Source organism: Bufo gargarizans, chromosome 1, assembly GCF_014858855.1.
Source record: "Bufo gargarizans isolate SCDJY-AF-19 chromosome 1, ASM1485885v1, whole genome shotgun sequence".
Taxonomy (NCBI): Eukaryota; Metazoa; Chordata; class Amphibia; order Anura; family Bufonidae; genus Bufo; species Bufo gargarizans.
In genome coordinates, this window is record NC_058080.1 from 22902392 (window position 1) to 22974480 (window position 72089).

A 72089-nucleotide genomic window follows, 5' to 3' on the forward strand; every position below is an offset into this window, starting at 1 on the left:
CTGAATACTATGGATAGCCCCTGGCCCTATCTTATATGAAGGATAGCCTTATGCCTATCCCATGCATGCTTAAACTCCTTCACTGTAGTTGCAGCTACCACTTCTGCAGGAAGGCTATTCCATGCATCCACTACTCTCTCAGTAAAGTAATACTTCCTGATATTACTTTTAAACCTTTGCCCCGCTAATTTAAAACTGTGTCCTCTTGTAGCAGTTTCTCTTCTTTTAAATATTCTCTCCTCTTTTACCTTGTTGATTCCCTTTATGTATTTAAAAGTTTCTATCATATCCCCTCTGTCTCTTCTTTCTTCCAAGCTATACATGTTAAGGTCCTTTAATCTTTCCTGGTAAGTTTTATCCTACAATCCATGTACTAGTTTAGTAGCTCTTCTCTGAACTCTCTCCAAAGTATCAATATCCTTCTGGAGATATGGTCTCCAGTACTGAGCACAATACTCCAAATGAGGTCTCACTAGTGCTCTGTAGAGCGGCATGAGTGTAGTGTCCCACTAGGTAAAGGTGGACACTACACAAAAGGGGTTAATGTGTCTTATTGCATTGAATGTCATGTGTATGCTTTTCCCTGTGTTAACTGGGTGTCAGGCCTGTCAGGGTGCAGTTTAGCCTCCCAGGCGTTAGAGGGAGCTAGAGAGCCCTAGATATATATAGGACGGCCCAGACAGGGGAGAGGCAGTGTATTCCAGGGGACTAGAGGAGTTACCTCGTAAGCCTGAAGCTCCTGAGGCTAAGGATAGCTCAGTTGAGATACCCCAGTAGTAGGAGAGCACCTCCTGGGAGAAACCTGCAGCCACCTTTCCCATCCAGCAGTGAGACAGCTAGGAAACAAAGGTACTGTAACCTTAAAGGGGTTGTCCAAGTTATATTTATTGATGACCTATCCTCAGGATAGGTCAGCAATATCAGATCGGCGGGGTCCGGCACCCCCTCCGATCAGATGTTTGAAGAGAAGGAGCGGGCCGTGCCAGCACAGCCTCCTCTTCACTGTTTACCTTCTAGCCGTTGCATCTGCAGTGGTGAGCAGGTGTAATTACACCTAACCATCCCATTCATTTCAATAGGAAGGCTTGGGTGTAATTACACCTGCTCACCACTGCAGATGCAACGGCTAGAAGGTAAACAGTGAACAGGAGGCAGCGCTGACACCGCGCACGCCTTCTCTTCAAACAGCTGATCGGAGGGAGTGTCGGGTGTCGGACTCCCTCCGATCTGATATTGATGACCTATCCTGAGGATAGGTCATCAATAAATATAACTTGGACAACCCCTTTAAGCAAGTGCCCATACTGGAGGAAGGAATTTATACCAAGGATTTAAGCCAGCAATTAGGCATCCGGGCCTTGGGATCCAGCCAGCTAGAATAGCTGTGGGGATAGAGCAGCATTGCACTGCAAAGCATTCACTATATACCCTCCAAGTATCTTGCAAGATTGAAACCTGCTGTGATATAAACCTGCTGTGCTTTTTGGAACTGTAAAGGACTGCATTAACATCTTCTGTAACTGCATGTACAAAGTTGGACTGTTTTCACCAAGTAAAGCAATGTTTGGTTCAACAACTGCATACTCATTTAATCCTCCTATAAATCGGTGTGCCCTCGTTACAGGCACTGGCATCACGATCCTTAAAGGGACCTTACCTAAGGCACTCAAAACACCTATAACATCCAGGGCACCTCACATACCATCAGGTCGGGTCCCTATCTACAGAGTGTGCCCCAGAGGAACTAGTGTCTGCCTCTCTTTCACTGCCCCATGCCTGCCCAGGGTTCTCCTCAGAAAAGTGAGTAACCCTCGATTGCCCATACCGTGACCTCACTGTCGCTATACCCTGCAGGTCTGGCGTGCTGCATAAATTGGCGTCACAAACAGGATACGATCATTCCTGCGCCATTGCGGATATAAAAACTGTGTGCTATTATTTGCCTTAAAGTGACCAAGCCCTAATTGCTTTATTGAAAATTGCTGGGCCAAAGTGAAATGTAATAATTTGCGGTGTGAAGATTGTCTGGACTGTTTGCTGCTTATTTAAGCCACCGCTTGCTGTCAGTGAATCGACAGCGATTTTGCCCACTTAACCTGAGTGGGATTACAAGTGCGCCTTGTGGAACCGTTTGGCGTGAAAAAGAGGACTTTGGCGCGAAAAGAACCAGGCGGAGTCATCGCCCAGCCAACAAGGATGAAGAACGCCGCCCTGTCTGGAAGAAAAGGTGCCGCCTACCTGAGTCCCGGAGCTACGAGAGGCCGCGCCCACCTGCTGATGCTGTATGCAGGACGCTCAACGCCCGTAGCCACGCATCTCGCGAGCGAGCATCGTCGGAGTAAGTACAGACTTTAAATTTTGCCGGCTCTTCCAACTACCTTACCGTAACGTTCCAGACCCCTGCCAGGGCACCGGAGGGACCCCCTCTAGTGACCAGAGACTTTACTGTGGAAAAAATAAATAAAAGTTATTACCATTGCCGCTCCGGTCTGCTCCGCTACATTTAAAGGGCCATACCCACCTAGCAACACCATGTCCACACCTGAGGAAATTGGACAGGCGGCCCCAGTCGTGCCCTCTGAAGTACCTACAGCCGACTCTAGGGCCCCTGCCGCCGCGGCACCGCCCAGCCTGATTCCGCTAACCATGCCATATTATTTTGGGGCCCCCTGGTTCCCACGTTATTCAGGGGAAGCCCACAAGCTAAAGGACTTCAGGGAGCAGATACTGGCCTTGTTCTGGCTTTATCCCATAACTGCTGAACAACAAATGGAGATCCTCCTAGCTCAGTTAGAAGGGGCCGCCCGCAGGGAAGTCATGTCCTGGCCCCGTTCTGAGAAGAGTAGCCTGGAACAGATTTTTGATCGCTTGGGCACCACATTTGAGGCCAGAACGGTGTCAGAAGTTAAAATGCGTTTCTTCAGCAGAAAGCAGCAGCCTGGAGAGTCGCTCCGCGATTTTGCCCTGTCCTTACAAGAGACGCTGAGAGCTGTAGTCCAAGTGGATCCTAAAGAAGCTGAGGACCAGGACCGGACTCTTAGAGAGCAATTCATTGCGGGCATAAGTACTGAGCATTTAAAGGGCCAGCTACGGATGTTGTCAGCTCAACACCCTCACTGTACATTTTTGGATTTTAAGGAATTGGCCATCAGTATACTAGGCCAGAACCCTGCTCCAGGGCCAGCAGCCTTCCCTGAACCTTAAGCTTGTCAGAAAAAGACTGTTAATGTGGGGCCTGCACGAGTCAGTCAGGCCACCCAGGCTCCAGTCACAGATGTGGTGGCAGCATTAATGGAGCAAGTGAACCATCTTACTCTAAGCTTGTAGAAGGTGTGTAAGAAAATAGAGGAGTGGGAGAGACCACTGTTACTGGAAGATGAAGGCCCTTTTCCTCCAAGACTCCCACCTGCATATGGAGATGTATATCCAAAAGAACCTGATGGGCGACCGAAGTACCGGCCCAGAAGTAGAAAACAGCCTGTCTGCCACCACTGCAAGAAATATGGACATACTGAATCAATGTGCTGGCAGTTACAACGGGCAACCCCTGAGGCAGAGGACCGCCCCTCGGGAGGTAGAACAGTAGGTCCAAAGGATCCAAGCTGGATGCCTAAGTATGTAGGATCCCGTCCAAAAATTAATATATGTATCAACGGGATACCTTTTGAAGCCCTGTTGGACACTGGGTCACAGGTCACCACCATTCAACGGCCTGCCTTTGACAAGTTCTGGGATCCAAGTCTCCTCACCCAGCCACCAGAGTCCTGGCTAGATATCATTACCAGCAACGGTAAGCCAGTGAAAATGCATGGGTATTGGGAACCTACTCTTCAGGTGGGAGAAGCCACCCTGCCACAGCAAGACGTAATTGTGGTACAAGCAGGAGTTAAAGGAGGACACTCTGTGATCTTAGGGACTAACGTTCTAAAAATTTTTTACTCCAAAGTGCTTGACGCATTAAATCAAACTATATCTTCAGCCTCACCTGCTTCCAGAAGAGTTATTCAAAAGACTATTAGTGTGCTGTGTGCTCAACAAAGGTTCGCCAACAAGAAAGGAGAAATTTGTACTGTCCGGATCCGGGATAACCGGCCGGTAATACTGCCTCCAAATTCCCAGAACATCCTGTGGTGCCGTGCTGTGTTAGGGATCCAGGGCCAGGACTATCAAGCCCTAGTGGAACCTATTCCCATTGAGAATCATCCCTTCATACGGACAGCCAAGAGCCTGGTGAACAAGTCTCAAGGTAAAGTGTCTATCCGTTTAATTAACTTTGGTGATCACCCCGTTACTCTCCTTAAGCATTGCCCCGTTGCTCAGCTTTTCCAAGTGTCTTTCCAGGATGTGATCCGTCTGCCTGCCACAGAGGCGTTCCAGACCACACAGAGCAGCAGCACCCCTACAACATCCTGGTGGGAAGAACTACATGGGAACGAATCCCCCCCAAAGAAGCAAATAGAGGGAGTCTTGAAGCTGGTGAAGGAGCACCACCAGGCTTTCAGCAAACACTCCACGAACTACGGAGAGGTCAGTGTAATCAAACACACCATACCCACTGGCTCTCATCCTCCTATTAAGGAGAGACACAGACCCATACCACCTACTACCTATCAATCTGTGAAAGAAACGATACAAGAGATGAAAGACTCTAATATAATCCGGGACAGTCATAGTCCCTGGGCTGCACCCCTAGTTCTTGTTTGAAAAAAAGATGGCAGCATAAGGTTCTGCGTGGATTACAGAAAAATTAATCAAATCACCCACAAAAATGCATATCCATTGCCATGCATTGAAGAGTCCTTGACTGCCCTGGGGTCATCAGCCTATTTCTCCACCTTGGACTTAACCAGTGGGTACTGGCAAGTACCCATGGCCCCAGAAGATCGGGAAAAGACTGCTTTCACTACACCTATGGGCCTGTTTGAATTTAATTATATGCCGTTTGGACTGTGTAACGCTCCAGGAACGTTCCAGAGGCTGATGGAACGTTGTTTAGGCCATAGGAATTTTGAGACTGTACTATTATACCTGGATGACGTCATTATATACTCCAAGACGTATGAGGACCATTTAAAGCACCTGGGTGAGGTGTTTCAAGTTCTTACCAAATATGGCCTCAAAATCAAGCCATCCAAGTGCCACCTGCTGAAACCAGCGGTCAAATACCTCGGGCACGTTGTCAGTGCCGAAGGAGTACAGCCTGATCCTGATAAACTTGCTGCGGTCCGCAACTGGCCTACTCCTACGACCGTGAAAGAGGTAAGAAGCTTTCTCAGTTTTGCAGGGTATTACAGGCGTTTCATCCCGCATTTCGCACAAATTGCGGATTCCATCCAGGAACTCCTGAGGGGGCATCCAAAGAAGAGCCCAAAAACTCCTATTCCTGTTGAATGGAATGAAGAACGGGAAATTGCCTTTCAACTCCTAAAGAAGAAGTTGACTGAACCCCCTGTTCTGGGTTACCCAGATTATCAGAAGCCATTCCACCTCTACACAGATGCCAGTAAAAGAGGCCTGGGGGCCGTGTTGGCTCAAGTGCAAGATAACAAAGAAAGGGTAATTGCCTACACCAGCAGATCCCTGAAGGGAGCAGAAAAGAACGACCAGAATTACAGTTCTTTCAAGCTGGAGTTTCTTGCCTTAGTGTGGGCTGTGACTGAAAAGTTTAAGGACTATTTCGCTGCCACACCATTTGTTGCCTTCACGGACAATAATCCCCTGGCGCATTTGAATACAGCCAAATTAGGGGCACTGGAGCAAAGAGGGGCCTCCTGCCTTGCCAACTATGACTTTACTGTGAAATACCGGGCAGACCGCTCCAATGATAACGCTGATGCTCTGTCGCGGCTTCCCACTACAGAGGCCCCGGATGAACTAAAAGATGCCTGGGAAGAAATGGAAATGCCAGCGTTCTACAATAAATTTGCCCAGCAGGATAATATCCGTACTGAAGATCTCCAGGCTGCTGATCCTCCCTCATCAGATGGTCCTGAGTCCAGAGGCGATCAAGAAAGATGGATTAAGCTCCAGTCCGAAAGTAGAGTCCTCGGTGAACTGCTTGACTTCCTTACCAGTGGGAAAATCCCTGAGAGGAGCCGCAGGAAGAGTGCAGACCCAGAACTAGCGAGACTGTGGAGACATCGCCACCAACTATTCCTTCAAAGAGGCCTGTTGCTCAGAAGGAGTCTGGATCCAGTGTCCTGTGATAGAGTGTACCAAATTCTCCTGCCACGTCGGGATGCCAGCCTGGTGCTGGATATGTATCACAACCAGTCCGGACACTTCGGTGTGCAGAAGACTGAGGCCACTATTCGCAGACGATTCTATTGGATTGGGATGAGAGAAGACATTGAGAAATGGTGCCGAGAATGCACTGCCTGTGCTGTGGAGCAAACTGAACGCCATGACCAGAGGGTGCCTCTCCATCCTATTGTAAGTACAGCTTCTTTAGAACTTGTCGCTATTGACCATGTGAAGTTGGAGCCGAGTCGCTCAGGGTATACATATGACAGGACTATTATTGATCACTTCACCAAGTTTGTCGTAGCAGTGCCTGTGAGAGACCTGACAGCCAAGACTATAGCAGAGGCGTTCTGGAAGCATTTCCTGCTGCCCTACGGCTGCCCAGAAAGGATCCTCACCGACCAAGGGTCTGCGTTTGAGTCGCAGCTGTTCCATGAGATGTGCCTGCTACATAACTGCCAGAAAGTCCGGACCACCGCCTATCATCCGCAAGGTAACGGACTCTGTGAAAAAATGAATAAGACTCTCATTGAAATGTTGAGAGCAGTACCCACTGAGACGAGGGGTGATTGGCCTACTCTGTTGCGGCAGCTCATGTACACTTACAACAACACCATCCATTGTTCCACCGGTTACACCCCGTTCTATTTGATGTTTGGCCGACAAGGGAGATTGCCTGCGGACCACTCCCTGGGTGTACAAGTAGCGGATGTGATCAACCCACTGCCCAGGACTGATTGGGTAGTGGAACACCAAAGGCGTCTACTCAATGCTAAGGATATTGTCCAGGAACGTATGGAGATTGTTCGAGAAAGGCAGCAAAAAGACTATGACCAGGCTGCCCATGCGGAACCCCTGGCTCTTGGAGACAAGGTGTGGTTGAAAAACAACCACCGGACCAGCAAGTTGGACAGCAAATGGGAAAGGATTCCCTATATTATTACTGCCATCCCCAATGCTGCAGCACACATCTACCAAGTCTCCAGGGAAGGAAAAGGTTCCCAAATCGTTCACAGGAACCGTCTCAAGCCCGGTATAGAAGGAGAACCAGCGGCAGAGGAGATGGAGCCTGAGCCTTCTGAAGAAGAGTCGCCGGCTCCACCTATGGACCCTATGCAGGCTGTGGAGAACTTGATCCATGACAAAGAGCCGCTCCACTGGGCCCTCACGCCCTGGTTGAATTTAGTGGTTCCTGCTCCTGTTCCTGTCAGCCCTCAGCCTCAGGACACCTTACCCCAGAGAGCTCCTGAAGAAGCTCCAGAGGCGGTGGGCTCCTCTGACCTTCCTGAGTCCGGGCAGGAAGAACCCTTGCCCGTAAGGAGGTCCACCCTTTCTACCAGGGGGCACCCACCTGTGAGGTTTGGAGACTACATTATGGGCCCAGGTAGCCCCTCACGGGAAACCCCTGTTTAACCCTGTTTGCAAACCTGGGTACGGACTCATTTTACATTTATTATGGACAATTTGCTTATAATGGACTATCCTGGTTTATTGATACGCTGCACCAGGTCAGCGCCCCTGTTCCCTGACATTATCCTGAAAGAAGAGAACAACACCCCTTTTCACCACTCCTCTCAGTGACACTGTTTGCCATTGTTTATATTGTTATTGTGGTGATTGCTGGTATGCATTTTCTGCATTTTCCAGATGGGCGGACCCTTCATGTTGCGCCGAGGACGGGCAATGTCATAGCGTGGGGGTATGTAGTGTCCCACTAGGTGAAGGTGGGCACTACACAAAAGGGGTTAATGTGTCTTATTGCATTGAATGTCATGTGTATGCATTTCCCTGTGTTAACTGGGTGTCAGGCCTGTCAGGGTGCAGTTTAGCCTCCCAGGTGTTAGAGGGAGCTAGAGAGCCCTAGTTATATATAGGACGGCCCAGACAGGGGAGAGGCAGTGTATTCCAGGGGACTAGAGGAGTTACCTCGTCAGCCTGATGCTCCTGAGGCTAAGGATAGCTCAGTTGAGATACCCCAGTAGTAGGACAGCACCTCCTGGGAGAAACCTGCAGCCACCTTTCCCATCCAGCAGTGAGACAGCTAGGAAACAAAGGTACTGTAACCTTAAGCAAGTGTCAATACTGGAGGAAGGAATTTATACCAAGGATTTAAGCCAGCAATTAGGCATCCGGGCCTTGGGATCCAGCCAGCTAGAATAGCTGTGGGGATAGAGCAGCATTGCACTGCAAAGCATTCACTATATACCCTCCAAGTATCTTGCAAGATTGAAACCTGCTGTGATATAAACCTGCTGTGCATTTGGAACTGTAAAGGACTGCATTAACATCTTCTGTAACTGCATGTACAAAGTTGGACTGTTTTCACCAAGTAAAGCAATGTTTGGTTTAACAACTGCATACTCATTTAATCCTCCTATAAATCGGTGTGCCCTCGTTACAGGCACTGGCATCACGATCCTTAAAGGGACCTTACCTAAGGCACTCAAAACACCTATAACATCCAGGGCACCTCACATACCATCAGGTCGGGTCCCTATCTACAGAGTGTGCCCCAGAGGAACTAGTGTCTGCCTCTCTTTCACTGTCGCATGCCTGCCCAGGGTTCTCCTCAGGAAAGTGAGTAACCCTCGATTGCCCATACCGTGACCTCACTGTCGCTATACCCTGCAGGTCTGGCGTGCTGCATGAGCACCTCTCTCTTTCTACTGGTAATGCCTCTCCCTATACACCCAAGAATTCTGCTAGCATTTCCTGCTGCTCTATGACATTGTCTGCCTACCTTCAAGTCTTCTGAAATAATGACCCCCTTAATCCCTTTCCTCAGATAGTGAGGTTAGGACTGTATCACTGATTTTAGATTCTGCTCTTGGGTTTTTATGTCCCAGGTGCATTATCCTGCACTTATCAACATTAAATTTTAGTTGCCAGATTTTTGACCATTCCTCTAGTTTTCCTAAGTCCTTTTTCATTTGGTGTATCCCTCCAGGAACATCAACCCTGTTACAAATCTTTGTGTCATCAGCAAAAAGACACACCTTATTATCGAAGCCTTCTGCAATTTTGCTGATAAAGATATTAAACAATATGGGTCCCAGAACAGATCCCTGAGGTACCCCACTGGTAACAAGACCTTGGTCTGAATATACACCATTGACTACAACCCTCTTTTGTCTGTCCCTCAGCCACTGCCTAATCCATTCAACAATATGGGAGTGCAAGCACAAAGACCGCAATTTACTGATAAGCCTTCTATGTGGGACAGTATCAAAAGCCTTACTTAAGTCTAGATAAGCGATTTCTACTGCACCTCTGCCATCTAATATTTTCATCACCCAATCAAAAAAATCAATAAGATTAGTTTGACATGATCTCCCTGAACTAAACCTATGCTGTTTTTCATCTTTCAATCCCTGGAATTTTAGATGTTCCACAATCCGCTCCTTAAGTATGGTTTCCATTAATTTCCCACTATTGATGTCAGGCTTACTGGCCTATAGTTGCCCGATTCCTCCCTGCTACCTTTCTTGTGAATGGGCACAACATTTGCTAATTTCCAATCTTCTGGGACGACTCCTGTTGCCAGCGATTGGTTAAATAAATCTGTTAATGGTTTTGCTAGTTCACAGCTAAGCTCTTTTAATAACTTTGGGTGTATCCCATCAGGCCCCTGTGACTTATTTGTATTAATTTTAGACAGCTGACTTAGAACCTCTTCCTCTGTAAAGACACATGCATCAAAAGATTAATTAGTCTTCTTTCCTAACTGAGGTCCTTTTCCTTAATTTTCCTTTGTAAAAACTGAACAGAAGTATTCATTGAGGCAGTCAGCTAGTTCTTTATCTTCTTTCATATACCTTCCTTCTTTTGTTTTTAATTTGGTAATTCCTTGTTTTAGTTTCCTTTTTTCATTTATGTATCTGAAGAATGTCTTATCGCCTTTTTTTCACTGACTGAGACAATTTCTCTTCTGCCTGTGCTTTGGAAGCTCTTATAACTTGTTTGGCCTCTCTCTATCTAATCTTATAAATTTGCCTGTCATCCTATTTTTTTTTTTTTTTTTAATAATTACTAAATGCTATCTTTTTGTTTTGAATGATTTTGGCCACTTCTGCTGAGTACCACAATGGTCTCTTCCTTTTTTTGCTTTTACTGACAAGCCTAATGCAATTATCTGTTGCCTTCAATAGTGCCACTTTTAAGTAGTCCCATTTCTCCTGTACTCCATTGAAACTGTTCTAATCTGATAGGGACTCATATACTGACCCCTGAGGTACCCCACTAGTGACAGTGACCCAATCTGAGTGTGTACCATTAAAAAACACCCTCAGTGTTCTATCACTGAGCCAATTACTTACCCACATGCAGACATTTTCCCCCAGTCCAAGGATTCTCATTTTATATACTAACCTTTCATGTGGTGCAGATCCAAATGTTTAGGAGAAGTCAAGATACATGACATCCATTGACTTACCCCAATATAGTGTACATTATAGTGATTAATTTCCATGTGTGTCTATCTAGAAAGAAAATTTCTTCCATCTTTCACATACTAGAGTAATTTATTTATCATTTATTACCACCATCATTTACTATAAGTACATTACTAATACAAATTATATACTATAAATCATTTAGTGTCATTTCTTATAGGCATGCTGCAGTATGAGCCATAGCTATAACCTTTGTTTTCTTATTTTAATGTTTAATTCAGGCTTTAGGAGCATTATGTAACATTTAGGAAAAAATATACAGAATAATATTCCGGCGCTAGATGTTAAGATAGCAAATATCTCCACAGCCACCACATATTTCCCTCTTGTGCTCAAATAAGCCGGGATCATGGCAATCCAGACACTGCAGAACACCAGCATGCTGAAGGTGATAGAACTTGGCCTCATTAAAACTGTCCGGTAATGTCCTCACCATGAAGGCCAGAACAAAACTCACAGATGACAGAAATCCCATGTAGCCCAACACAGAGTAGAACGCAGTGACTGAACCTTCATTACACTGAATGATGATCTTCCCAGGATAGGACATAAAGTCATACTCCTGATATGGAGGAGAAGAGGCCAACCAAATAACACAGATCAGAGCTTGGATAGATGAAAATGTCAAGACAACATAATTAGCTGGTTTGTGTCCCACCAACATTCTCCACAGACTACTGGGTTTGGTGGCTTTAAAAGCTATGCAGACTGTGATAGTCTTAGAGAGTACAGAGGAGACAGCAGCGGAAAAGAAGACTGAAAATGACGTCTGTCTTAGCATGCAGGTTATGTCCACAGGACGACCAAGGAACAAGAAGACACAAAGGAAACTCAGCAAGATGGAGACCAGGAGAGCGATGCTCACAGTCCGGTTATTGGCTTTTACAATAGGAGTGTCCCAGTGTACAATAAATAATCCTAGAATCAGACTTGTTACAGCAGAAAGTAGCAGAATTAATGCAGAAAACAGTAACCCGAGCTCAGATTCATATGACAGAAACTCATGTGGCCTGGGAAGACATTTCACTTTTCTCTCATCTGGCCACTCATCAATGGGACATTTGTGGCAGATTTCACTGTCTGTTGGAAAAAGATGTTATGAAATGTTATGAAACAGAAAGAAACAGTCAATGAAAGTAAAATGCCAATGCCATTAACCCCTTCCCGCCCAGTGCTGTACATGTACGTTGATCTGATTGGGCAGATGCAGGAGAAAGCAGCAGGCGCTCCATACAGTATTAGAATGTATTGGCTCCGATGAGACAAATATTTACTTTGTTATTACTTCCAAGTGGTACCTTGGAACCAAACCAGAGTTCAGTATCAAGGTTTTTTACAGTAATAATTGTATCACAAAAGTTATTACACAAAGTCTCACCATTCTTCTCGAAGTAATAACTCATCGGAGCCAATACATTCTAATAATGTACAGAGCTCCCACCCAGTACAGTATTACAACAAAGTTGCCTTGCCTCACAAAAAGTTTAATACCAAGCAAGCAACAATTTGTTCCTGTTGTTCCTCCTCTTTACAGCCCTAGAGAACGCTGTCAGTGGAGTTCTCTCAGTCTGCACTGCCCCTTCTTAGTGGGGCACCTTCCTTTTTTCTAAGTAGTTGCAAGAAAACCCCACCATGCCCTATGACAAACAGTCAAGACACTGTCCCTGTTGACAACTTGTGTGAGAACAGTCAGTATTTTTAATGCCTGAGGAGGAGCATGAGGAGGATGCTACAGACCCCAGGTATAGCTGTGTTCGTAGTAGAAGTAGTGGCACCCGTATCCACAGTATTGGTGATGGGGGCAGCAATAATGGCAGTTGTGGTAACTGTTTAGCAGGGGAGGAGGGGAGTCAAAGAAGCTTCAATGATATTTCACAGTCCCTGAAGCGGCAGGGAGAATGAGGACTCTGATGATGTTTGTGCACTGAACAGGACCTAGGAGCTGGATCAGGGTGCTGAGGGAGGAGGAGAAGGCAACATCAGAGGAGGAGGGCAGCAATAAAGAGCAGATGCCACATACCTCCCAAAGAACAGCTAAGGTCATGTCTGTTTTGGGATCCAGTGATGCCAATGACACTGTGGGTGGATTAGACCCAAAACTATCCAGAGATAAGCCAAGTTTGGCTTCTTCTAGTTCTGCCTGACTATCTACCATCTGGCAGGTTTTCTTCACACTGCAGGAAGACATAAGCATTGCCCTCTGCAAGCTCTGCAAGATCAAAATAAGACTTGGCCAACCAAACACAAACCTGGCTCCAAAGCTCTATTGAACCACATGAATGGGTATAATCTTATACCGTGGGAAAGCAAAGGTGGCAGCCAGCTACCAAAACATGAGTTCCCTCATTCTCCCAGTCCCCCTTTGGGCTGCCAGGCCATCCACAGGCAGTATGATGTACACTCACCTAAATAATTATTTGGAACACCATACTAATACGGTGTTGGACCCCCCCTTTGACTTCAGAACTGCCTTAATTCTACGTGGCATTGATTCAACAAGGTGCGGATAGCATTCTTTAGAAATGTTGGCCCATATTGATAGGATAGCATCTTGCAGTTGATGGAGATTTGAGGGATGCACATCCAGGGCACGAAGCTCCCGTTCCACCACATCCCAAAGATGCTCTATTGGGTTGAGATATGGTGACTGTGGGGGCCATTTTAGTATAGTGACCTCATTGTCATGTTCAAGAAACCAATTTGAAATGATTCAAGCTTTGTGACATGGTGCATTATCCTGCTGGAAGTAGCCATAAATGGATGGGTACATGGTGGTCATGAAGGGATGGACATGGTCAGAAACAATGCTCAGGTAACCTGTGGCATTTAAACGATGGCCAATTGGCACTAAGGGGTCTAGAGTATACCCAGAAAACATCCCCCACACCATTACACCACCACCACCAGCCTGCACAGTGGTAACAAGGCATGATGGATACATGTTCTCATTCTGTTTACGCCAAATTCGGACTCTACTATTTGAATGTCTCAACAGAAATCGAGACTCATCAGACCAGGCAACATTTTTCCAGTCTTCAACAGTCCAATTTTGGTGAGCTCGTGCAAATTGTAGCCTCTTTTTTTCTATTTGTAGTGGAGATGAGTGGTACCCGGTGGGGTCTTCTGCTGTTGTAGCCCATCCGCCTCAAGGTTGTGTGTGTTGTGGCTTCACAAATGCTTTGCTGCATACATCGGTTGTAACGAGTAGTTATTTCAGTCAACGTTGCTCTTCTATCAGCTTGAATCAGTCGGCCCATTCTCCTCTGACCTCTAGCATCAACAAGGCATTTTCGCCCACAGGACTGCCGCATACTAGATGTTTTTCCCTTTTCACACCATTCTTTGTAAACCCTAGAAGTGGTTGTGCGTGAAAATCCCAGTAACTAAGCAGATTGTGAAATACTCAGACCGGCCCGTCTGGCACCAAGAACCATGCCACACTCAAAATTGCTAAAATCGCCTTTCTTTCCCATTCTGACATTAAGTTTGGAGTTCAGGAGATTGTCTTGACCAGGATCACAACCCTACATGCATTGAAGCAACTGTCATGTGATTGGTTGACTAGATAATCGCATTAATGAGAAATAGAACAGGTGTTCCTAATAATTCTTTAGGTGAGTGTATTTTACATAATCATCAAAACAGAATGCATGGCCAGCAAAAAAAAAAAAAAACTATACATTTCTAGCAATCCACTGGTGTGCAAGTTTAATTCCTACTTGGCCAAGTTGCTGACAGTACAGTTCCTGCCATACCATTTAGTGGACTTTGCTGCCTTTAAGGAGCTAATGGCGTGCGCTCAGCCTCACTGGAAGATACCTAGTCAGCATCCCTGCCTTGTACTCTCACATGATGGACAATGAGGAGCCACCACTGCAAGAGGGTGAAAAGGAGCAGGATGTGGAGGAGCAAGAGGACGAAGATGACAATGGCAGCAGACAGGACACCCAATCGTCTCAGTGGTTGGCAGAGTCAGAAAGAACATGCTTCTTGGACACGCTGGCCAGAATGGTGACATGGCTGTGTGCTCACTTGCCTACGCAGTGACAGACATATAGTTGACCTCAAGCATTCTGATAATTACTGGATAGCCATGTTTTTAGACCCTCGCTATTAAAGAAAAATGGGGGAATGTTTTTCTCCTGTAGAAAGGGAGGACAAATTACGTTGTTACTAGGAAACACTGTATAAGCAGCTTGCCGCAGCTTTCAGCGAGCAGACGCCTGCCACCAGTGTGTCTGAAAGGGAAGTTCTATTCAGCCTCCTCAACATTATAGGGCAATTTTTCCATGTGCAACACCAAGCTGAGGCCAGTCATCAAGCCGACAGCTTCTGCCTCAATGCCCAGGTTCAGGCCAATGTACCTACACTCTGACCAGTCTCTGGCACTTACTCTGTTTCCTAACCCCATGGATTTCAGGGCAGGTAGCCTGGAACAGTGGCCCAAACTAGCACAGCACTCTGTCTTTCTTCTTTCTTGCCCAGCCTCCAGTGTCATCCCGAAGATGGTTTTCAGCACTGCAAGGGACATGGTTACACCCAAACGGACCAAGTTGTCCTCCGCAGCATCCAAAACATCAGTTTTGTCAAAATGAATGAAGACTGCATTTGGGAGGATTTTCACACTCTTCTCGCTAAGGCCGAAGAGTTGACATTAGATCTGTCCTTGCTGGCGGTGCCCCATCTTGCCACTGTTTCTGCCTGCCTGCCATCCTGCTTCCATAATACTGCTGCCATTATCATGCCACTGCTGCGGCCTGTCGACCATCATGTTTTGTATGGCTGTTGCTGCCTCCATCATACCACCACTGCCTTCATGCCACTGCTCCCGCCTGTCTATTATCATCTTCTGTAAGGCTGCTGCAGCCTCCATCATGTCACTGCATGCCTGCCAAAATGTACCATATGGCTGCTGCCACTGCCTTAACTGCTGCTGCTCCTCACTGCTAATCCCCCATTGCCATCACAATTAACCCAAAGCATCTGCCCTATTACCACTACTACCTCCACTACCACTAATACTATTACTACCCATAGACACCCGACCTACTGCTTTGTATGTTCCGTTCTATGCTACCACTGTTTCCACTAATATTGCAGCAACATGGCACTATATCTGAACCATCTCCATATACACTCTGCACTGCTGTTGCTCCCAATTTTTTAGGCTTTGAGGCAGTGACAGGCCTCGTGGTTGTTAGGGGAGATATATGGCAGGATTTTCTGTGTCTTCCCCACATTCACCACTTCCAAAGTAAGACCAGGAGCAGTAATCACCTGGGGACAAAGGAATCCTCAGAGTGAGAGGGGGTGGGGACTTGCACACAGAAGGCTGGAGTAGCTCTGTGTGGTCTGAGCCAGGAGGGTTGAGAGACCACTATCCCACAAGAGACACTGGTGTGGGAGCAGCCTGGAGGCTGCTGGAGGTTGGGCTGGGAAAGCCGCATCTCATCACGGGTGTGAACTGTGGTACGCTTTAGGTGAGTCAGGGAAACCTACGTGTTTAGATAGGGCCCAGACGGGCAAGGTATTGTTTTTTCTTTATGCCGTGTGCCACAATAAAGCGCAGTCTGTCCAAGAAGAAGTGTGTGGTTGCAACCCCCGAAAAAGAGCTAATCCCCCACAAGGTTCATTCACAACAAGTTTTTTTTTTTTCTTGTGACAAGCAACACTTGTTGTATGGGCCGGTATTCTGGACCTGTCAAGGCATAATATTTGGATGCTTGTTCCCCCAAACCACTTTTTTATCTATTTGATTTTTATCCCATGACACCTTTTGTGTTTAAACATCATCTGTCCCCGACAAAGTGCAATTTTTGGAAGCTCTGGAATATGAAAAAGCATTATAAGGCTACTTTCACACTAGCATTTTAGTTCTCCGGTGTTGAGATCCGTCATAGGGGCTCAACACCGGAAGAAAAACGATTTAGTTTTGTCCCCATTCATCATCAATGAGGACAAAACTGAACTGAACAGAACGGAATGCTCCAAAATCCATTCCATTTCGTTTAGTTGCATTCACATACCGGAGAGCAAACCGCAACATGTTTGTAGTTTGCTTTCCATCCTGGGATGCGGAGCAAGACGGATCTGGCTTATAAACACGCCACAGTGTTTGGGGGTTTTGAGCATTTCCTCCCATTTAGGCCACTTTATTTCAGTTATTTAATTTTAAGTAATCATGATTATAAATTCTAATAAATCTATAATTATAGGCATATTAGATTATATTCATCTGATATATTTCTCATGCGTTATATTTGTTTTTTATTCATAATCCTCATTTATAGTTCTTAGAATCATGATTCATATACATTAGGGAAGAGGAGGGGGAAGGGAGAGAGACGGGGAATGGAGAAAAAGAGGAGATGGAGCCAATAGAAGTTGGATTAAAGAGGAGACACTGTCCCAATGTTATAAATCCATCACCAGCAACTACAGATTTTATGTAGTTAAATGGTCATCCTGCACTAATTGTTCATTGTTTATTCTTAAGTATAGATGTTGCCACTTTTCAAAGAAATGGAGCAAAGGTAAATCCCTCGTTCAATCCCTGAGGGGCTAAACTTTTAAGGCGATATATAATCATCTCGCCTCTTCTTGCTGGAGTCTCTTGTCAATGTTGCTCTGTCTTGGGCCTAGTGATATCTTAGCTATGCCCCAGTATCTGAGACTAGACTTATTCCCTTAATGTATGTTGGATATACGCCTTCTCAATTCTTGTATCGTTTTCCCAATGTATAATTTCGGATGTCCACATAATAATAATTAATGGGCTCCATTCCTAGTTGGTGTTGGATACTCGTGTATAGCGCTTCAACATCAGGGCTCGCTCGCATTTTAACTTAGTTAGAACATCTTTGGTGTCCTTTAAATATGAAGTAAGGCTTGGGACAAATGGGGATATGATCTCATTTACATATTTTCTAATTCCCTCACAAAGATTCTGATTGCCTGACACTATCGGTCTGCCTGGTATTGGATGGTGTTTTGTATGAACTTTTGGTATCACATAGAAAGTTGCAATAACAGGTTTCGGATTGAATAGAACATTATACTCCTCTTTAGTTATCAAATTTTCAATTTTAGCTGACTGTATTATCACTTTCAGTTCCTGCATATATTTAGCAGTAGGGTTACGAGATAGTTCTTCATATGTATTCATCTTTTAGGAGGTTCATCACCATCTCTTTGTATTCAGATTTATTCATCACTACCACATTCTGATGATTTTATTTCTAGATCAGGATTTTCCATTAGTTCTCGTAATGCCTTGCTTTCTTTATCCGTTAGATTCTGGCCAACTTTTTCTTTTGTGGTCTTAATTTTCTCTAGGTCTGCCATTACCTGATTCACAAATGTTTGTATATTCCCATATTTTGTAAATGGTGGAGTAAATGTTATTTGGGGGGTAAGTGTACTAAATGGTGCTGATGGTATGGCAGCTTCCCCTAACTGTTCATTCTGTAGTTCTTCTAAGACTTGTATTGCTCTTGCTTCCTTTTTCGATAAATCCTGTGGATCTCTTTCTTTATTTTTAAACTCTTTATGTAAGGCCAATTTTCTTCCGAAAATGTTAACATCTTTGACCCACGAAAATCAGTCTAAGTATGGCGCTGGTGTAAATGATAGGCCTTTCTGTATCAGACTTTCATGTTCCGAATCTAGGATAATGTTGGATAGGTTAATAACCTGCATTTCTTTATCTTTTTGTTGGGTAATTAGTTTTTTGATTGTTAGTATAACCATTTGTCCCAATCCCTTAGTTGTATCCCTTTTAATAAAAAAGGACCTATAGGTGCCATCGTTATAGCTGGTGTCACTGGTTGTTGAGGCTGAGAGACTGTTTGTTGGGATAATGGAAAGGGTAAGGAGGATGAGGAAGGAGGTATATATGTTCCTTCCATATTTAGTATTCCCTGTCCTCCACTGTTTAATTTCTAATTTATTTGGCATTTCTTGGCTGTGTTAGGGTTAAATCTTCTTTGGGAAAGCCCAGGTTTGTTTTTTGCCTTCCATTTATTTCCCAATTTTAGATTTTGTACACTTTCCTATGACTCAGAGATTTCAGATTCTGATATGTCAGTATAGTTGTACGTTTATCTGAGTAGTTGGAATAATTTCTACCTCACTGATGTTTTTTATGTATATTTTCCCAGTTTAAAAATCCCTTTTATCACGATTATACCTTCGGTGTATACTCTGCAAGGTTTCTAATTGTTCAACATCAGAATGAGTTCTGAATGTTTGTATTTCACTGATTTCCTTCTATAACTGTTGGGAAATCTATACTCCAATAGGTATGATTGCATACGAAGAGAATTTTCTGTAATCACTGCTTCCCCCTTTTATAATGTCTAGATCTTCCTGATGCCAAATAGGTGTAATATTAATTTGCATACCTCTATATACAATATTCTGCTGTAAGTAGGTCTTTAAACTGGTAATTTCTCATATGGACCTAATATATTTATTGTAGGTTTTATTTAGTTCTTTAAATGTTTGATTAATATCTAGTACATCAACTGGAAGACTCTCTGTGGGAAAAACTTTGCTCACCTCTGCCAAGAATAACTGGGTAGATGTTTGATTAAACTGTTTGATAAAACTTTATTTTACTAATAACTTCTATTTTTCAAAACACCTTTTTTTACTTTTTATTTTTGTCCAACTGTGGTACTTCAACTTTTAGGGTTCTGATCATCTCTACAATGCATTACAATGAATGTAATGAATTGACTGTCAGTGTATTACCAGTGTAAGACACTGAACAGCCTGCCTGTGAGACCCAGCCGGGCTCCTGCCCCCGCCCGATCAGCATGCCGCACCTGTATGACGGCTGTCAGGAAGTCGCTTCCCGCTGCACTGTACGTGCATGCAATGGTTATGTTGAGAAAAATTTATTTGAGTCATTCTCAATGGCACTTGTGCAAACATTTTACGGAACTGCTGTTTCTCCGTCGGCCTCACTACCTTCCTGAAAAGTGGTCATGTTGAGGGTGAGGAGCAGCAGGTCAGGGGCACATTTATCATCCTCTACCCTAGTTTTCTGGTGTAGAAGGACACTAAGCTTTACATCAGCCGGGAGCTACACCTTGTCCTAAATCAGGCGCAGCACCCAGCAGTGCTCCTGGTTATCACAGCCCGGCATACGCTGCCGTGCTGTGATAAATCTGGCCCCAGGATATTTCTGCGTGAAACTGACTTACAGAGGAAGAGGCACCAGTTAAAGGGGTTGTCCGAGGTTTGGAAAAAATATAGCACTGAAAATCTAATGGTCAGCAATATATAACAAAGCTAAGCAAGTTTTATGTAAAAAATAAAAATATATACAGTGGCGGAAATAATTATTTGACCCCTCACTGATTTTGTAAGTTTGTCCAATGACAAAGAAATGAAAAGTCTCAGAACAGTATCATTTCAATGGTAGGTTTATTGTAACAGTGGCAGATAGCACATCAAAAGGAAAATCGAAAAAATAACTTTAAATAAAAGATAGCAACTGATTTGCATTTCATTGAGTGAAATAAGTATTTGAACCCCTACCAACCATTAAGAGTTCTGGCTCCCACAGAGTGGTTAGACACTTCTACTCAATTAGTCACCCTCATTAAGGACACCTGTCTTAACTAGTCACCTGTATAAAAGACACCTGTCCACAGAATCAATCAATCAAGCAGACTCCAAACTCTCCAACATGGGAAAGACCAAAGAGCTGTCCAAGGATGTCAGAGACAAAATTGTAGACCTGCACAAGGCTGGAATGGGCTACAAAACCATTAGCAAGAAGCTGGGAGAGAAGGTGACAACTGTTGGTGCGATTGTTCGAAAATGGAAGGAGCACAAAATGACCATCAATCGACCTCGCTCTGGGGCTCCACGCAAGATCTCACCTCATGGGGTGTCAATGGTTCTGAGAAAGGTGAAAAAGCATCCTAGAACTACACGGGAGGAGTTCGTTAATGACCTCAAATTAGCAGGGACCACAGTCACCAAGAAAACCATTGGAAACACATTACACCGCAATGGATTAAAATCCTGCAGGGCTCGCAAGGTCCCCCTGCTCAGGAAGGCACATGTGCAGGCCCGTCTGAAGTTTGCCAATGAACACCTGAATGATTCAGAGAGTGACTGGGAGAAGGTGCTGTGGTCTGATGAGACCAAAATAGAGCTCTTTGGCATTAACTCAACTCGCTGTGTTTGGAGGAAGAAAAATGCTGCCTATGACCCCCAAAACACCGTCCCCACCGTCAAGCATGGGGGTGGAAACATTTTGCTTTGGGGGTGTTTTTCTGCTAAGGGCACAGGACAACTTATTCGCATAAACGGGAAAATGGACGGAGCCATGTATCGTGAAATCCTGAGCGACAACCTCCTTCCCTCTGCCAGGAAACTGAAAATGGGTCGTGGATGGGTGTTCCAGCACGACAATGACCCAAAACATACAGCAAAGGCAACAAAGGAGTGGCTCAAGAAGAAGCACATTAAGGTCATGGAGTGGCCTAGTCAGTCTCCGGACCTTAATCCAATCGAAAACCTATGGAGGGAGCTCAAGCTCAGAGTTGCACAGAGACAGCCTCGAAACCTTAGGGATTTAGAGATGATCTGCAAAGAGGAGTGGACCAACATTCCTCCTAAAATGTGCGCAAACTTGGTCATCAATTACAAGAAACGTTTGACCTCTGTGCTTGCAAACAAGGGTTTTTCCACCAAGTATTAAGTCTTTTTTTGTTAGAGGGTTCAAATACTTATTTCACTCAATGAAATGCAAATCAGTTGCTATCTTTTATTTAAAGTTTTTTTTTTCGATTTTCCTTTTGATGTGCTATCTGCCACTGTTACAATAAACCTACCATTGAAATGATACTGTTCTGAGACTTTTCATTTCTTTGTCATTGGACAAACTTACAAAATCAGTGAGGGGTCAAATAATTATTTCCGCCACTGTATATATATATATATATATATATATATATATATATATATATATATATTTCTTCATTTCCCTGGTTCTTTTCTGGCCCTTTGTTTACATGCAATAACAACAACCTCTGCCTCTCCCCCTGCTCTGCTAAGGGAGTGGATACAAGAGCTGCCCTGAGTGACATGTCTGCCTGCTGGGGGACTCTGCAGCATGTAGTATGTGTAGAACTACAAGTCCCTCCTGTATAATGACACTGCTAAAACACACAGGATCTTCCCCCTACCTTCTTGTGCAATGCTCTCCCTAGTCCTTCAGCTCCTGTGCCCATAATAGTCACAGCTGCAGATACCCAGTGTGTGCATCTGAAGGCGTTAAGAATCTAGGAGAGAGCAGACAGCCCGGCAGTGAAGGGGGCGTGGCCAGCACAGTGACGTCTCGTTTACAGGCTTGTAAACAAAGTTTATCAGAGCAGGGAGAGAAGCTGACATCACAGGTCATGTGACCCTCAGTGAAATCTGAGAAACCAGCCACTGGAGATAAAGTGAGTTAATTGGAAAGCTGTTATATTTGCCCAGTTAGGAACATAGAAAGAACAAAAAAAATAATTACTCGGACAACCCCTTTAAGGGTCTTAAACACCAGATATCCCTCAAAGGAAGGCAAACCAAGCAAAGGGGTGTCCCCATTACAGAGATCACCAAATCCACCATATTAAGTGGCCCCTATGTCAAGATCCGGCTCTTTTACAAGCTTTAAGGATGTGGCGGGGAAGCCTACTCCAGACTGATAAGGGGCAACACCCCGAAACAGCTGTCTGTGGATAGATAACTCGCTTAGCTCTTCCCCGTCACATCCTTAAAGCTTGTAAAAGAGCTGGATCTTGACATAGGGGCCACTTTATATGGGGGATTTGGTGATCTCTGTAATGGGGACACCCCTTGGCTTGGCTTTCCATCCTGTGAGGGATATCTGGCTTTTACTGTGTGGAAGACCTATAACTGGGGCTCCACAATTTTTTTGCATATTACTGTTTCCCAGGGAGCTTTGCACTTTGGATTGCTGTGTTGAGACTCTTAAATGAGGCTCCACAGTGTTTTCTGTAACTGGTCTCCCTAAGATCAGCTATTGTTTTGTTTTACCGTGGAAGAGTGATAAATCATACTGCATGTAAGTATCTTTAAAGATCTGAATAAGATTGTGTCTATGGTGGTGATTTCTCTAATAGTCAGCACAGAAGGGTTAATGTAATACTTCCAAGGCACCTGAGATGTTTGATATTTCTCCTTCAGAACATAGGACACAGTCATAACAGCAGACCAGATGTCTTCCATCCTGAGATTTCCTGTATCCAGGGGGACATTTTTCATTGCAGCGAGAATGTGGAAACTGCAAGGTAAAAAAAAAATCTATATTTTTTATGAAGTTATGCAAAGTCTACATATACACATTTTTTTGTGTTAGTCTAAAGTCAGTATAAAATGGGGTAGCATTCCAAAAAAAAAAAAAAAAACATGGATGGCATATCCACATCATGCATTGATCTACTGTATCTCAGAATAAAATATAAACTGTATATGAGGCCATTTATTCATGTTTGGATCAAAATGCATGAGCCCACTTAGGCTACTTTCACACTAGCATTTTTGCTGGATCCAGAAGGGCTCAGCAAAAATGCTTCCGTTACTGATAAAACAACAATCTGCATCCGTTATGAATGCATCCGGTTGTATTATCTGTAACATAGACAAGACGGATCCATCGTCAACTCCATTGAAAGTCAATGGGGGACGGATCCGTTTTCTATTATGTCAGAGTTACGGATGGAGTAGAGTTGACACTCCTGTTTTCTGAGATTTCTGAGTTGTGTTATCTAATCTAAGCAAACACCTTCAATTGCTTTTCAATGGCTTTTGTCTTAAGATAATGCGATGAGTTAAGAGTGTGCGTACTAACCCTGCTACATCTGTAAACAGATCCGTCCCCACAGACTTGCGCTGTGGGCCATGCCGGATCCGTTATGCTCCACATCCCAAGACGGAAAGAAAACCGCAGCATGCTGCACCGGAACATTCCGTTCTGCTCAGTTACGTTTTGTCCTCATATCTCAATATCGGAAAATAGAAACACTAGTGTGAAAGTGGCCTTACCAAGATAAGGTTTTGTCTTTCGAGTGGGAAACAACAGATAAATGAATCCAGAGGAAAAGAAAACTGCGGACTGGTTTGTAGCTAACTGGGAATAGCTGCCTTATAAGGAGATTGAAACCGTGAGTTTACAAGCATGTGATTGTGTTTACATCTAAAGTGTCTCGTCTTTATTTATGTCTATCTCCGTATTTCGTCCCTTTTCTTCTGTTCCCCAGACTGTTGTCTTTGTTTTCTCTTTAACCCGCTTATTCTGTGTATTATTTATACCCCTCCAGTCCTTTATATGCCCCAGGAGTAACATACAACCCTTGCAGATACTTATATATGAAAATAGTTCACTGATGACATAGAGATAACAAAGCAATGGACATTATACATAAAGATACAGACACTACAAATAACACAATACATGGAGGACACCGCCACACACTGCTGCCTCCGTTCCTGCCCTACCTGGATGCTAAGCAAATGTGGCTAATAATGTTTATGTATATAAAGTATTACCAGAGTCCACCAATATAGCGTCTACTGGATCTACTCTTCTAACCAACACACATCCAGTACCTGACCATTAGTACATGTACATATAGAGACTCATGCATAAACAGCATATATACTCTACACATCTGTAAACATAACGGAATACAATCGCAGACTACAAATATCTATATGTACACATACAAAATCTACTGGGATATTATACTTATATACACACATAAGCACACATATAACTTAGCTTGCTCCTGAAGTGCTGTTGGTCCAGGGGGTTGCAGGAAGAGTGAGAGATTCCCCAAGTTTCACATAGCCTTAGTGCTTAGGTGCTAGGGAGCTAGGGCCGAACACATCGGGATGTTCGGGTGCTCTACAGAGTACCCGAGTATAATGGAAGTCAATAGGAGAACGCGATCATTATACCAGGCACCCCCTGCTCTGAAGAAAGGGGGGTGCTTGGTTCATAGAAAAATGTCAGAAATTGATGGAAACACCACCAAAATGGTTTGAGAACAGCATGGGGAGGATGTCTGGATGCATCTTGGACTCCCAGGCCGCTGCTAGGAACGGTGTTGTCCGATTAGTACGCCACTTTTACAGACTGACAATCATACACGCAAAACCAAAGATGAAATCGATTTTAGAGGAAAAATTGTTAGGAAACATTCTTTCCTGTATATTTACTCGTATATAAAGTGCAAGTGCTGCAAACAATTTTGATGATTTTCGGAACTGGGGCCATGATTAAGAGGGACGGCCGGTGGCATCCGTATTGCATCGCTAGAGGTGAAATTCGTGGACCAGTGCAAGACGAACCACAGTGAAAGCTTTTGCCAAGAATGTTTTCATTAATCAACAATGAAAGTCGGAGGTTCGAAGACGATCCGACAGGCGATCCGGCGGCGTTATTCCCATGACCCGCAGAGCAGCTTCCAGGAAACCAAAGTCTTTGGGTTCTGGGGGGAGTATGGTTGCAAATTTGAAACTTAAACTAATTGATGGAAGGGCACCACCCTTTGACTCAACACGGCAAACCTCACCCGGCCCGGACACGGAAAGGAATGACAGATTGATAGCTCTTTCTCGATTCTGTGGGTGGTGGTGCATGGCCGTTCTGAGTTGGTGGAGCGATTTGTCTGGTTAATTCCAATAACCGAGACTCCTTAGTGCTAATTAGCTAGGTGACCCCCGGTGGTGAGAATTGTGTTGACCAGACTCTTCGGAGATGCGGCGCGGATAATTTAACAGTCCGGATGTCACTGATATTTTAGGGATGCACACACTGTAAACAGGAAATGTGGCAAGAGTAATTTAACTGTCCGCAGCGGCCTATTACTAGGTATTTTGTGCAGGATGCGCTAAAGATCTATATTTCTGCTGTAACACACAATAGTCCTTAAAAGGACTTTTGGGTCTCTGAAAAGTTTTTTGTATAAAAATCTTCCTATTACACTTCCTACACTGTCTGTCCCTTCCTATGCACAGCTCTCCCTAAGGCCTCATGCACACGACTGTGCCGTTTTTTGCGGTCCGCAAAGCTTGGATCTGCCAAAAATGGAAGCCGCCCGTGTGCCTTCCACTATTTGCGGAAGGGAATCGGTGGCCCATTGTAGAAATTCCTATTCTTGTACGCAAAACGGACAAGAATAGGACATGCTATATTTTTTGGGCGGGGCCACGGAACTGAGCAAAGGATGCGGACAACACGGAGTGCTGTCCGCATCTTTTGCGGCCCCATTGAAGTGAATGGGTCTGCATCCGAGCCTCGAAGACTGCGGCTCGGATGCGGACCAAAACAACGGTCATGTGCATGAGGTCTAACACTGAGCAATTTAGCACAGGTTGCGCTACAAACATATATTGCTGCTGTCACACACAATAGTCCTTACAAGGACTTTTAGGTCTCTGAAACATTTTTATACAGAAATAATATTCAATTACACTCCCTTCCTATGCTCAGCTCTCCCTGACTTCGAATGAGCCAAACACGCATCATCGGGTACTATATAGCACCCGATAACACGTCCTGGCCAGCCAATCACTGTAATGCCAGTACCCAACATGGCTACTGGCATTACAGTGAGGACAGTAGTTACCTGCATGTTTATTGGCTCCTTAGCAGCCACGAAATGTGCGGGAAGGAGACTCGAGCACATGCGGTACGTGGCCAAGTACTGCCATGTGCTGAGCATAGTGACGCTCGAGCCGTACTGGTATTCGGCCGAGCATGCTCGCTCAACACTAATTCCTATGTCCCAGCCCCCACCATGGACTCCACCCTACGACCACCCAAATATCTTCCAAATCTTTTGGCCAATAGAATGTTGTCCAACTGCTTTTACAATGTGCCCTTCCCGTCTCTGATATGCTAACAAGGGACACAATGACCAAATGGCTTCTGGCCATACTGATACCACTCAATGGGTGAATCTCACTGAATAATATCATATATTTGTGTGGTCTTGGACAGAGGCTCGAGCTGGGAACCATATTTTCCTGTAACATATCCCCGTGTTGTTGGTATACCGACACACTATGTTGGAAGCCTGGTCTATGTGTGGGAGTGTTTACAATCATAAAACACATAGTGATGAAAAGTAACAAACACAAAACATTATAAGCTCATTTATGTAGCATTTTTGGCAAACGTTGATTCATCTTCTTGTGCATGGATGGTTCTGGTGTTCATCTGGGATTTCACAAAGAGGGGATCATCTGGTGCCTTCATGATGGGTCTTGACAAATATCTGGTCACCTTCTTAGATCAAGGGCATTCATTGTCTTTCACCTGAAATCATATTAAAACACAATAGTCTGCTCCGCGGGGGATCATACCTCAACAGCTGCTGTTATTAAGTATGGCTCTCTCCCTCTGTTCACAGTATCTGTAGATAACACTACAACACTTGACACTGTTAGTAGACATATTATAAACCGAGGCTATATTATCACAACCAGAGATGAGAGAATTGAAGCTTATGAAGTGGAATTCGATCCGAATTTCAGGAAAAATTTGATTCACAGCGAAGCCAAATTTCCTCACACTTTGTGGTAATGAATTGCATTTTTTCCTAAAATGGCTGCTGCACGTGTGAGGACATGGAGAAAGGAAATCCCCAGACTGACATGCATGCAGCCAATCAGCAGCCAGCCAGTCCTGTGATGTCACAGCCCTATAAATAGCGGCAGCCATCTTAGATTCTGACATTCACCAGCGTACTTAGTGCAGGGAGAGACGTCTGCAGGCGCTAGGGACAGTGCTAGGAAAGACTTGAAGGTGAAAAAAAAAACAATTTATAAGTTTAGGGAAAGGATAGGGAGGAATCATTCCAAAGTATTTATGTAGAACAGGGTTTAGTGGGGGAAGTTACAAACTTAGTAATATGAACAATACTATTACACCTTGCAGCACTGATTGGGGATCCAAATTGCCATTATACAGCTCTGTCATTCCAGCAAACCGTTCTTATTAGCGTGCAAGTGCTGTTTGATACAGGCATTAACAGGGGTAATTACAAGGGAATATTTCTACAGTATGTCTTAATTGCCCTTGTGCGGTGCAGTTATATGTTCCGAAGCCTTGTTTGCCGTGTATTAGTGGCAAAATAAAAATACAGTATATTCTCCATTCAGCATTACACTTATCTGTTGAAAAGCCTTTTGTGTTGTGTAAAAGTAGAAAACAATTAGGGCCTGATTGCCGGTCAGTGGTGCAGTAATATACAGTGCCTTGCAAAAGTATTCACCCCCTTGACTTTGTTATTATATTTTGTTACATTACAGCCTTAACTTCTATGTTTTGTTAATCTGAATTTTATGTGATGGATCAGAACACAATAGTCTAAGTTGGGGAAGTGAAATGAGAAAAATACATAAATACAACTATTGTTCAGAAATAGAAAACAGAAAATTCACCCCCTTTGTTAGGAAGCCCATAAAAAGTTCTGGTGCAACCAATTACCTTCAGAAGTCACATAATTAGTGAAATGATGTCCACCTGTGTGCAAATGTCGCATGATCTGTCATTACATATATACACCTTTTTTGAAAGGCCCCCAGAGGCTGCAACACCTAAGCAAGAGGCATCACTAACCAAACACTGCCATGAAGACCAAGGAACTCTCCAAACAAGTAAGGGACAATGTTGTTGAGAAGTATAAGTCAGGGTTAGGTTATAAAAAAATATCCAAATCTTTGATGATCCCCAGGAGCTTCATCAAATATATCGTAACCAAATGGAAAGAACATGGCACAACAGCAAACCTGCCAAGAGACGGACGCCCACCAAAACTCATGGACCGGGCAAGGAGGGCATTAATCAGAGAGGCAGCACAGAGACCTAAGGTAACACTGGAGGAGCTGCAGAGTTCCACAGCAGAGACTGGAGTATCTGTACATAGGACAACAATAAGACATACGCTCCATAGAGTTGGGCTTTAAGGCAGAGGGGCCAGAAGATAGCCATTACTTTCAGCTAAAAACAAAAAGGCACGTTGTGAGTTTGCGAAAAGGCGTGTGGGAGACTCCCAAAATGTAGTGTTGAGCGAGAATATTCGAATAACGAATATTTATCGCAAATATTGCAACTTCAAGAATTCACAAATATTTTAAATGTAGTGCTATATATTCGTTATATTGAATATTTGTCTTTTTTATAAATCTGAAAACATGATTCCTCCATGCTTCTTGCTTGTGGGCCAATGAGGCATTGGCCCACAAGCAACTTAACCCCTTAAGGACACAGGGCGTACAGGTACGCCCTTGTGCCCTGGTACTTAAGGACACAGGGCGTACATGTACGCCCTGTGCATTTTCGATCACTGCCGTGCGGCTGGCAGTGATCGGAACCCGGTGCCTGCTCAAATCATTGAGCAGGCACCTAGGCTAAATGCGCGGGGGGGTCCCGTGACCCCCCCATGTCGGCGATCGCGGCAAACCGCAGGTCAATTCAGACCTGCGGTTTGCTGCGATTTCTGCAGTTTCTGATCCCCGCGGTCCCTGACCGCGGGGATCAGAAACTTTAGTATTCCTAAAGTGCATCTGTATCCCCCCCCCCTGCACCCCTTAGTGATTTTTGCCCGGTGGGAGGTGCAGGGGGAGGGTTGCGGGCGGTGCGGGCGGTGCGGGAGGCGGGCGGTGCGGTAGGCGGGATCGCGTAATCGTTGGCGTCTAGTGGGTATACCAGGGTGCCAGCACATTGCTGGCACCCTGGTATAAACGGCTGACATCGGTGATGCGATGTCAGCCGTTTAACCCTTTACATACAGCGGTCCGTACGGACCGCTGTATGGAAAAGGTTAACAGTAAGAGGGAGCTCCCTCCCTCTCCCATCGGGGGGCTGCTGTGCCTTTGCAGTCCCCCGAATGGAGAGGGAGAGAGCTTCCAGGCAGCCCCCCCAAGCCCCGTCCTTACCCTTCCCCGTCTGCGCAGTTCTGGCCACTACTGAGCAGAACTCAGGTTCCCATGGCAACAGGACGCCTTCTCAGGCGTCCTGCTGTCCATGGTGCTGAACAGATCTGTGCTGAAAGGCATAGATCTGTTCAGACAAAGTGTAAAATACAGTATAGTACTATATATTGTACTGTACTGTATTATGCAGACATCAGACCCACTGGATCTTCAAGAACCAAGTGGGTCTGGGTCAAAAAAAAAGTGAAAAAAGTGAAAAATAAAGTAAAAATCAAAAAACACATTTATCACTGATTAAAAATGAAAAAAATAAAATTCCCTACACATGTTTGGTATCGCCGCGTCCGTAACGACCTGATCTATAAAACGGTAATGTTACTTTACCCGAACGGTGAACGCCATAAAAATAAAAAATTAAAAACTATGATGAAATTGGAATTTTGCCCACCTTACTTCCCAAAAAAGGTAATAAAAGTGATCAAAAAAGTCGCATCTATGCCAAAATTGTAACAATCAAACCGTTATCTCATCCCGCAAAAATCATACCCTACCCAAGATAATCGCCCAAAAACTGAAAAAGTTATGGCTCTTACACTATGGAAACACTATAACATGATTTCTTTTGTTTCAAAAATGAAATCATTGTGTAAAACTTACATAAATAAAAAAAAGTATACATATTAGGTATCTCCGCGTCCGTATTCACCGGCTCTATAAAAATATCACATGACCTAACCCCTCAGATGACCACCGTAAAAAAATAAAAATAAAAACGGTGTAAAAAAAGCCATTTTTTGTCATCTTCCGTCACAAAAAGTGTAATAGCAAGCAATCAAAAAGTCATGTGCACCCCAAAATAGTGCCAATCAAACCGTCATCTCATCCCACAAAAAATGAGACCCTACTTAAGATAATCGCCCAAAAATTTAAAAAACTATGGCTCTTAGACTATGGAGACACTAAAACATTTTTTTTGTTTTAAAAATGAAATTATTGTGTAAAACGTACATAAATAACAAAAATTGTATACATATTGGGTATCACCGCGTCCGTGACAACCTGCTCTATAAAATTACCACATGATCTAACCTGTCAGATGAATGGTGTAAATAAAAAATAAAAAAACGGTGCCAAAAAAGCAATTTCTTGTTACCTTGCCGCACAAAAAGTGTAATATAGAGCAACCAAAAATCATATGTACCCTAAACTTGTACCAACAAAACTGCCACCCTATCCCGTAGTTTCTAAAATGGGGTCACTTTTTTGGAGTTTCTACTCTAGGGGTGCATCAGGGGGGCTTCAAATGGGACATGGTGTCAAAAAAACCAGTCCAGCAAAATCTGCCTTCCAAAAACCGTATGGCATTCCTTTCCTTCTGCGCCCTGCCGTGTGACCGTACAGCGGTTTACGACCACATATGAGGTGTTTCTGTAAGCTACAGAATCAGGGCCAGAAATAATGAGTTTTGTTTGGCTGTTAACCCTTGCTTTGTAACTGGAAAAAAAAATTAAAATGGAAAATCTGCCAAAAAAGTGAAATTTTGAAATTGTATCTCTATTTTCTATTAAATCTTGTGCAACACCTAAAGGGTTAACAAAGTTTGTAAAATCAGTTTTGAATACCTTGAGGGGTGTAGTTTCTTAGATGGGGTCACTTTTATGGAGTTTCTACTCTAGGGGTGCATCAGGGGGGCTTCAAATGGGACATGGTGTCAAAAAAACCAGTCCAGCAAAATCTGCCTTCCAAAAACCGTATGGCACTCCTTTCCTTCTGCGCCCTGCCGTGTGACCGTACAGCGGTTTACGACCACATATGGGGTGTTTCTGTAAACTACAGAATCAGGGCCAGAAATAATGAGTTTTGTTTGGCTGTTAACCCTTGCTTTGTAACTGGAAAAAAAAATATTAAAATGGAAAATCTGCCAAAAAAGTGAAATTTTGAAATTGTATCTCTATTTTCTATTAAATCTTGTGCAACACCTAAAGGGTTAACAAAGTTTGTAAAATCAGTTTTGAATACCTTGAGGGGTGTAGTTTCTTAGATGGGGTCACTTTTATGGAGTTTCTACTCTAGGGGTGCATCAGGGGGCTTCAAATGGGACATGGTGTCAAAAAAACTAGTCCAGCAAAATCTGCCTTCCAAAAACCGTATGGCACTCCTTTCCTTCTGCGCCCTGCCGTGTGACCGTACAGCGGTTTACGACCACATATGAGGTGTTTCTGTAAACTACAGAATCAGGGCCAGAAATAATGAGTTTTGTTTGGCTGTTAACCCTTGCTTTGTAACTGGAAAAAAAAAATATTAAAATGGAAAATCTGCCAAAAAAGTGAAATTTAGAAATTGTATCTCTATTTTCTATTAAATCTTGTGCAACACCTAAAGGGTTAACAAAGTTTGTAAAATCAGTTTTGAATACCTTGAGGGGTGTAGTTTCTTAGATGGGGTCACTTTTATGGAGTTTCTACTCTAGGGGTGCATCAGGGGGCTTCAAATGGGACATGGTGTCAAAAAAACTAGTCCAGCAAAATCTGCCTTCCAAAAACCATATGGCGTTCATTTCCTTCTGCGTAATGCCGTGTGCCCGTACAGCGGTTTACGACCACATATGAGGTGTTTCTGTAAACTAAAGAATCAGGGCCAGAAATAATGAGTTTTGTTTGGATGTTAACCCTTGCTTTGTAACTGGAAAAAAAAATATTAAAATGGAAAATCTGCCAAAAAAGTGAAATTTTGAAATTGTATCTCTATTTTCTATTAAATCTTGTGCAACACCTAAAGGGTTAACAAAGTTTGTAAAATCATTTTTGAATACCTTGAGGGGTGTAGTTTCTTAGATGGGGTCACTTTTATGGAGTTTCTACTCTAGGGGTGCATCAGGGGGCTTCAAATGGGACATGGTGTCAAAAAACCAGTCCAGCAAAATCTGCCTTCCAAAAACCATATGGCGCACCATTCACTCTACGCCCCGCTGTGTGGCCATACAGTAGTTTACGGCCACATATGGGGTGTTTCTGTAAACGGCAGAGTCAGGGCAATAAAGATACAGTCTTGTTTGGCTGTTAACCCTTGCTTTGTTAGTGGAAAAAATGGGTTAAAATGGAAAATTAGGCAATAAAATGAAATTCTCAAATTTCATCCCCATTTGCCAATAACTCTTGTGCAACACCTAAAGGGTTAACAAAGTTTGTAAAATCAGTTTTGAATACCTTGAGGGGTGTAGTTTATAGAATGGGGTCATTTTTGGGTGGTTTCTATTATGTAAGCCTCGCAAAGTGACTTCAGAGCTGTAGTGGTCCCTAAAAATTGGGTTTTTGTAAATTTCTGAAAAATTTCAAGATTTGCTTCTAAACTTCTAAGCCTTGTAACATCCCCAAAAAATAAAATATCATTCCCAAAATAATTCAAACATGAAGTAGACATATGGGGAATGTTAAGTCATCACAATTTTTGGGGGTATTACTATGTATTACAGAAGTAGAGAAACTGAAACTTTGAAATTTGCTAATTTTTCCCAATTTTTGGTAAATTTGACTTTTTTTATGCAAAAAAAATTATTTTTTTTAACTTTATTTTACCAGTGTCATGAAGTACAATATGTGACGAAAAAACAATCTCAGAATGGCCTGGATAAGTCAAAGCGTTTTAAAGTTATCAGCACTTAAAGTGACACTGGTCAGATTTTCAAAAAATGGCCTGGTCCTAAGATGTAAAAAGGCTGTGTCCCTAAGGGGTTAAGCAGGGAGGAATCAAGACTTCAGTTGGAAAAAAATGACGAATATTCTAAAAACGATTATATAGCACTTTTATATAGCGTTTTTTAGAATATTTGTCTTTTTTTTTTTCATCTGAAGTCCTGATTCCTACCTGCTTAAGTTGCTTGTGGGCCAATGACTGTTCACTTGAAATGTAAAAAAAATATTTGGAATATTCTAAAAAACTAATATATGGCACTATATTCTATAGTGCTATATATAAATTTTTGACCTACTTTGCATGATGTGATTTTTACATTGCAGATTTAATCTCAAATACGAATATTAACGAATATATGACAAATATTTTACCACATATTCGCAAAATATCGCAAATTCAAATAATGCCCTTGCCGCTCATCACTACCAAAATGTATGGAGGAAGGTGCTCTGATCTGATGAGACTAAAATTGAACTTTTTGGCCATAAAAAAGAAACGCTGGCGCAAACCCCACACATCACATCACCCATAGAACACCATCCCCACAGTGAAACATGGTGGTGGCAGCATCATGCTATGGGGATGTTTTTCAGCAGCTGGGACTGGGAAACTGGTCAGATTGAGGGAAAGATGGATAGTGTTAAATACAGGGATACTCTTGAGGAAAACCTGTCCCACTCTGTGCATGATCTGAGGCTAGGACGGAGGTTCACCTTCCAGCAGGACAATGACCCCAAACACACGGCTAAAGCAACACTTCAGTGGTTTAAAGGGAAACATGTAAATGTGTTGGAATGGCCTAGTCCAGTGATGGCTAACCTTGGCACTCCAGCTGTGGTAAAACTACAACTCCCAAGATGCCCCCCTTGCTTAGCTGCTCTCAGAACTCTATAGACATAAATGGAGCATGCTGGGAGTCGTAGTTTCACCACAGCTGGAGTGCCAAGGTTAGCCATCACTGGCCTAGTCAAAGCCCAGATCTCAATCCAATAGAAAATCTGTGGTCAGACTTTTTGTTCACAAGTGCAAACCATTCAACTTGACGGAGCTGGAGCAGTTTTGCAAGGAGGAATGGGCAAAAATCCCAGTGATAAGATGTGGCAAGCTCATAGAGACTTATCCAAAGCGACTTGGAGCTGTGATTGCCGCAAAAGGTGGCTCTACAAAGTATTGATTTTAGGAAGGTGAATAGTTATGAACATTGACTTTTCCTGTTATTTTGTCCTATTTGTTGTTTTCTTCCCAATAAAAATAAATAAAAAATCTCCAAAGTTGTGGGCATGTTCTGTAAATTAATTGATGGAAATCCTCAAACAATCCATGTTAATTTCAGGTTGTGAGGCACCAAAGCACGAAAAAAGTCAAGGGGGGTGAATACGTTTGCAAGGGACTGTATTCTAAAGACCAGTTTGCCTTGTATTAGTGGTAAAATAAAAATATATTCGCCTTTCATCGCTGCACTTTTGTGTTGTGTAAAAGTAGAAAAAAATTGCCGTTCTGCAGTGCAGTCAAATATTCTGAAGCCCTGTTTGCTGTGTATTAGTGGCAAAATACAAATATATTTGATCTAACATTCAATTATTTGATCTAACAGTAGGTCAGACAGAGAAGTGCAAAGTCCTGCACAGGAAAGTGGCAGAGGCCTATATGTTTCTGGCACAAGCAAAGGTCACTGCAGAGTAAGAGGCCGTGGCAGCAGCAGTCACTTCCAGAGGCCTGAGATCCCAGTGTCTGCTAGCAGTCGTGTGGTGACCAGCAACTTAGAGGTTCTTCAGTGGTTGACTCGCTCTTCGACTTCGTCGTAAGTGACATCAGACACCCCCAGCCAAGAGTCAGTGGGTTCCTCAGACACAATACTTAGTTGGCATGGCCTGGGAGCAGGCCCTGTGCCCTCAACTGTTCTCAACCTGCCTATGTCCTTTTCTGTTCCCTCAGCTAGAAAAGTATTGTATGTTGTGGGCTCAGCTCCACTATACAGTGAGGATGAGCTACTAGAGGACAGTCAGCAGCTACTGCCCAGCCAAGATCTGGAGGAGACATTCACCGATTCTTCGACTAGGCGGGCAAGTAGCGATGTAGACAGTGGCGTGGGAGCTGGTGTTGCGAACGGTCAGGTTCCTGACCCAGAGGAGGACATCAGTGACGTGCAGACAGTACTCAATAATGTGGATTTAGCTGATCGCACTTGGGAGCAGGGTGATGAAAGGGGCTTTATCATCATTGTGAGAAGAGAGTGGCAGCTTGTTGCTAGCGTGGCCGGGAGTCAGCATGTTGGCAGCGGTGGGAGGTCGGGAGCAAACTTGCCCCCCGTAAAGTGGCCTGGGAGAACCGTGGCTCCGATGTGGTGGTCCAGCCTGCCGCTGCGTCACACAGTGGCATGCACCCAATTTAAGGCAGTCAAGGCTCCACAACCTCAGCCAAAAGGAGCTGTCTGTCCTTCCCATCATCTTCTGGTCCTGATGCTCCTGCTCCTCCTCCTACTCCTCATCAGTCATTCCATCAGCAATGGATCACCAAAGCGATTGCCAAGAGACAACAGTATGCATGCACGCATCCAACAGCGCAGAAGCTGAACGTGCTCCTGTCCAAGTTGCTGGTGCTGCAGTCCCTCCCTTTCCAAGTGGTGGACTCTGCACCTTTCAGAGAACTGATGTCTTGTGCCGAGCTGAGGTGGAGAGTCCCAAGCCATCATTTCTTTGCTAAAAAGGCATTACCAGCCCTGCACGCAAATGTAGAACAGAAGGGGAGCCAGTCCTTGAGCCTGTCGGTGTCTTCCAAAGTGCACGGCAGCGCCAACGTGTTGAGCTGTAATTACGGTCAGGAACAATACATGTCCTTTACGGCCCACTGGGTAAATGTGGTTTCTGCACAGCTACACCAGCAACTTGGCCAAGTGACTCCGCTTTCGTCTCCACGTTGCTACGCCATTGGTCCTGCGACAATATCCGCCTCTGCCTCCTCATCCTCCACCGTGTCCTTAGCCATCACTGCAGGGACAATTCACAGGGGCATTCCAGCATACCACATGTGCAAGTGCATGGCGGTGTTACGCTGTTCTGCACCTTGTTGGCCTGGACGAACGGAGTTACACAGGGGAGAAACTGCTCCATGTCCTTCACCAAGAAATTGTATCTTGGCTTTCTCCACGACAACTCAAAATCGGAGCTATGGTGACCGACAACGGGAAGAACATTGTTTCAGATCGGCGTCAATGAGATGCGTCAATCTGGTTGTCAAGCGGATTCTTAAGTCTTCCACCCATCTGAACAACATCATAAAAATGGCCAGGAAACTTTGCATGCACTTCAGCGACTCGTACACTTCAAAGCACACTCATTGAGCTGCAGCGGCAGAACGGCATCCCCCGACATAGGCTGAAATGCAATGTTTCCACCCATTGTTCTGTACGAACAGAGAAAGGCCATCAACGATTTCTTGATGATCCAAGCAGACAGAAGTACTCCTCTATGTAACTTCGATGTCAGCTAGTGGCAGCTCATGCGTCACACCTGTCGTTTGCTCTGACCCTTTGAAGAGGCCACATTATTTGTCAGTCGCCAGGACTACGGGATGATCAATATCATTCCACTGCTTCATGTCCGGGAACAGATGCTGGTAAATCTGGCTGGTCAAGCGACTGGAGACGTGGCACCTAGATCTCAGGGCCACATAAGCCCTGTGGGGGCAGAACTTGAGAAGGACTTCGGAGCACAAGCAATGTGTAGTGAAATGGGTGGCTTTTCTACATAGGTAACAATAGAGGAGGAGCAGCTGGAGGAGGAAGAGGAAGATGAGGAAGACGAGGCAGATGACCCAGGCACAACGTGGCAGTATACAGTTTAGATGGAGGCAGGGAGTCCCTCCGAGTCACTTGCGCAAATGGCCCGATGCATGCTCACTTGCTTGGGTAGTGATAGATGAATTCTCACCATTCGGCAGAGGGATGACTTCTGGCTGTCCATCTTGTTGGACCCTCGTTACCGGTCCAAAATGGGGGCCTTTTTTACACCCACTGAGAGGTCAGTTGGCCGCTGTCTCTCTGCGCCATCATCCATCCTCTTGCAGGTCTGACCGGGGTGGCTCTCTGCCCTCATGTTTCACTGCTATGGCTGCTCGGGAGGGGTTGGGGTGGCAGGAGCACTACCAGCTCCATCAGCAGCAGCCTGTGTCTAGAGTAGCTGATGAGCAGCTTCCTTCACCCGCATAGACTAGTGAAGAAACTACTCACCAGCAGCTAGACATAGAGCAGGTCCTAAACCAGCAGGTAGTGGCATACTTGGACAGCACCCTGCCAACCCACATTGAAGATCGCTGGACTAATTGGCAGCCAAACTGGATTTGAGGCCGCAACCAGCAAAGTTTGCCCTGGAAAAGTGGTCCTGCCAGGCCAGTAGTGTGGCATCAGAGCAGGTGTTTAGTGCAGCAGGGCCATAGTTACCCCAAAAAGAACTCGCCTGTCGACCCAAAATGTGGATAGACTGACATTTGTCAAGATGAATCAGGCGTAGATCAGCCAGGATTTATACCCACCAATGCCTGATGCATCAAACTAGATCATCAATGGAGCCACACCAACATTTTAACAAAAAATACCAGTTTCTTCTGGCTACCACCCGCCTGCTGCCACAAAACTGATGCCAAGTGCTCCTTCTTCCACCCACCATCTTCATCAGGAACTGGTATTGCTAACCATCTCCACTCTATGTCACTGTGCCTCTCTGTGGCCTCCTGATGCTGCCTCCAACAGCGGACTCTGTCATTAGGCAACTCTGTGGTCTACAAATGCTGTGCCATCTTCAGACTGTCATTGGGCCACTCTGTGGTCTCCTCATGCTGCCGACACCATCAGACTCTGTCATTGGGTTACTCTGTGGTCTCCTCATGCCACTTCCACCTCTAGACTCTGTCATTTTGCCACTCTATGGTCTCTTCATGCTGCCGCCACCATCAGACTTTGTAATTGAGCCACTCCGTGGTTTCCTCATGCTGCCGCCACCTCAAGACTCTGTCATTGTTCCACTCTGTGACCTCCTAATGCTGCCGCCACCTCCAGACTGTCATTGTCTCACTCTGTGGATTTATGATGCTGCTGCCACCTTCAAACTCTGTCATTGTGCCACTCTGTGACTTCCTTATGCTGCTGCCACCTCCACACTGTCATGGTGCCATTTTGTGGCCTCAAATTGCTGCGCCATCTTCAGATTCTGTCATTGGGCCACTCGGTGGTCTCCTCATGCTGCTGCTATCTCCAGACTCTATCATTGTGCAACTCTGTTGCCTCCTCATGCTGCCGCCACCTACAGACTTTGTCATTGTGTCACTTTGTGTATTTCTGATGATGCCGCCACCTTCAGACTTTGTGATTAGGACACTCTGTGGTTTCCTCATGCTGCCACCACCTCCAGACTCTGTCATGGTTCCACTCTGTGGCCTCCTCATGCTGTCGCCACCGCTACACTTTGTCATTGCACCACTCTGTGGCTTCCAGAAGCTGCCACAACCTTCAGACTCGGTCATTGTGCCAGGTTATGGTCTTCTGATGCTGCTGTTAACTTCAGACTCTGTCATTGGGCCACTCTGTGGCTTTCTGATGCTGCCGCCACCTCCAGAATCTGTCGTGGTTCCACTCTGTGACCTCCTAATGCTGCCACCACCTGCCGTAATATGTCTTTGTACTTTATTTGGGTTGTGGAGTGCTGTTGCACCATGTGTTGTTCTATATGTTTTCAGCCATAGCGAAAACGCGATGAAATGTTCGAGAACCGAAAGTTTGCGGCGGGTCCCATTCATTTTAATGGCAGACAAACCTGAAAAACCTTCAGCTCATATTTGCAGCCAAGAAATAATTACTAGAAGTGCACAAATAGTCCCATGGACAGTGACATACCAGATGTGATATTCGAATTTACGATCTCCATTTATAATTTTTTTCAATGCAAAATATGCAATATAATTTTCGCGTATGTGCATGCGCAAATGCACTATACAGTACCCAAATGCACTATAAAGAAAGTATATTGGTATATAACACCCCTCTTAAATCATTTTTTGGGGAGGACGACTGGTATATCACACCAGTAGAAATTATTTGTTCCAATAATGCTTGTCCCTCTATTTTCCTGCAGTATCGCAGCAGAACCGCACACAATTGCCGCACAATGCAAATGCACTATAATATACTTTCTAACATAGAAAGTATATTATAACATTGTACAAGGAAGGCAATCCAGTAGAATATACATGAAGATAAAACGTAAGCTTTAATAATGTTACAAAGACATCTGTAAGTGTTTTGCGGTTCCGTAAAACACGGACACCGGCAATGTGCACTCCGCAATTGCAGACCGCACATCGCCGGCACTATAATAGAAAATGCCTAATCTTGTCTGCAATTGCGGACAAGAATAGGACATGTTCTATTTTTTTTGCGGAAATGGAAGCACAGATGCGGAAGTGCGTATCCGCAAATGTGGATCCACAAATGCCGATGTGGACAGCACATTCGGGCCCCATTGAAAATAAATGGGTCTGCACCCGTTCCGCAAAATTGTGGAACAGATGCGGACCCATTTTGCGGACGTGTGAATGGAAAATATCTCTCAAAAGGAAAATAAATTAAATTATTAAAGTCAAGCACAAATCATAGATAATATAAAGTAGTATATGACGCACAGGAGTGATAAAACCCAGGTGGAGGTGCTCACAGTAAAGAGGATTTGCCCCTCCTCTGAAGGGTTAAAATTCAAACATAAAAATACTGAGCACTCTCACTCTATGTGAAACCATATGATTTATTGACATAAAAACAATGACATATAATATTCTATAATAAGACATACTATAATCAGATTAAATTATTAAAGTCAAGCAAAAAGCATAGATGTGGTAGGCAATAACAAGTTCTCGGCGGCACCAATTCAGAAACCATATGTCCTACCACAATCCAGGGGAAGGAGGTGTGGTTTTTGGTCTCCTGAGTCCCAGCTTCTGTTCCAGGGAGGTTTCCAGCTTTTTCCCCTGAAGAGGAACACCAGGCCCTGCCTCTCCCTTGGGAGCTGGTAGGGGCCTGGGCCATGTCCTCCAGAGAGAGGCCTCCTGCTCCCCGGTCTGGGCCGGCATGGAGTGGGAGATATTAGCGGTCGGGTCAGAGCAGAGAAGGTGAGGGGGTGAGACGTTCAGGATGGTGCTGTGCGGACCCAGTCACCCCTGAAGATCCAAGACTGGCTGTGGAGAAGGCAAAAAAACAGCCCGTGGATTCTGCTCCTGGGGTGCTGTCCCAGGTAGGATGGGGTTGTAGGTGGGAGGGAGAATCAGCCTCAGCCTATGGCTCCAGAATTGCCTGATACATGCGGGCATTCGCGGAGCTGGGACGGTGCCTCTGGGTTCTGAGGCAGGAGTTGAAGGCCGAGAGGGCCAAAGCAAATACAGCCTCCAGGAAAAAAAGACCAGCCATTTCGGGAAAAATAAAAAAACTCAAAAATGAGCTGGAAGAAGTGGAAAAAAAACTGAGAGGACATTTTGAAAGATGGGGGTCCCTTTAGTGAAATGTTGCAAAACGATGAAAGGTTTGCGGGCATGGAAGTGGTGAAGAGGGGGGAAAGGTGCAGTGACAGTGAGGGCAAAAGTGAGGAGGAAAACCCCAGACCCGCTGAGAAAGCTGGGTCTTGTGCAACTACTACTCCTCAGCCTGAGCATGCTCCAGCACCCCCGTTAATGTCTCAACCAATGTCCCAACCTGAGTTTTGTGGCAGCATACCCGCTGAACACGTGTGCTTACCATCCACGGACTCCAGTTCGGCCTCAGAGATGGAGGATGGCGGTGAGAGAAGCAGTGGCGGAGGTCTAATGGAGGAGATTCGGATACTGGAGTCTCCTGCAGACGTGCAGAATCTGGTGTTTGGGGACGACCTGCTAGAAGTTGGTGGGAAGAAGAAAAGAAAAAAGAAGAAAGCAGCCAAAGTAATAGTCAGATACATCTATGTTCCTGTTTCACACCTGGCGCAGGCTGAAAAGTCCATGCCAGGTGTGATACCCGCTAGCCTCCCAAATCCGTCCTCTGTACTGGGGTCGGACGGTAGGAGTGGGGAGAAAATGAGTGGAGTGGAGTTCAGGGCCATCCTACTGGTCTCTTGCAGCTGAGCCGTATAGCGGAGTACAGGTCCTATTAACCGCACCTGTAGAATGCCGACGAGTGATTGAGTTGGAAATGGGGAGATGTATGATATTGGATATCCTCATGAAGGGACAAGAACTGTGCCTAATTAATATCTCTGGGCCCCAGTCCAAATGGGAAAGGAAAAGTCTCTGTATGATGATTAAGCCTTTACTTTTTACGAGCCAGCTGGTGGTTTTTGGAGGGGACTTCAATACCATCACAAGGTCCCAAGATAGGGGAGGCACCAGAAACTGGCTGGCATATGATAGTAACGCTTTAAATAATGTAGCTACTGAGGCTCATCTGGTGAATTTCCACATCAGGCATACCCTAGGCCACAGTGGTTTCACTTACCATAGAGGTAGTAGTCAGATTAAGTCTAGAATAGAATTGAAGGAGGAGGCTACTTTCTCGCCCTTAAAGGGGTTGTCCAAGTTATATTTATTGATGACCTATCCTCAGGATAGGTCATCAATATCAGATCGGAGGAGGTCCGACACCCGGCACCCCCTCCAATCAGCTGTTTGAAGAGAAGGCGTGCGCGGTGTCAGCGCTGCCTCCTCTTCACTGTTTACCTTCTAGCCGTTGCATCTGCAGTGGTGAGCAGGTGTAATTACACCCAAGCCGTCACATTCATTTCAATAGGAAGGCTTGGGTCTAATTACACCTGCTCACCACTGCAGATGCAACTGCTAGAAGGTAAACAGTGAAGAGGAGGCAGCGCTGACACACGCCTTCTCTTCAAACAGCTGATCGGAGGGGGTGTCGGACCCCCTCCGATCTGATATTGATGACCTATCCCGAGGATAGGTCATCAATAAATATAACTTGGACAACCCCTTTAAGGGTTGTAGAGGTAGAATTCTCCGATCACTGTCTGATTATGTTTTATTTGAATATTTCAGAGTCCCCACAAATGGGAACAGGCTATTGGAAGCTGAATTCGGGAGTCCTGGGGGAAGCAGAGGTGAGACAATACTTTGAGGACTTCCTTCAGAGTCATGTAGCTTTGCTGGATCTCTGTGATACTAAGTCCGAGTGGTGGGAGATATTCAAAGATCGGGCGGCAAAGTTCTTCCACCAGCTCTCGAGCCTCAGGTCCCAGGACAGGTACCGCCTGTAGCAGGGTCTAATGAGGAAACTCGAGCATCTGGTCTGGACTGGAGGTAGCCGTGAGGATATCTCCAGGGTGAAATCTTTGATCAAGAGGTGCCAGTTGTCACGGAAGGTGTACAGGAAACAAGACAACACAAAATGAATATACGACTCACTGGATCCAAAACTAAGGAGCAAAAAGGGAGACCCCTGCATCAGACATGGCACTCTCCCTGACTGCTCAGCCTATGCGAAAATCCTAATGGTTGATGATCGCATATCCTCGTACCTCGACTGTATAACACCTGAACACCCTATAATAGTGAGGGGACACGACCACCGGCACCCTACACTAGATACGGAGGGAGTCAGGGTCACCTGGGATCCAGCAAACAGGAAAACACAAATGAATGCACAACACTTATCTTGTAGAAGACTGGGAAGTAGGATCAGCATGCACACACACTCCAGGAAGTTGTATAAACCACACACTGATGCACTATGGGGAGGAATTTAAAGGGATGCAATCAGTACAACTACATGACAACTGAGAGAGGCTAACGAGATGAGGAACTGAAAGCAAAACAAAGGAAGCTCAAGGAGGAGGTTCTGAAAGGCATCTGTCAGAGCTTCTCAGATGTCTGGTGGTGACAGTACCCCTCCCTCTACGAGTGAACTCCGGACACTCAGGGCCCACCTTCTCAGGATGGGACCTATGGAAAGCCCTGATGAGACGAGTGGCCTTAATGTCCGTCACTGGGACCCACATCCTCTCCTCAGGACCATAACCCTCCCAATGAACGAGGTACTGGAGAGAACCGCGGATAACACGAGAATCCACAATCCTAGAGACCTGAAATTCAAGATTACCATCAACCATAATCGGAGGAGGAGGCAAAGACGAGGGTACAACGGGTTGGACATAAGGTTTTAATAAGGACTTATGAAACACATTATGGATCTTCCAAGTCTGAGGAAGATCAAGATGGTAGGCAACAGGATTGATGACAGACAAGATTTTGTAAGGCCCAATAAACTTAGGACCCAACTTCCAGGAGGGAACCTTCAATTTGATATTCTTGGTAGACAACCACACCAGATCACCAACATTCAGGTCCGGACCAGGCACACGTCTCTTATCTGCCACACGCTTATATCTCTCACTCATGCTCTTTAGATTATCCTGAATCTTTTGCCAAATAGATGACAAAGACGAGGAGAATCTGTCCTTATCAGGTAAACCAGAAGACCCCTCTCCCGAGAATGTCCCAAACTGCAGATGAAACCCATATGCACCAAAAAATGGTGACTTATCAGAGGACTCCTGACGACGGTTAAGGGACAAAAAAGAACACCAATCCTCCTGATTCTCCACCACAAAACAGCGCATACATGTCTCCAGATTCTGATAGACGCGCTCTGTCTGGCCATTCGACTGCGGGTGGAAAGCAGAAGAGAATGACAACCGAACCCCCAAGCGAGAACAGAAAGCCTTCCAGAATCTGGAAACAAACTGCGTGCCCCTATCAGAGACTATGTCTGAAGGAATACCATGCAATTTGACAATGTGATCAATAAATGCCTGCGCCAGCATCTTAGCATTGGGCAAGCCAGGAAAAGGGATGAAATGCACCATTTTGCTAAAATGGTCCACCACCACCAGAATCACAGTCTTCCCCGAGGAACGAGGCAGGTCCGTAATGAAGTTCATGGACAGATGGGTCCAAGGACGGGAAGGAACGGGTAAGGGAAGGAGAGGACCTGATGGCCGTGAATGAGGGACTTTGGCACGAGCGCAGGTCTCGCAGGCTGGCACAAAACCCTCAACCGACTTACGAAGCGCCGGCCACCAGAATCTCCGAGCGATGAGATCCACTGTGGCCCTTGCCCCTGGGTGCCCAGCAAGGACCGTATCGTGGTGTTCCTTAAAAATCTTGTGTCTCAAAGCGAGAGGCACAAACAACCTCCCAGAAGGACAAAGATCAGGAGCCTCCGACTAAGCCGCCTGCACCTCCGCCTCCAATTAAAAAAAAAGAGCAGAGACCACCACACCTTCAGCCAAAATGGGACCCGGGTCTTCAAAATCCCCACCTCCTGGAAAACAATGTGACAGGGCATCCGCCTTCACTTTCTTAACCCTAGGGCGGAACGTGACAACAAAATTAAAACTAGAAAAGAACAAAGACCATCTGGCCTGTCTCGGGTTCAGACGCTTGGCTGACTCCAAGTAGGCTAGATTTTTATGGTCAGTAAACACGGTAATAGGGTGTCTGGCTCCCTCTAGCCAATGGCGCCATTCCTCAAAAGCCAACTTGATGGCCAACAACTCCCTATCTCCCACATCGTAATTTCTCTCTGCGGAGGAGAGTTTCTTCGAGAAAAAGGCACACGGTCGCCATTTGGCAGGAGAGGAACCTTGAGACAAGACCGCACCCACACCAACATCAGAAGCATCAACCTCAACTATGAAGGGGAGAGAAATATCAGGTTGTACCAAGATGGGAGCAGAAGCAAAACTCTCCTTGATATCACAAAAGGCCTTACGCGCCTCTACCGACCAGGAAGAAAAATCCACCCCCTTTCTAGTCATATCAGTGAGTGGTTTAACAACAGAGGAATAATTCAAAATAAACTTCCTGTAATAATTGGCAAAGCCCAAAAAACGCATCAGCGCCTTCTGATTCTCAGGAAGCTCCCACTCAAGCACAGCGCGGACCTTCTCGGGGTCCATGCGAAAACCAGAAGCGGAGAGAAGAAACCCCAGAAATTGAATTTCTGGAACCGCAAACACATTTTTCCAGTTTTGCGTACAATTTATTCTCCCGCAGCATGAGCAAGACCTGACGTAAATGTTCCTTATGAGTTTTGAAATCAGGAGAAAAATCAAAATGTCATTTAAATACACTAATACAAATTTCCCCATTAAATGATAAAAAATGCTGTTCACAAAATGCTGAAAAACGGCTGGAGCATTCATCAAACCAAAAGGCATATCCAAATTCTCAAAATGGCCCTCAGGGGTATTGAAGGCCGTCTTCCATTCGTCCCCTTCTCTGACCCTGACCAGGTTGTATGCCCCTCTTAGATCTAATTTGAAAAAAACATTAGCCCCAACAATCTGGGTAAACAGGTCCGGGATCAGAGGAAGCGGATAAGGGTCACGAATTGTGATACTGTTCAACTCCCTGAAATCCAGACAAGGTCTTAAAGAACCATCTTTTTTCTTAACAAAGAAAAAACCAGCGGCAACAGGTGACTTCGAGGGTCGTATGTGTCCTTTTCTCAGATTCTCAGAGATATAAGCGCGCATAGCGACCCTTTCAGGTTGGGAGAGATTGTATAAACGAGATTTAGGCAGCTTGGCGCCCGGGATGAGATTAATAGGGCAATCGTACTCCCTGTGCGGGGGCAAATCCTGAACTCCGCTCTCAGAGAAGACATCTGAAAATTCAGAGAGAACAGATGGTACAGTCTTAGTAGAAACCTCAGAAACAGATGTCGTGAGGCATTTCTCTCGGCAAAAGTCACTCCAACCATTTATTTGCCTCGCTTGCCAATCAATGGTGGGGTTATGTTTAGTGAGCCAGGGGAGCCCCAACACTAGAGGAGTAGGCAATCCGCTAAGGACGAAACATGACAGATCCTCAACATGAGCATCACTCACAATTAAACGGATATTGTGAACTATGCCCTTTAATGATTTCTGAGAAAGTGGAGCGGAATCAATAGCAAAAACAGGAATATCTTTTCCCAAAGTGCATACCTGGAAACCATGAGTTATCGCAAATTGATTATAAATTAGATTGACAGCTGCTCCACTATCTACAAAAATCTCCCAAAAAATGTTCTTGCTCTCTAGCGCCACCCTAGCAGGCAGGACAAAACGGGAACTACAAGCAAACGGAAAACCTTCAATTTCCGCCTCAACCCTGCCAATGTTAACAGATGGAACATTTTTAAAGGATTTTTTCCTTTTTGTTTCTTTAGTACACCCAAAAAACTGCCTGAATCTCCTAGAGGGACAAACATTTGCCAAATTATTTATACCTCCACAACAAAAACAAACCTTCCCATGCGGGCTGAATCTTCTATTGTCAGAAGCAATCAACCCCAGCTGCATGGGCTCCTGCTCAGAAGGGGTTGACAGCGACTGAGACCCCTGCGCACTGAATGAGACCGCTGCACTGTCCTGGGATTGCATATGACAGGAAGGAGTGATCTCTCCTCTCTCTCTAAGACGCCTGTCAATACGAACGGCCTGAGACATGGCAGAGTCCAAGGGGGTAGGCCTCTCATGAAGGGCAAATGCATCTTTCAATCCCTCTGAAAGACCATGGCAAAATTGACTTCGGAGTGCAGCATCATTCCAACCAGTATCAGCTGCCCATCTCCGAAATTCTGAGCAGTATATCTCTGCGGATTGTTTACCCTGGCATAACAGACGTAGTCTAGACTCAGCCAAAGCAATACGATCCGGATCATCATATATCTGACCCAGGGCTAGAAAGAATTCATCCACTGAACGGAGGGGCCGTGCCCCCACCGGCAGCGAAAAGCCCCACGACTGAGCGTTACCCCTGAGCAGCGATATAATGATCCCCACCCTCCGTTCCTCATCACCAGAGGAATGGGGAAGAAGGCGAAAATGGAGTTTGCAAGCCTCTCGAAAACGCACAAAATTCTCACTACCCCCGGAAAACGTATCCGGGAGCGAGATCTTAGGCTCAGAACAAACTCCATGAACGCAAGCTGAACCGGTCACTTGAATTTGAGAAAGAGTCTTACGGAGATCTGCTACCTCCAATGAAAGACCCTGAAAGCGTTCAGTCAAAAGTGAAACCGTATCCATGCTTGAGACGGTTTTGGCGGTTTATAATGTCACGGAAGGTGTACAGGAAACAAGACAACACAAAATGAATATACGACTCACTGGATCCAAAACTAAGGAACAAAAAGGGAGACCCCTGCATCAGACCTGGCACTCTCCCTGACTGCTCAGCCTATTCGAAAATCCCAATGGTAGATGATCGCATATCCTCGTACCTCGACTGTATAACACCTGAACACCTTATAATAGTGAGGGGACACGACCACCGGCACCCTACACTAGATACAGAGGGAGTCAGGGTCACCTGGGATCCAGCAAACAGGAAAACACAAATGAATGCACAACACTTATCTTGTAGAAGACTGGGAAGTAGGATCAGCATGCACACACACTCCAGGACATTGTATAAACCGCACACTGATGCACTATGGGGAGGAATTTAAAGGGATGCAATCAGTACAACTACATGACAGCTGAGAGAGGCTAACGAGATGAGTAACTGAAAGCAAAACAAAGGAAGCTCAAGGAGGAGGTTCTGAAAGGCATCTGTCAGAGCTTCTCAGATGTCTGGTGGTGACACCAGTATGATAGGCACACATATTTGTTTTTTGAGAGGGATGTTGGGAGGTACCGCTCGCCCGACCCCTACAGAAACTGCAATATGTCAGTGAGTAGTAAGTTGTGGATAGGACTGGTCGATGGTACAGGATCTCTGAAAAGGTCCAGATCGGGGAACCTGGAAATCATCAGATCCTTCTACTCGTGCCTCTTGGGAAAGAGGGATCTGGATCGGGACAGGATGTCGGCTTTCCTGTCTGAAATCACTCCTGAGTCAGGAGCTCAACTCTCTTTTGACGTTTTGGTGGAAGAAATCAGGAAGGAGGAAGTAATCTTGCCGATGGAAGGGTTAGCTCTGAAGAAGTCGCCAGGCCCGGATGGCTTAACATCCGAGTTTTATAAGACCTTTAAGGACTCTCTTTAAGTCCCCTCTTAACTGAGGTTTTTAATGAGTCTCTATCCTCGGGCACTCTGCCAAAGTCAATGAGGAGGTCAGCCCTGATCCTTGTGTCAAAGGGTAAAGATCAGAGCCATATTGAGAACTGGCGACCCATAGCACTTCTCAATACGGACAGGAAGATTCTGGCCAAGATACTGTTTAACAGGTTGGTGAAGTTTGCACCACAACTCCTTTCGGTGGCCCAGCATTGCTCGGTTCCAGGCCGCAGCACTGTGCTCAGTGTCCAAGAGGCAGTGGAACACAGTAGAGCAGGCCACTGGAGGGGGTACATGCTGTCCTTAGACCAGGCAAAGGCATTTGATTGTGTGAACCACAAATACCTCTGGTCGGTCCTTCTGAAGTATGGCCTGCCGAGGGGGTTTGTCAATTGGTTAAAGATCTTGTATGCAGGGGCGGAGTGTTTCCTGCTTGTGAACGGTTGGTCTGGCTGCTCTTTTGAGGTTGGGTCTAGCGTTCGTCAGGGGTGTCCTTTAAACCCTCTTTCATACGTTTTTGCGATTGATCCCTTTCTTAAGAGGATCAGTCGTGGTCCGTTGGCGGGGGTCAGAATGGATACGGCATCCCTGGAAGCCACTCTGAGGGCAGTGGTATGCTGATGATGTCACTGTTTTCGTGTCCTTGAGAGGGGAGGCGGAGTACGTGATGTCTGGCTGGGAGGGGGTGATCCAGTTTTTGATCTCCCGGACAACCTTCCAGGGCCCCAGTTGTCGGGCAAAGTCCTAGGCATCCATTTCGGCCATGGGGATTACCCCACCCAAAATTGGGACGACAGGCTTAAGATCGCCGCTCAGAAGGTTGACCAGTGGAAGGGTTCGTCTTTAACCCTTAGGGAAAGGGTGAATCTGCTCAAGCCTCTGGTTGGAGATGGCTTCTCCGTGGGTAGTCTCCTGCAGGGCGCAGTTTTGGCCTTTCTTCCAGGAATGGGAGACAGGAGGACAAGTGAAGGACTTGTGTACACCTCACGGATATCTTCTGGCTTACGTCACCCCGATTCTGAAGATGATCCGCCGGTGGGGTTTGGAAGTTAGGGAGATCAGGACTCTGTCAAGGAGGTCACTTGACGAGAGGGTCTTGTTGTCCCACTTTCAAAAGCCCCTGGCCCTCAAGGATTGCCCAAGCCGGGATCTAGACAAGGGGTTACAGTTGCTAAATTCTGCAAGGATTGAAGTTTTGGGACTTGGCTTGGTGGTGCTTTCACGGGAGGCTGTATGTAAGGGAGAACTTGAAGTACAGGAACTCTGATGAAAGGGGTTCTCCCCGGGAGGAGTGTGGCTCCATACTGGAAAGTATGGAGCACTTTCTGCTTCATTGTCCCTTTAATACAGAGGTGTACCAACGGGTGGGAGCTTCCATTGGCTAGCCTAGGCTAGCCAGCCTCTCCTATGTGGAGTGGGCCTATGAAGTGTTCAGAGACCTGGGAAGGAGGGACCCATGCACAGTTTTTCTAGTCAGTATAGTGGTAGGTTCTACACGTGGAATGCATGGTGCTTAGTTTCTACGCAGCCGAAAGTCCTGCCGGTGGACAAGGTTTGTAGGAACATCCTGGGTACCTGGTGAAGGTGCGTTCTCTTGAGTATGAGAGACTGGGTACTGGTAGGGCCTCTCTCCTCTGGAGAGGCTTTGCTTTTGATGTACCGTAAGTGTAGTCATACTGTTCCTGGTGGTGGGCTGACACTTTCGCACTAGATTTTTGTTTTGTAACAAGTTGAGGTTTTGAAAAAAGGCTTGCAAAGACCGAACTTTGGCCTTCGGGAGGTTGTATAGTTATGTAGTTTTGTTGGTAAGTTGTTATGTATTGTTAGAGGAGGGAGAGTTGGGATTAGTTAGGTTGGGTGGGTGAGGGAGAGGGGAAGTCTTATGTGTTCTTTGAGTGGGGAGGCCTGCATCTAGCCCAGGACTATGTGGACATGGGAGGACATGGGGCGAGGGGCTAGTTGTGGGTGGTGATGGAAGGGCTGGCCTTGGACTACGCGGACATGATGGAGACATGAGGCGGAGGTCAGCCCTGGGTGTCAGGTGATGGGTAAGGTAGTGTGGTAGGGTTAGAATAGGTTAAGTTAAGTTTTAGTGATCTTTCTATAAAAAGGTAATGGAGAAAAAAAAAAACACATATAAAAAAATGTGTGGTAAAGTCACCTTGTTGTTGGTTGCTTGTTTCTTTAGTAAAGGTCGTCTTTATTTATTCATTTATTTGTTTAGGTTTGTTTGTTTATTATTTTCTGTTTATATTTATTGTTCATATTGTTTATATTCCTTTATGTTCCGTTATTTTCTGTTTATGACTAAATTAGTCTTATTTTTGTTTGGGTTTTTACAGCTGGGCGGCCAGGTAAGTTTTAGTTTTGTTTTTATGGTGTATTTAGTTACAGGGTTAGTCATTAGGTTTAGTATGTTAATGTGGTATAAATGTGAGTATGGATGTAGCTGGGCCTGTGGGGACATTGTTTTATACATATTATTTTTATTTCTGTAATTGTAGAGTTTTGTACTTTCATAATAAAAATAAGAGTTCCAGTACACATCCATTAATCCCGGAGGGAAAGCAAACACCATCTATCCCTGGGCTAGATGATGATGTGGTATTGAAGGACAGAGTGGGCAAAGAACTGTCCCTTATATTGCCCTACAGGGGGTGCTATTCTGGCCCTGATAGACTAACCACAGACCATCCGCCCTGATAAGAGCGACCCCGTCCGGAACCTTGCCCTATATAAAAATGGCCCTAGTAAGCCCCTAGCCCCTAGGCCGCTGACTTCCAGATGATCACTATATAGATCTATGTGTTTTTGACTCATTATAAAAGTATATTATAAGTATAATACATCCCTCTGTGTATCACACCTTTCAATAGCACACCTATACTAGTCTTTAAAAATACTTTTGTGGCCCTATTTGCTAGTGTTTGGTGTCCCTAACAGTCTGTCCCTGCTCCACACAGCAACCTCTCCCTACACTGGCAAAACACTGAATGTAAAATGGCGGCCAGATCAGGTTTATTTATAAGGTAGGGGGTATGTCCATGTGCTGAAACATCTCAATTGGTTGTCCTGTCCCACCTGATGGATGTGTCATGGGTCAAAGTCTCCATATGTTCGCATGTTCGGCAAATCACAAACTCGCAAAGTTCGCCGCAAAAGAACTGCCGGGGCGAACTGCAAGGCCATCTCTAGTGCTGACTAACTCTATTTTTCTTTGTAGTTTATATGGGAGATGTGGCTGACTCCTTTCTTTGGTTGTGCACTCCTGCAGCCTGTCTTGCCTCACATGGCTGATTTTAATTAGCATGAGTACCAGGGGCGTTGCTAGGGTCTGAAAACATCCGGGGCACAAGCCCATTGCATCATGCCCCTGTGAAGCCACGCCACCACCCCATGAAGCCACGGTCCCATGGGCCTTCACAGTATTTTTTAACCCCTTTCAGCAGTCCCCTCCTTCACAGTAGTTAATAACCCCTTTCATCAGTCCTCCCTTCACAGTAGTTAATAACCCCTTTCAGCAGTCCTCCCTTCACAGTAGTTATTAACCCCTTTCAGCAGTCCCCTCCTTCACAGTAGTTATTAACTCTTTTCAGCAGTCCTCCCTTCACAGTAGTTATTAACCCCTTTCAGCAGTCCCCTCCTTCACAGTAGTTATTAACTCTTTTCAGCAGTCCTCCCTTCACAGTAGTTATTAAGCCCTTACAGCAGTCCCCCCTTCACAGTAGTTATTAAGCCCTTTCAGCAGTCCCACCTTCAGCGAACGGAGGACTGCTGAAAGGGGTTAATAACTACTGTGAAGGACCTAGCCGTCTAGGCAACCCCACAGATCATCCCCTCAGTAATCCGTATCCTGCAGTAACTGAACTTTAAATCAGCGCACATCTCATTACTATCTTGAATTAGACACTCAGCTCCAGTAACAGGTGGCGCTCACTCACTGATGTCACGTGCCTGCGCCGCCTAGTGGGAGGAGCAGGCGCGACGTCAGTGAGTGAGCCCCGCCAGCACTGCATGTTTCCGGAGCTGAGTGTGTAAAATAGCAATGAGATCATAAGCGCTGTTTTAAAGTTCAGTTACAGCAGGATACAGATTAGGATGGCGGGGCTGCGCAGCGCAGAAGAGTCAGAGCGGCCGACCCTGCCAGCCAGGGGCGTAGCTAGAACTGACTGGGCCCCACAGCAAAATTTTGTATGGGGCCCCACCTCCATGACTATCCTGGCATCCTATATGTGCATATGTAAGGGAGAGTTCACATCACATTTTTGCCATCCGTTTAATGTTTACGTTAGAAAATGGGATACAAAAGCGCAGCACACTACACTTTGTATCCTGCAAAGTCTGTATACATTAACATATCATTTTTTTGGATGGTGTCAGTCTGAGTCACCTTTTAACATATACATTTTATGTATACATTACCAGCGGTCAGCAACCTTCGGCACTCCAGCTTTTGCGAAACCACAATTCCCAGCATGTTCCATTAATTTCTATAGGAGTTATGAGAAGTGCAGAGAAATAATGCTTGCTGGGAGTTGCAGTTTCACAACAGCTGGAGTGCTGTAGGTTGCCTACCCCTGCATTAGACGAATGGCAAAACGTGATGTGAAACCGGCCTTAGTGTGCCATGATAGTGCCAAGTGGCAAGCACTAGAGACAGAGAAGGGAGGTTGCAATGTACAGGGCACAGTATAGTATAGGAGGTACAGTACAGGGCAAGGGGGGATGCACAGTGCAGCATAGGGGTACAATGCAGCATAGGGGGCACACTAAAGGGCAGGGGGGACAGTACAGCATAGCAGGCGCAATACAGGGCAGGGGGCACAGTGCATTATAGGGGGTACAGTATAAAGCAGGGGGCACACACAGTGCAGCATAGGGGGCACAGTGCATTATAGGGGGTACAGTACAGGACAGGAGGCACACACAGTGCAGCACAGGGCAGGGGGCAGAATACAGCATGGGGTGCACAGTACAGGGCAGAGGGCAAAATACAGCATATGGGGTACAGTATAGGGCAGGGGGTATACACAGTACAGAATGGGGGTGTCACGGACGGTGTACAGGAAACAAGACAAAGCAACATGCATATATGACTTACTGGATCCAAAGCTAAGGAACCAAGGGGGGACCCCTGCACAAGACCTGGCACTTTCCCTGGCTGCTCAGCCTATGCAAAGATCCCAGAGGTGGATGGTTGCATATCCACGTACCTCGACTATATAACCCCTGAATACCCTACAATAGTGAGGGGACACGACCACCGGCTCCCTACACCAGACACGGAGGGAGTCAGGGTCACCTGGGATCCAGCAAACAGAAAATAACAGATGAAAGTACAGCACTTAACTTTAGTAGCAGACTGGAAAATGAAATCAGCATGCACACACACTCCAGGAAGAAATATAAGCCGCCCTGTAATGCATCATGGGGAGGAATTTAAAGGGAAGCAATCAGTCCAACTACATGACAGCTGAGAGAGGCTAACGAGATGAGGAACTGAACAGCACAACAAAGAAAACTCAAGGAGGAGGTTCTGAAAGGCTTCTGTCAGAGATTCTCAGCTGTCTGGTTGTGACAGTACCCCTCCCTCTACGAGTGGACTCCGGACACTCAGAGCCCACCTTCTCAGGATGGGACCTATGGAAAGCCCTGATGAGACGAGAGGCCTTAATGTCCGTCACTGGGACCCACATCCTCTCCTCAGGACCATAACCCTCCCAATGAACAAGGTACTGAAGAGAACCGCGGACAAGACGAGAATCCACAATCCTAGAGACCTGAAATTCAAGATTCTTATCAACCATAATCGGAGGAGGAGGCAAAAGCGAGGGTACAATGGGTTGAACATAAGGTTTCAATAAGGACTTATGAAAAACATTATGGATCTTCCAAGTCTGAGGAAGATCAAGACGGTAGGCAACAGGATTGATGACAGACACGATTTTGTAAGGCCCAATAAACCTAGGACCCAACTTCCAGGAGGGAACCTTCAATTTGATATTCTTGGTAGACAACCACACCAGATCACCAACATTCAGGTCCGGACCAGGCACACGTCTCTTATCTGCCACACGCTTATATCTTTCACTCATGCTCTTTAGATTATCCTGAATCTTTTGCCAAATAGATGACAAAGACGAGGAGAATCTGTCCTTATCAGGTAAACCAGAAGACCCCTCTCCTGAGAAAGTCCCAAACTGCGGATGAAACCCATATGCACCAAAAAATTGTGACTTATCAGAGGACTCCTGACGACGGTTATTTAAAGCAAACTCAGCAAGGGACGAAAAAGAACACCAATCCTCTTGATTCTCCGCCACAAAACAGCGCAGATATGTCTCCAGATTCTGATTGAAGCGCTCTGTCTGGCCATTCGACTGCAGGTGGAAAGCAGAAGAGAATGACAACCGAACCCCCAAGCGAGAACAGAAAGCCTTCCAGAATCTGGAAACAAACTGCGTGCCCCTATCAGAGACTATGTCTGAAGGAATACCGTGCAATTTGACAATGTGATCAATAAATGCCTGCGCCAGCGTCTTAGCATTGGGCAAACCAGGAAAAGGGATGAAATGCACCATTTTGCTAAAACGGTCCACCACCACCAGAATCACTGTCTTCCCCGAGGAACGAGGCAGGTCCGTTATGAAGTCCATGGACAGATGTGTCCAAGGACGGGAAGGAATGGGTAACGGAAGGAGAGGACCTGATGGCCGTGAATGAGGGACTTTGGCACGAGCGCAAGTCTCGCAGGCTGCCACAAAACCCTCAACCGACTTATGAAGCGCAGGCCACCAGAATCTCCGAGCGATGAGATCCAGTGTGGCTCTTGCTCCCGGGTGCCCAGCAAGGACCGTATCGTGGTGTTCCTTAAAAATATTGTGTCTTAAATCGAGAGGCACAAACAACCTCCCAGGAGGACAAAGATCAGGAGCCTCTGACTTGGCTTCCTGCACCTCTGCCTCCAATTCAGAAAAAAGAGCAGAGACCACCACACCTTCAGCCAAAATGGGAACCAGGTCTTCAAAATTCCCGCCTCCCGGAAAACAACGTGACAGGGCATCTGCCTTCACATTCTTAACTCCAGGGCGGAACGTGACAACAAAATTAAATCTTGAAAAGAACAAAGACCATCTGGCCTGTCTCGGGTTCAGACGCTTGGCTGACTCCAAGTAGGCCAGATTTTTATGGTCAGTAAACACGGTAATAGGGTGTCTGGCTCCCTCCAGCCAATGGCGCCATTCCTCAAAAGCCAACTTGATGGCCAACAATTCCCTATCTCCCACATCGTAATTTCTCTCTGCGGAGGAGAGTTTTTTCGAGAAAAAGGCACACGGTCGCCATTTGGCAGGAGAGGAACCCTGAGACAAGACCGCACCCACACCCACCTCAGAAGCATCAATCTCAACTATGAAGGGTAAAGAAATATCAGGTTGCACCAAGATGGGAGCGGAAGCAAAACTCTCCTTAATATTAGAAAAAGCCTTACGCGCCTCTACCGACCAAGAAGAAAAATCTACCCCCTTTCTGGTCATATCAGTGAGTGGTTTAACAATAGAGGAATAATTCAAAATAAACTTCCTGTAATAATTGGCAAAGCCCAAAAAACGCATCAGCGCCTTCTGATTCTCAGGAAGCTCCCACTCAAGCACAGCGCGGACCTTCTCGGGGTCCATGCGAAAACCAGAAGTGGAGAGAAGAAACCCCAGAAATTGAATTTCTGGAACCGCAAACACACATTTTTCCAGTTTCGCATATAATTTATTCTCCCGCAGAATAAGCAAGACCTGACGTAAATGTTCCTTATGAGTTTTGAAATCAGGAGAAAAAATCAAAATGTCATCTAAATACACTTATACAAATTTTCCCATCAAATGATAAAAAATGCTGTTCACGAAATGCTGAAAAACGGCTGGGGCATTCATCAAACCAAAAGGCATAACCAAATTTTCAAAATGGCCCTCAGGGGTATTGAAGGCCGTCTTCCATTCGTCCCCTTCTCTGACCCTGACCAGGTAGTATGCCCCTCTTAGATCTAATTTGGAAAAGACTTTAGCCCCAACAACCTGGTTAAACAGGTCCGGGATTAGAGGAAGCGGATAAGGGTCACGAATTGTGATATTGTTCAGCTCCCTGAAATCCAGACAAGGTCTTAAAGAACTATCTTTTTTCTTAACAAAGAAAAAACCAGCAGCAACAGGTGACTTTGAGGGTCGTATGTGTCCTTTTCTCAGACTCTCAGAGATATAAGCACGCATAGCGATCCTCTCAGGTTGGGAAAGATTGTATAAACGAGATTTAGGCAGCTTGGCGCCTGGGATGAGATTAATAGGGCAATCGTACTCCCTGTGCGGGGGCAAATCCTGAACTCCACTCTCAGAGAAGACATCCGAAAATTCTGAGAGAAAAGATGGTACAGTCTTAGTAGAAACCTCAGAAACAGATGTCGTGAGGCAATTCTCTCTGCAAAAGTCACTCCAACCATTTATTTGCCTCGCTTGCCAATCAATGGTGGGGTTATGTTTAGTGAGCCTGGGTAGCCCCAACACTAGAGGAGTAGGCAATCCGCTAAGGACGAAACATGACACATCCTCAACATGAGCATCACTCACAATTAAACGGATATTGTGAACTATGCCCTTTAATGATTTCTGAGAAAGTGGAGCGGAATCAATAGCACAAACAGGAATATCCTTTCCCAAAGTGCATACCTGGAAACCATGAGTTATCGCAAAATGATTATCAATGAGATTGACAGCTGCTCCACTATCCACAAAAATCTCACAAAAAATGCTCTTGCTCTCTAGCGCCACCCTAGCAGACAGGACAAAACAGGAACTACAAGCAAACGGAAAACCTTCAATTTCCGCCTCAACCCTGCCAATAGTAACAGACGGAACATTTTTAAAAGATTTTTTTCCTGGTTGTTTCTTTATTACTCCCAGAAAACTGCCTGAATCTCCTAGAGGGACAAACATTTGCCAAATGATTTATACCTCCACAACAAAAACAAACCCTCCCATGCGAACTGAATCTTCTATTGTCAGAAGCAATCAACCCCAGCTGCATGGGCTCCTGCTCAGAAGGGGCTGACAGCGACCGAGAGCCCTGCACACAGAAAGAGACCGCTGCACTGTCCTGGGACTGAGTATGACAGGAAGGAGATATCTCTCCTCTCTTTCTAAGACGCCTGTCAATACGAACGGCCTGAGACATAGCAGAGTCCAAGGAAATTGGTCTCTCATGAAAGGCAAATGCATCTTTCAATCCCTCTGAAAGACCATGGCAAAATTGACTTCGGAGTGCAGCATCATTCCAACCAGTATCAGCTGCCCATCTCCGAAATTCTGAGCAGTATATCTCTGCGGATTGTTTACCCTGGCATAATAGACGTAGTCTAGACTCAGCCAGAGCAATATGATCCGGATCATCATATATCTGACCCAGGGCTAAAAAGAATTCATCCACTGAACGGAGAGGCCGTGCCCCCTTCCGGCAGCGAAAAGGCCCAAGACTGAGTGTTACCCCTGAGCAGCGATATAATGATCCCCACCCTCCATTCCTCATCACCAGAGGAATGGGGAAGAAGGCGAAAATGGAGTTTGCAAGCCTCTCGAAAACGCACAAAATTCTCACTACCCCCAGAGAACGTATCCGGGAGCGAGATCTTAGGCTCAGAACAAACTCCATGAACGCAAGCTGAACCGGTCACTTGAAGCTGAGAAAAAGTCTTACGAAGATCAGCTACCTCCAATGAAAGACCCTGGAAGTGTTCAGCCAAAAGTGAAACCGGATCCATGCTTGAGACGGTTTTGGCGGCTTATAATGTCACGGACGGTGTACAGGAAACAAGACAAAGCAACATGCATATATGACTCACTGGATCCAAAGCTAAGGAACCAAGGGGGGACCCCTGCACAAGACCTGGCACTTTCCCTGGCTGCTCAGCCTATGCAAAGATCCCAGAGGTGGATGGTTGCATATCCACGTACCTCGACTATATAACCCCTGAACACCCTACAATAGTGAGGGGACACGACCACCGGCTCCCTACACCAGACACGGAGGGAGTCAGGGTCACCTGGGATCCAGCAAACAGAAAATAACAGATGAAAGTACAGCACTTAACTTTAGTAGCAGACTGGAAAATGGGATCAGCATGCACACACACTCCAGGAAGAAATATAAGCCGCCCTGTAATGCATCATGGGGAGGAATTTAAAGGGAAGCAATCAGTCCAACTACATGACAGCTGAGAGAGGCTAACAAGATGAGGAACTGAACAGCACAACAAAGAAAACTCAAGGAGGAGGTTCTGAAAGGCTTCTGTCAGAGCTTCTCAGCTGTCTGGTTGTGACAGAGGGGTACAGTACAGGACAGGAGGCACACACAGTGCAGCATAGGGCAGGGGGCAGAATACAGCATGGGGTGCACAGTAAAGGACAGGGGGCAAAATACAGCATATGGGGTACAGTATAGGGCAGGGGGTATACACAGTACAGCATGGGGGGGTACAGTACAGGGCAGGAGGCACACACAGTGCAGCATAGGGGGTACACTAAAGGGCAGGGGGGACAGTACAGCATAGCAGGCGCAATACAGGGCAGGGGGCACAGTACATTATAGGGGGTACATTATAAGGCAGGAGGCACACACAGTGCAGCATAGGGCAGGGGGCAAAATACAGCATATGGGGTACAGTACAGGGCAGGGGGAATACACAGTACAGCATGGGGGGTACAGTACAGGGCAGGAGGCACACACAGTGCAGCATAGGGGGTACAGTACAGGGCAGGAGGCACACACAGTGCAGCATAGGGGGTACAGTACAGGGCAGGGGGCAGAATACAGCCAAACCATGCACCTAGAAATGCTCCATTCACATGTCCTACCTCGGGAGTTGATAGTTCCTAGTGGGCAGAAGGACCTTTCATGATGTCAAGAGCACGTGATCAGTCACATGAGTGGGTGGAATCAAGCTCCGGGCTGTGCAGCAGATTGTGTGGAAATGACTGCCAGCATAACATTTGGGGCACTGGTCAAAACATCCGGGGCTCAAGCCCCGAATGTTTTGACCTAACGACGCCCCTGATGAGTACATAGTTTGCTCCACATGCATGTTGGTACTTGTAGTCCCTGGATTCAATAGAGGCCATTTTGGTACTATATAGATATAAACCAAAAGGGGCCCAGCATGCATGTGGAACCTACACTTCCTGAATTTCATGGTCGCCATCATGGCACATAGGTGAATTTAGTGTTAGGTTCCCGTCTTATAGAGATCACCTTGACGTGCGGCAAACAGGCTCAAATATTTTTGTAAAAAATATATTTGCCAAGCATCTCTAATTTATTAGCATAGCATTTGCAATGTAATATGTCTTTGTACTTTATTTGGGTTGTAGAGTGCTGTTGCATGTGTTGTTCTATATGTTTTCAGCCATAGCGACGTGCACCTAAGCATTGGAATGTGCTGATTAACCCTCCTTTTCTTCCTACCTTCAGACTCTGTCATTGGAACACTCTGTGGTTTCCTCATGCTGCCGCCACCTCCAGACTCTGTAATGGTTCCACTCTGTGGCTTCCTGATGCTGCCTCCAGCTTCCGACCCTGTCATTGTGCCACTCTGTGTGGCCTCCTGATGCTGCCACCACCTTCAGACTCTGTCATTGGGTCACTTTATGTTCTTCTCATGATGCCGCCACCTCCAGACTCTGTCATTGTGCCTCTCTGTGGCCTCCTTATGCTGCCGCCACCTCCAGACTGTCATTGTGTCACTCTGTGGATTCCTGATGCTGCCCCCACCTTCAGACTTTGTGATTAGGACACTCTGTGGTTTCCTCATGCTGCCGCCACCTCCAGACTCTGTCATGGTTCCACTCTGTGGTATCCTCATGCTGCCGCCACCTCCACACTCTGTCATTGTGCCACTCTTTGACTTCCTGATAATACCACCACCATCAGACTCTGTCATTGGGCCACTCTGTGGTCTCCTCATGCTGAATCAACCTCCAGACTCTTTCATTGTGCCACTATGTAGCTTCCTGATGCTGCCGCCACCTTCAGACTCTGTCATTGGGCCACTCTGTTGTCTCCTCATGCTGCCACCACTTCCAGACTCTGTCATTGTGCAACTCTGCGGTCTCCTGATGCTACCGACACCACCACTCTCTGTCATTGTGCCATTTTGTGGCCTCCTGATGCTGCCACCACCTACAGCCTCTGTCATTGGGCCACTCTGTGGTCTCCTCATGCTGCTTCCACCTCATCACTATGTCATAGGGCCACTCTGTGGAGTTCTCATGCTGTTCCCACCCTCCCCACTGGGCCATTATTTAGCCTTTTTGGCTTGGCTGACATCATTATTTATTTAACCTGTCTTGTGATCTGTCAAAAGGAAGGATAAATGAGGCCCACAATGGATCCCGTCTGTGTAGCAGCTGTAAGGCCTGTATGGTCCAATCAAAAATGGCTTCTGATTTGGTAGCCAAAAGCAGGAGTTAGTACAAAACACAGAAGACATGCAAATATTCAGTTTACGTGTCATTTCTGTTTTTGGATCAACTACTGCTTTTTTTTTTTTTTTTACATTAGCAATACTGATTAATTACTGACCAAATGCTGACCGAGTGAAGGCGGATGCTCCACAGACGGGATCAGTTTTTTGTGGGTTATTGTTGTGACATATCAAAGCAAAGGCAAAATAATCAGTGACGTCAAAACATACTTACTGCTGACACCCTCTCAACTCTGTCGGGGGGGGCTCTACTTGTATAAGCAATTAATAGAACAGGTTCTGTAGACATCTATGTGCAATCAGCTGACGACAGTGTAAAAGGAGTGCACTTCTTCTTGGTGCTAACATCGACCTGTAAGGCTGAGGTCATATTTGATTTATTTGGTCAGTTTTCGATTTGTGACTGCCCAAATAAGTGGTGTGCAGTGATCTAAGTGTGACATAGAATGTGTCGGCAGATAAGAACCATTTGGCCCATCTAGTCTGCCCAATATACTAAATACTATGGATAGCCCCTGGCCCTATCTTATATGAAGGATGGCCTTATGCCTATCCCATGCATGCTTAAACTCCTTCACTGTATTTGCAGCTGCCACTTCTGCAGGAAGGCTATTCCATGCATCCACTACTCTCTCAGTAAAGTAATACTTCCTGATATTACTTTTAAACCTTTGCCCCTCTAATTTAAAACGATGTCCTCTTGTAGCAGTTTTTCTTCTTTTAAATATTCTTTCCTCTTTTACCTTGTTGATTCCCTTTATGTATTTAAAAGTTTCTATCATATCCCCTCTGTCTCGTCTTTCTTCCAAGCTATACATGTTAAGGTCCTTTAATCTTTCCTGGTAAGTTTTGTCCTGCAATCCATGTACCAGTTTAGTAGCTCTTCTCTGAACTCTCTCCAAAGTATCAATATCCTTCTGGAGATATGGTCTCCAGTACTGAGCACAATACTCCAAATGAGGTCTCACTAGTGCTCTGTAGAGCGGCACGAGCGCCTCCCTCTGTCTACTGGTAATTCCTCTCCCTATACACCCAAGCATTCTGCTAGCATTTCCTGCTGCTCTGTGACATTGTCTGCCTACCTTTAAGTCTTCTGAAATAATTATCCCTAAATCCCTTTCCTCAGATACTGAGGTTAGGACTGTATCACTGATTTTATATTCTGCTCTTGGGTTTTTACGCCCCAGGTGTATTATCTTGCACTTATCAACATTAAATTTTAGTTGCCAGATTTTTGACCATTCCTCTAGTTTTCCTAAGTCCTTTTCCATTTGGTGTATTCCTCCAGGAACATCAACCCTGTTACAAATCTTTGTATCATCAGCAAAAAGACACACCTTACCATCGAGGCCTTCTGCAATTTCGCTGATAAAGATATTAAACAATATGGGTCCCAGAACAGATCCCTGAGGTACCCCACTGGTAACAAGACCTTGGTCTGAATATACTCCATTGACTACAACCCTCTGTTGTCTGTGACGCCTGTCATCTTCATGTCATACTGACTCACAGTATTATTTCACTACCAAAGCAGACTCCCTATGCATGTTACTGCAAGGCACAGTGTTCAACACCACTAGAAAGGCTTTCTGCAGCCAGAAAAAAAATCAGTTTTTTTAACGTCATTTGGCGCAAATTTATTTGGATCAAACCTAATTTTTGCCCAAAAAATGTGTAGAATTTTTGTCAGCAAATCACATTTTTGAAAAATTCCCTCATCTCTAGTCATTATCTTGTTGAAATACTACCCTGCGGCCGGTTTCCAAAGGTAGGGGATCATGTTCTTCTCCAGTATGTCACAGTACGTGTTGGCATTCATGGTTCCCTCAATGAACTGTAGCTCTCCACAACCGGGAGCACTCATGCAGCCTTAAACTATGAGACTCCCACCAACATGCTTGACTGTAGGCAAGACACACTTGGCTTTGTATTCCTCACCTGGTTGCCGCCACACATGCTTGACACCATCTTAACCAAAGTTTATCTTGGTCTCATCACACCACAGGACATGGTTCCAGTAATCCATGTCCTTAGTTTGCTTGTCTTCAGCAAACTGCGGGCTTTCTAGTGCATCATCTTAAGAAGTGTCTTCCTTCTGGGACCACAGCCATACAGCCCAATTTGATACAGTTTGCGGGATATGGTCTGCACAATGACAGGCTGACCCCCCAACCCTTCAACCTCTGCAGCAATGATGGCAGCACTTATACATCTATTTTGAAAAGACAACCTCTCGATATGATGCTGAGCACATGCACTCAACTTCTTTTGTCAACCATGGTGAGGCTTGTTCTATGTGGAACCTGTCTTATTAAACCGCTGTACTGCAGCTCAGTTTCAAGGTGTTGGCAATCTTCTTATAGTGTAGGCCATCTTTATGTAGAGCAAACCAATTCTTTTTTCAGATCCTCAGAGAGTTCTTTGCCATGAGGTGCCATGTTGAACTTCCAGTGACCAGGACGAGAGAGTGTGAGAGAGATAACACCAAATTTAACACACCTGCTCCCCATTCACACCTGTGACCTTATAACACTAATGAGTCACATGACACTGTGGGGGGGGGGGGGCTAATTGGGCACAATTTGGCCATTTTCATCTAGGGGTGTACTCACTTTTGTGTCCACTGACTACTTTACATTGTATCAAATTGTCATATCTTCAGTGTTGTCCCATGAATAGATGTAATAAAATATTTACAAAAATGTGAGGGTTGCAGTCACTTTTGTAAGATACTGTAGCTGTACGTTTGCTCTTTTTTTTTTTTTTTTGCGAGAATAGTCTTACTTTCGAACGGCACCATTTACTGTTGCATACAATGCAATGTGAAGCTGAGAAAAAAAAATTAAATGGGGTTGAATTATAGAAAAACAACTCCTCCATGAGTTTCCTATGCGGTAAACCTGACCTGTTGCCTTCATTCTCCAATTCAGTAGGATTAAAAGAATACCACATTGTAATGTTTTTCTTTTGTTTTAATACTGAAAAAAAAAGATACTTTGGGAAAAAACATTTTTATTTTATTTTTATGTCTACAGAGCTGTGTGAGGGCTACATTTTCTTTTGCGGGATGATCAGGAGTTTTTTTTTTTAATACAATTTTGAGGTGTGTTTGACTTTTTTTTTTTTTTTTTAAACATATTTATTTTGTTTTCAAAGCCGTAAAGCATGACAGTAGGTTACAGGGTAAAATGTAACATGGAAAGGTACATAATCTTCAACAATTTCGAAATCAAGGCATCAATGTAGAGGAAGCACGCATTCAGATGACCTACATATGCAAATCAGGTACATTGTACGAACATTCTGACCATATTCACAACTACCTGTGTGTGGAGGAATTTTCTCGGGTTTGGAGCATAAAACTATGCGCGGAGCTGTTTAGTCTAGAGTAGCCTAAATGTCATTAGGGTCAAGATGCTGGAAGCAAACCCCTGCTTGAGGGGCAATCCAAGCCTAGAAGGCTCGAGGTATGTGTGGGATATGACAACAGAGCATATGAGAAAGGATGTGTAAACAACCAGGGGGGGGGGGGAAGTGCCTATGAGCTATTGGAGAATCTAAAGGTGGACCAGAGTGACCAACGCTTCAAAAAGGTCGGGTGTGTGCGAGATTCCCAAGCAGATAGTTCTTCAAAACGATAAAGCTGGTCCACCCTAAGCTTCCACTGCTCAATTGTCGGCAACGAGGTCTGGAGCCAGTGTTTGGGGACGAGTAGACGCGCTGCAATCAAGAGCTGTTTGAAAAGATAACTTGGAGAGGGTTGATATGCGTCTGTATAGTGGGACAGCAATGCGCCAAGTGGAGACATCTTTACCGATTCACGGCAAATTTGGTTGCTTAATCGAAAGATATCTGCCCACCATTTGCTAATAACTGGACAGTTCCACCAAATATGGAGGAAGGTCCCAGTTCCCTCGGAGCACCTCCAGCACCTGTCCGAGGAAGACACAGCGAAGTGTGCAGATCTAGATGGGGTAATATACCATTGGGTCAGTATTTTGTATCCATTTTCCTGGATGCGCACGCATCGGGAAGCCTTATGGGGGGTGTTAAATAAGTCGGGCAGATCATTGAAGGGTATAGTTAACCCGGTTTCCCTTTCCCAGTTATGTATAAAAGATGGCTTAGCGATAAGTGGTGGGGTGCGCAATTTGCCATGTATTTGCGATATTATTTTCCTCGGGGGTTTAGGGCTGATGATGAGGGCTTCAAACCAACCTATTGGACGAAGGAGTTCACCTTCAGTGTTGTTTCTTATTAGAAAGGACCTAATATGAGGAATCAAGGTAAGGTCGCATGGATTTGGGTTAAGCAGAGTATGTATGGCTGCAGTCTCTAGTGGTTTCCCAGGGAGGTCCAAGAGGTTTCTAATGGGCAAAGAGGAGGATTTGATATGTTTAGAGGAAGATTGCAGTAATAATGGAGAGGATGCACCTAAGATATCTGCAATCGTCAGGATAGGGGAAGGGAAGGGAATTGAGTAGTGGGAAGAGTTCAGCCATCTCCAGGCATCTAGTGTTGCTTTTAGAATTGGATAGTTAGGCAGTGGTATATGTGGTGGAAATTGGTGTCCTAGTAGGGTTGTCCGAAAAGAAGTGACTAGTATGCTTTGTTCTAGGCTAACCCAAGGTTTATCAATGGGGTTGCGGAGCCAATCTATTGCTCTAGCTAATAGTATCGCTTTTCCATACAGTTCAGGGTCAGGGAGGCCAATGCCGCCTAGCTGGCGAGGATGGGCCAAGAGTTTGTAGGAAAGTCTGGCCTTTTTGCCGTTCCATATGAAGTTTCTAAACTTTTGTTTCAGGGATGTGTAGAATGAATTGGGTATAGGTATTGGGAGGACCTGTTGCAGGTACGTCAGGCGCGGTAAAATCAAAGAGGTAAGGAGGTTTTTACGCCCAAACCAGGATAACATTGGCGCCCTGGTCTGTAAGTTGTCTATGGCTGAAAATAGAGAGTTTTTAAGGGGGATGTAGTTTAGTGAAAAGAGATCCGAGATTTGGGGGCTGATCTTGACTCCTAAATAAGTGATAGTTGGGGATGACCAGTTAAAGGGGGAATTTTTCATCAGTTGGGACCTGGTATGAGTGGATATTCCAAGCGTAATGATCAGCGATTTGCTAGCATTTATCTTAAAGTTTGAAATAGAACTATATTGTTGTAGGTGATTTTGTATATAAGACAGGGAAGTGGTTGGGTTTGTTGTCATGATCATAACATCATCGGCAAATGCCGCAATTTTGTGGTCCCTTCCTCCCAAAGCAAAGCCTCTGACGTTATGATCATTCCTAAACGTGGATAGAAGGGGTTCCATTGCCAAAACAAAAAGGAGGGGGGACAAGGGACAGCCTTGGCGGGTGCCATTGTGTATGCGAAAGGGCAATGAAAGACTGCCATTAACCATTACCAGGGCAGTGGCCTGTGCATACATAGCAAAGATCGCTTGAACATAGGGACCAGGTAGACCAAAGCCCAGAAGAATTTGTCTTAAATATATCCAATTGATCCTATCAAACGCTTTTTCTGCGTCGGTGCTGAGTAGAAGGAGAGGGGAGGAATTGTGCTTGGCATGACATATTGCGTTGATAACTCTCGCAGTGTTATCTTTGCCCTCTCTATTGAGGACAAAGCCCACCTGGTCCCCATGTATCAAAGAGGGAAGGAAGTTTGCCAGTCGGTTGGCCAACATTTTAGCTAGCAGTTTGAGATCCAAATTCAGGAGGGAAATGGGTCTGTAATTAGCGCAGAGTGTGGGATCCTTTCCCTCCTTGGGGATCAGTGCTATGTGTGCAGTCGTCATATCTCTAGATAGGGCATTACCCTGCAATGCAAAATTGCATACATTAAGGAGGTGTGGGAGCAGCTGGGTCTTAAAGGCTTTGTAATATGTTGACGGGAGGCCGTCAGGGCCAGGACTTTTCCCCAGGGGTAGTTGGGAGAGAGCTACGGAAAGTTCCGCGATAGAGAAAGGAGCTGCCAGTAAAGTTCTCTGATTATCGGCGAGCTGAGGGAGGGTGTTCGCCTCTAAAAAGGAGGAGATTAAAGATAGATGGGCCTCAGAGGATGAAGGGGGCGGGATATTATAAAGCTCTTCGTAAAATTTTCTAAATTGGGTAGCTATTTGGTTTGTGGCAAAAATTGTGTCGCCATTTGGGGACTTTAGTTGATGTATGTAATTGTTGTCTCTTCTTGCCTTAATTCTATTCATCAAGAACTTAGTAGTCTTATCGCCATGAGCATAAAATTTATGCTGCGAGTTTAGATAGTATTTGGCGGATTTAGCATCCAGTAAAGCTTTTAGTTCTGCCCTAAGACTAGAAAGGTCCCGACGCTGAGAATCGGCTAGGGAACGTTTGTGTTGGGTCTCTAGCTTTCTAATTCTAGTAAGAAGAGATGTTATCTTCTGTTCTCTAATTTTCTTAATGTGTGATCCAATACTAATGAAGTGTCCCCTTATGAAAGGTTTGTGTGCGTCCCAGAGAGTTTGAGGGGATATAGAGGGGTCGTTATTCATTTTAAAGTACTCCTCTAGTAAGGAAGAGATTTTTGTAATGATTTTGGGGTCTCCTATAATGGATTCGTTCAGGCGCCAATTAAAACATGGGAAATTGCGTGTAGGGGACGTGACCGTGAGAAAAACAGGTGCATGATCGGAAATATGAATAGATCCGATCTTGGCCTCTGAGCAGTGCTGGAGGTGCTCCTTGGACACAAATAAGTAGTCGATACGGTGGTACGTATTGTGAACATGTGAAAAGAAGGTGTAGTCTACATCGCTAGGATGGAGAGAACGCCAAGAGTCAACCAGATGCAAGTTCCAGAAACCCTCTCTCGCCCTTCTCAGTGAGTTCAGGGAGTGAGCTGATCTATGGGAAGAGACATCTAGCTCGGGGTCGAGCGCAATATTAAAGTCGCCTCCCAGCACCACAATACCTTCTTTAAAGGACTCAATGAGTTTATACAAGCTGGCAAACCAGGATACTTGTTTGTTGTTGGGAGCGTACAGGTTGATAAATGTGTATGTCTGAGGGCCTATATTCCCTTTCACTAAAAGATATCTCCCCTCTGGGTCTTGAGTGTGTTCAGAGTATTTAAAAGGGATTTTTCTTTTAAAACCAATGCTGACACCTCCGGAAGCCGACGAATTACCACCACAATGGAACCACACAGGATAATGTGAAAATTCCAGGTTGGGGTAATGGTTGAACCGGAAGTGTGTCTCCTGGAGAAGCAACACATCTGATCCCTCCTTGCGTAGCATTGCTAAAATTTGGCTTCTCTTAGAAGGGGAGTTAAATCCTCTCACATTGTATGTAGCAAAGTGTAGATCAGCCATGATCGTTCAGAGAGTGGGGATCAAGGCGCGTCAATGTGTCAGTCCCCCAGGGGAGAGCACTTTCCGGTGAGGTATCAGTCAGCTGGTCAGAAGAAAAGGATGGGATCCATAAGCTAGAGTGGAAACCTCTACTGAGTTGTGACAATAGAATCATGTACCTTAGAACAAACTGGGGAAAAAAAGAAAACATTAGAACAGGAAAAAAACATTTCAAGCATAGGGTCACCCCTAAGCTAGTCATCTTGGGGGGAAAAGGTCTAGTGACCGAATTGTGTGCCGTCTAGTACATTAACAAGCAGCCTACTTGGAATAAAAGGTCCCTCCACTAAGGGAGAAGTTGTTGACTATTTATGAAAAGGCTAGCTAACTAGTGGCAAGGACTGAGCAAATCTTGTATTAGGAAAATTGGACAGAGCTAACAGACCAATTAGATAGAAAGCGAGAGAATAAGGACTGGACATGAGACAGTGGTAAAGAGACAAAAGTGAAGTGGGGGAGGAAAGACATATTGGAAGACAGACAGACAATAGGTTACATCAAATGGTTGGGTCTTCTCTGGATTTCGGTGAGACAAGTCCTTTCCGTGAAACGTCCGCTGTTATTCGTTCAAATGTAGATGAAATTCTGGCAGTCAGGATATACCGGACGAGAGACAGGAATGGGCCAAAGAAAGTTCACCGGTCTTGGGTAAGTCTCATTGGGGTCATCTGCCTCCCCCTCTTACCCGTTTTATGGGCTTTAGGGGTATGCATCACGGTGAAGGGCGTAACGGTTGGAATCTCTGGAAGTGCAGCAACATCTTGAAATAAGTCCCAATTTTCGATCTGGAAGGGAGGGATTTGCAAAACGTCATACATTGCATCCAGATCCGCATGTGAAGAAATGTTGAAACGACGTCCATCATGGGAAAAAGATATGCCAAACGGAAAGTTCCATTTATATTGGATCCTATTAGCACGTAGCCATTCTGTCAGGGGTTTCATGACCCGGCGCTTTCTGAGCGTGGAGGGAGCTAAATCTTGATAAATGGAAACTTGCGCTCCTTCAAAAACGAGATCAGGGCGGTTTCTGGCCGCTTCTTGAACTGCAGCTTTCACTTGGAAGTTCAGAAATTTACAGATTATGTCCCTGGGGGGATCTTCTGCTTTGGGCTTAGGGCGTAGAGCCCTGTGTGCTCTCTCCAGTGTTATTTCTGGGGTGAAATTTGGGCCGAGGAGCGAAACGCAGAGGTGTCTGACCGCATTTGGGACGTCACCTGGGGCAACCGTTTCAGGAATCCCACGTATCCGGAGGTTATTGCGGCGCCCCCTATTCTCCTGGTCTTCCAGGGCATTATGCAGCTCATTGAGGTAAGCGCTGCACTTCTGTAGTGAAGTAGACGTAGCCCTTTGATGTTCCAGCACCATGACCTGTTGTGTCTCGAGGGCCTCCACCCTATCTCCCACTTGCCTCATGTCCTGGCGCATCGCTGCTATCTCGCTCAGGACAGGCTCCATGGCTTTGCACAGGGCCTGTTTCAGATAGTGCCGGGTTATGGGGAGAGTCCCTTTACCTTGCGGCTCATCGGAGATACTTTCATCATCGGACCTCTCCTGCACGCTGGCTCTGTGGGGCTGTGCGGGCTGAGTCGGCGCCATCTTGGTTTCTCGCGCCACAAACGAGGACGCCGCTTTCTTAATAAACTTGTCCATTTCTCCGCTCGCTGGCAGGGTTTTTTGCTGAGTCGGGTGCTCACCGAGTTTAGGGTTGCCAATTTTCACCATAGTGAGGCTGATAGCTGCAGATTGCTAGAGGTTTAGACGGCGGTAGTGCGGGAGCTCAGCAAAGTGCGGCCATCACAGACCGGCGCAGGCTCCGCCCCTGTGTTTGACTTTTTGATCACTTTTTATTAAATTGTTTTGGGGTGAAGTCATAAAATAATGCCAAAATTTATATTTTAATGTTTTTTTCCCCCCATTACGCAATTCACCATATGATATAAATATGTTTATATTTTAATATTTCGAGCATTTTTGCATGGGGTGAAGTTGATGATATTTATTTTTAAATTGTATATTTATTTTATTTTTGGGGGTGTGAATGAATAGAATTTTTATATCTTTATTTTTTTAAAACATTTTTTCTTTCTTTTACAGTTTTTAATAGACGTTGCCGTTGCACAGCCAGGATCGTGTGTATCTGTGTTTTTGAACTCCAAGACACTGTGGTCACATTTGACCATTGTATTTGAGGGGTTAAATGTGTGCAATTAAATATGAATATAAGAAAACGCTTTAAAATTGCAATATGGAAATATGATTGGTTTATCTGTTAACTTTTTTAAAGACATGTTTGCAGTGGCGTTGACTGATTTTTAAATCTATTAAATCTCTTGTTTTCTGCCTTTCAGTCCTTGACTGGCTATGTCTGTGATCTTGCCTTTGCTTCCAGTGCCTTGCACTGGTGGTTCTGGCCCAGTCTATCAGCTTCCAGCTGCACTAGGACAATTCCAAGAGGTAGCGGCCTGATGGCTTTCTTGCAGCAAAATCCTGATCCTTGTACAGAATAAAGGAAAAAAAAACTGGGGAAAACCAGGATAATGGCCTCAGTCACAGCCCAACACCAATCTGGTTAGAAGGCACAGTAGCTCCACAACTAGTGTTGAGTGAATCGAAGCATCAAAGTGGAATTTAATCCAAAGTTCAAGATAAATCAGATTCACAACAAATCCGAATTTTCTCGAGCTTTATGGTAACAAATCATTCCTAAAATGTCAGCTACATGTGTTGCAAAGTGAAGGTAAGAAGCCCAGGAATGCAAGATCACCTACAATAACATGCAGTAAATGAAGAGAGGTAGTGGCAGCATCTCCAGTGAATCCTTTATTAGACGGACTTTACAGAAAGTGTGGCACACTTTCTGTAAAGTCCATCTAATAAATGATTCACTGGAGATGCTGCCGCTACCTCTCTTTATTTACAATATGTTCGACTGCTGAGGATCTGCGGTCGTGGCTCGGCTGTTGCATTACCGGTGTGGCCATTTATGTCTGTGGGTGCTGCTCTACAAACACTTCTGTCTATTATAATACCATGCAGACAGCCAATCAGCAGTCAGCCAGCCCAGCCCAGGATGACACAGCCGTATAAAGGCCTCATCTCATGAGGTGTTAGTCATTTCACTGTGAACTGAGCATAGGGAGAGACATGACAAGCACTAGGGACAGTGTTCAATAAGCTTTTAATTGTGGAATATTGGATAGGGAGAGTGCAGGGACAGTGCAGGGACAGTGTAGGGAGATCATAGGGAGAGTTTTTACACACTATAGGATGAGCATAGGGAGAGCATATTGAGACTGCAGGGACAGTGCAGACTCTGTAATCTGGAGCTGAACATATCCATAGAATACAGCTCAAAAATCGAACTGTGTCCACCTTGTTTAATAGATAAGCAATTCTATAACCAATTGGGGTGAATGAGCTGTCTACTTTAACTGGTATTTGGGTGTCCATCTTGTTTAATAGATAAATAGATAAACAATTCTATTAGGGCTTGATTCCCAAATTGGGGTGAATAGGTGGTCTATTTTTACTGTTATTGGGGTGTCCACCTTGTTTAATAGATAAGCTATTCTATTAGGCCTTAATTCTCAAATTGAGGTGAATAAGCTTTATAATTTAGCTGTTATTGTGGTGTTCATGTTCCGATCATGTTCCAGGTTTATAGGAATGCCGAATGTAGTGGTGCGGCCCCAACAGTTTTCTGTGTGTGCCATGGTGCTCCTACCTGGATACCGTTGCTCCCCAGGGATAGGCTTCAGAGCAATA